Source organism: Neoarius graeffei, chromosome 28, assembly GCF_027579695.1.
Source record: "Neoarius graeffei isolate fNeoGra1 chromosome 28, fNeoGra1.pri, whole genome shotgun sequence".
Classification (NCBI taxonomy): Eukaryota; Metazoa; Chordata; class Actinopteri; order Siluriformes; family Ariidae; genus Neoarius; species Neoarius graeffei.
Window position 1 is genome coordinate 10,285,862 of NC_083596.1, and position 72,089 is coordinate 10,357,950.

At 41.3% G+C, this 72,089-nt stretch overlaps 1 protein-coding gene across 2 annotated transcripts; it reads right to left on the reverse strand.

Annotated features, from left to right (window-relative positions):
- Nucleotides 1–25,670: 25,670 nt before the first annotated feature.
- pik3r1 (phosphoinositide-3-kinase, regulatory subunit 1 (alpha)) lies at nucleotides 25,671–53,424 on the reverse strand. Of its 2 annotated transcripts, XM_060912617.1 has the most exons (15): nucleotides 53,124–53,424; nucleotides 50,363–50,988; nucleotides 37,630–37,725; nucleotides 36,562–36,636; nucleotides 36,346–36,477; nucleotides 34,242–34,443; nucleotides 33,778–33,860; nucleotides 29,794–29,896; nucleotides 29,579–29,677; nucleotides 29,292–29,472; nucleotides 28,902–29,170; nucleotides 28,613–28,789; nucleotides 28,442–28,516; nucleotides 28,180–28,350; nucleotides 25,671–27,569 (listed from the first exon to the last, which is right to left on the reverse strand). In XM_060912617.1, exons 2-15 carry the CDS (start codon nucleotides 50,694–50,696, stop codon nucleotides 27,380–27,382), a joined length of 2,187 nt encoding a protein of 728 aa, XP_060768600.1. In that variant the 5' UTR covers nucleotides 50,697–50,988; nucleotides 53,124–53,424; the 3' UTR covers nucleotides 25,671–27,379. The 2 variants fall into 2 exon arrangements, with proteins under 2 accessions (XP_060768600.1, XP_060768601.1); XM_060912618.1 differs by lacking the exons at nucleotides 33,778–33,860; nucleotides 34,242–34,443; nucleotides 36,346–36,477; ... (2 more) ...; nucleotides 50,363–50,988; nucleotides 53,124–53,424 and adding an exon at nucleotides 31,007–31,307.
- Between the last annotated feature and the right edge of the window lie 18,665 nt (nucleotides 53,425–72,089).

Sequence of the window (72,089 nt, forward strand, 5' to 3'; positions counted from 1 at the left end):
CAACCAACAGACCACTGGTTCAGGATCCGACCACCTGTGGTAAGCGGTGATGCTTACCTGACCTAATTACCTGTACTCCCATGATGCTTTGTATAGTGTGACCTGAAACAAAGAATCTAGGTCAAACCAATAAATGTTCCAGAAAGAGGTTGAAATTCAAAATTTGCCACAAATAATGGGCTGAGCCGTGGTCATAGCAGGCTGAACCTGGGCTGTTTCGAAAGGTCTTGGGGAAAGGGAGGTTCCTGTAAAGTTTGGCGTAGCTAAGACTTTCGGTGGCCGAGATATGAATTTTTAAATCCCTGTGTGCATGCGCGTCTGGAGTCTGGGCTCATATTAAAGTTTTTGGCAAGCCACGCTCACACGGGGGTTTGGGTGGCGAATAGAAGGCCGAGCTGTGGTTGTAGTGGGCTGTGGCTGCCCTCTTCAGAAACAGTGGCGGCTGGTAGTCTTTCAAACAGGGGAAGCTGGTCGGTTACGATATTTCCAGATTTTAAAAGAAAAAAGAAAAAACATCAATTTTGCCCATACTCTTGCCTCTGATCTGGCTGATTGTTGGCAGGGTCACAAACTGTGAAATAACAGGTTCTTTTGGCCCATTAGCCTACTGTCCAATATACATGATGGTGGTATTGGGGGGTTATATTTTAACATTTTATATTTTAAAATTGTGGCATGTTGTTTAAAAATTGATCATTATTGAAAGCAGCTCTTTGTCAGGAACCTCAGCAGTAACAGCAGAGTGTTCTGGAATAGGCACAAGCACTGACCTTGGGGAGCCAAACATAGAGCTGGGTGCCACACATTTCATTCAATGACACTTTCCCTATATTTTACTTATTTTGACTGAGAAATGTTTTATTGACAATTTTAATAACCCTTCACTTTTAATCCAGGTCTGTAGTGTGAAATGTTCTCGGCTGTGTTTTTGTTTAAAAATGTTTTCCAAATTGTAGCTGTGTTTAATTCATATCCAGAAAAATATATATTCCAATATAATATACTCAGCATAAACATTTTAAATAGATTCTATATTTTTGGTCCATCCATGACATATTACTAAAGTAGCCTATTTACTGTTGTTGATGTGGGTCACTTGCTGTTAGCCAATTCACTTTCTCGTACCAGGAGAGCTGAAAGGAACGAGTATTATTCCCTACCTTTTTCACCAAGTCAATTTGAGGCGTTGGTCTACCCTGCTCTTTAATTTTAATTTTTTCCTCGAAAGGAAGACTGGCAAATGGCTTTGCCAAAATTAAATCAGCAATGCTTGGCATCCGTTCGCAGCTTTCTTGCTAGCTGACTAGCCCCCTCAAGTTCAAGTTCAGTCACTCAAATAAACGAAATTTCTGGAACTAAGATAGCAAACTTGACAAAACTATATTTACACTTTATTTACAATGAAAATATATACAAACTAAAAAAGCTGGTAGAAACCGTATGTAATGAATGAAATCGAAATGTAAGCTGATCTCTTACAATACACCACAGCACTTGCGAATCCGCATGGGACTGAACTGAAATTCACCGCTGCCTGTCTATATTTGAAAAGAGCTGTCAATCAAAGAAAATATCCGGCCGCTTTCACCAATCACCAGTCTCCTCACGGAAACTGCCATGTCCCTCCCACTGTGAGGCTCGGAGTCCGTAGGCGGGCGTTTTCGCAGTATTTGTCCAATAACCGTCTTGCATTTTGAGATTGAAAAGCGCATCGCTCCCAAATGCCATTGAAGTCCACTGAGGCTGGGAGTCTGGTGGGCGGGTGTTTTTGCAGTATTTGTCCAATAATCGTCTTGCATTTTGATATTGAAAAGCGCATCGCTCCCAAATGCCATTGAAGTCCACTGAGGCTGGGCTGCATCGCTCTGTCACGAGGGGGGAAAACTCATGCACACATTAGGCGAACTGGGGAAAGTTATAACGGAATGATTTTGCACTGTAGTTGGGTTGAGCACATATATTTCTATGATTCTGGATCTGAAATAGCAATGTTATAACTTATAACATTGCTATTTCAGATCCAGAATTTTTAGAGGAGGCTGAGCCTCCCTCGTTGTCTTAGAGCAATCGCCCGTGTTCAGAAAGGGCTTGGCATGCTCTACGTCCCTGTGAAAATCCATAGCAATCTGGTAAAATTAGTGAAAATATTTCTGCAAATGTGCATCTGTCAGATTCTTGGGCTGGATCCGTCCCTGTTAAATGATAATGAGCCACTGCTCACCCCACCCCCTCTTCTGCCAGCTAATTAGGCAGCACATTCCTCATAAATATTCATTTGCAAAGACAGTTATCAAGCCGTGAGTGGAGATACTCAGATGAGGGGGCAGGATTATTCTAATAACATAGAAAGAGGAGCCAAAACTGAGCGGCTTGTTGAAGCTCATGTTTTCTGAAATAGGCAGAACAAATGAAACCAATTGGGTGTCTTGTTTCAGAGTTTGTAGGATGGAAGGCTCCAGATACCCAAATGTATGTGCACAAGCCTGGTCTACAACCTCCCTCGTTCTTCCCATGTCACCCCTCTGCTTGCTAACTTGCACTCGCGACCTGCCACAGCTTGCATCAAATTTAAGACATTGGTGCTAGCTTACTAGGCTCTCAAGGGGTTATGGCCAGCATACCTCCAGAGTCTGATCCGCCCCTACACACCAGCCAGATCCCTATGCTCCGCTACTACTGGTCGTCTGGCCCCTCCTCCTCCTCTCTGCTCCTGCCCAACCCGCTCAAGACTGCTGTCTGTCCTGGCTCCCTGTTGGTGGAATGACCTTCCCATTGAGGCCAGAACTGCCAACTCCCTGACCACCTTCAAGCACAGACTGTAGACTCACCTCTTCAGGCTGCACTATCCCCTTCTTCCCTGCCCACTGTGTAACTGCGTAGACCAACCAGGCTGTGTATGGTCTAGCCTGGGGTTAGCCGTTTTGAGTTCTCTATTTTAGTTGTACCTTATATGGTTGGTTGGTTTCCTTGGCTGTTTGAGTATTGGTACTTCAACAGAATATTACACTAAGTATTATTCTGTCACTTGTTCACTAGAACTTTCTTGCCTAGAAGTTCAGCACTTTGTGTACCTGACTTTTGCACTCGTTGTACTTCGTTCTGGATAAGAGCGTCTGCTAAATGCCATATAATGTAACGTAATGTAACAAGCACTGAAAAAGTGATTTGAAAAAAATGTCCCCTTTAATACATTTGTTAATCCAACAGTCTGGTGTGGATGCCAAAAATGAAACCTTATATTTTTTTGTCCTTTTATCTCTGAAAGACAGCAAGGGCATATAAAGTGGGCTTTCGGTGATGTTTGTCACCTGTGATCTCTTATATCCCTGCATGGTCTTAAGTCACTATGAGCCACAGATACTTCAGACAGACAGTTTTCCTTTCTGGAAAAATGGATGGATCATCATGGATTCAGATGAGAATTATGTCTCTGCTCATTTAGTTAATTGGACAGTGTTGGTGAAGATTATGGATCAGGCCTTTAATGTTTCACAAAAGCAAGCAGTTAAAGCACTCGATGCCTACAAAGAGCAGGAACACTGGGTAATATTTAAATCACTTTGACATTATAGAAGGTCTTTTGTTCCCTTTGTTCTCACAGTCATTTGATTTTCTTCCACCAAGCCTTCTATGCAAATGAGGCTGTCAGGACTGTGGTGTCGTCTAACTGTGCCTCGTTCTTCCTCGTATCTTATGTAGCAAATCACCTTTACAATAATTTTAAAGCACTAGTTTGCTAATATGATATACAGGTTATGACATACTATTCCAACAATCCCATTGGCTATTTAGCTATCCCATACATCCCATCCATTATCTTATCGCTTGTCTGTTAGGGTCATGGGGAAAGCTGGAGCCAATCCCAGCTGACTTTGGGAGAGAGGCTTGGTACATCCTGGGCAGATCGCCAAACTATTGCAGAGCTAACACAGAGACAACCAACCATTCAGACTCACATTTATTGAGCTTTCTTATAAGAAAAAAAATGACAGAAGAACTTGTGTTCTTTCAAAAACATATGTGGCAACTCCTGTCAGTGTCCCGAAATGATATTATTACCTTTACCGGTAAGCAATTACGAGGCACAGCTGTAAAACATCTTCATCTGTTAACCAAAGAGACAGATGGATGTTGATGTACGCAAGTCATTGTAATGTATATAAAAACTTAAGTGTTTAAAATATTATGTTAAAAGTATGAAATTGTATTAGCACACGAGTTGATTCTTGAGAAGATTACAAAATCAAGTTTCAAAATAAACTAGACGAAGTAAGGGTTGCAGAATAGAATGCTTTCATAACAGCAAGCAACAAATGCATCTAAAGCGTCGAAACAGTAACAAATGTCATTGGAAATACAATCACATACTATAAATATCAGGGTCAATAGATGTTGATGTTGATGATTTGGGGCTGTTTTGTGGCTGATGTTGGCGTTGGGGAAGCCATGGCCTAATAGTCAGAGAAGCAGCTTTGGGACCAAAAGGTTGCCGGTTCAGTTCCCTGGATCAGCAGGAATGGCTGTAGTGCCCTTGAGCATGGCACCTAACCCTCAGCTGCTCCGGGTATGTTGTACATCACTCTGGATAAGAGCGTCTACTAAATGCCATTAGTGTAATGTAATGTTGTCCATGGGTTCTTGTGAAGATTAACGGTGTCCTGAATTCTACTACATATCAGGACATTTAGCCCAAAATATGGTTGCTTCTGCCTGGAGATTAAGACAGGATTTAAGACGTAGCTGGAGAAGGATACATTAAAATCAACTAAGAAATGGTTAGTGCAACAGAGAAGCATTCATCCTGTCACTGAAAGGTTGCAAGTTTGAATCCATATGATACCACAGACATCCGTGGCTAGGACAACAAAATTGCTCATGCTGTCTGGGTGAGAAGAACAGCATACTCTCACTCCCCTGTCAATCACAGCAACAGCCAATCACGGATGTCTCTGAGTTCATGTATGTGGAAGAGGGTTGATAGTCCATCTATCCATTATCCTGTACGGGGTCGCAGGCAAACTGGAGCCTATCCCAGCTATGGGCGAGAGGTGGGGTACACCCTGGACAAGTCGCCAAATCATCTCAGGGCTGACACATAGAGACAAACAACCATTCACATTCACACCTACGGTCAATTTAGAGCCACCAATTAGCCTAACCTGAATGTCTTTGGACTGTGGGGGAAACCGGAGCACCTGGAGGAAACCCACGCAGACACAGGGAGAACATGCAAACTTCACACAGAAAGGCCCTCATTGGCCACTGGGCTCGAACCCAGAACCTTCTTGCTGTGAGGCAACAGTACTAAACACTACACCACTGTGCCACCCCAAGAGTTGATAGTGCTTTCTTCCAAATGTGTTGCATTGCAGGTGCTTTCGGACCAAACAGTTCCAGGGACTTATTGAAATGAACTACCCCCTGGGGAGCTCCACCAAGAACTACATACCTTCAAGGGGTTTATTTCTGCTTGTATTCACACCGCTAGTAGGAATGCTAAAATGATGTAAGCCAGCTTGCTAGCATGATCTTTATTATGGCCAGGTTCTTGCCCAAACTGATAATCACATCATCAGCTTTTCTTTGGCTAATCAGACACAAGGTACACCACCACACTTTCCAGAGTAGTTGGGGGTTAGGTGCCTTGCTCAAGGGCACTTGAGCCAATCCTGCAAGTTCAGGGAACCAAACCAGCAACCTTTTGGTCCCAAAGCTGTTTCTCTAACTATTTGGCCAGGGCTTCCCCCAAATGGTTAGTGTGATGTTAGCAGGAAATATTAGCAAAAATGTTTATATTTCGCTTAGAAACATTTAAATCGCAGCGTATTCTCTCAATCAGATATGGGCTCAATAAAGCCTGGACTTCTCTGTCAGACCATTTGTCCCTGTTTTTCTTTTTCATTTTTTAATGCTAATGTTAAGAGCTGTTGTTTTCACACTCCATTGGCTCGTGTTCTACCAATCAATGTTCACTTATGTCTGGACCAATCATCATACAGTTACATCACTCATGGTTCCTCTTGTCCTGGAAAGTACATACCCTAAAGGAGGAGCTAAAAAAAAGTCCATCAAAATGGCATGCTAAGAACTATAACTGTTCTCAGCTCCTGCAGTGCGGACATGCAAAAAAAAGAGGGACCTTCCCCCAACAGTTCTCAGAACTATGAAAGGTTCCAAAAGTGCCTTGTATGACCTCCAGCCTTGTAGGAAGCACGTGTTCACCTTCAACCTCCCTAGATGGTAGCTGTTGAGAGTTAGGTGGTGGGTAGGAATCAACAAATGACCAAATTTCAGAGAAAATGAGGAAAATCCCCTGATTTTTTTTAAACTGTTGCTGTAGTTTTGCAATGACCATCTCAGTCTCTGGATTTAAATCCAAGTATCAAAGCTAAATACTAGCAAAAAAAAAAAAAAGGAAAAACCCATTCAAACAAGTATCAGAGCGTACCTTTAAATACTTCCATATGTGACTTTGTAGCTCTAGTGGCTGCATGCTTTTCCGGTGTTCTGGATCTCAGTTTGGATGATGTAACAGCTCAGCGTTATGGGCCACTTGGAGAGATTAAAGCTCATTTAGAACAACAGGGTTTATTTTTGGTCTGAAAGGGATTAACGGTGCAACAAATCCCTCACTGTATATTCCTGCCTTGGCTCTTGTGTTTCCAGTTTCCACATGGGACAACGTTGTACAGAAGATTAATAAACAAATGAACGAATAATCAGAGAACCCATAAACAATCATACACTGAATCTCACACTCTACATCATGGATTGCGTGACTGTTTCTGTATTATTTATGAAGCTCAGAATAACCTTGTTGCAATTACCCGTCCTGCCATATGGAGTCATTTCCCTGGTTAAATGAATTAAGAGCACTAAAAGCTCATCTCCTGGGATATTAAGCTCTTAATCTCTCGAGAGCATGAGATTAGATGTTTTTTTTTCCTTGTCTTAGCTTTGAAAAAGCATGCTAGCTCATGTATTATAGTTTCCTGTAATAAACAACTGATTTATCTCGGATTAAAAAATCAGAACGATTTGATTTACATCGCTACGTCTTTGGATTAGATATATACAGATCTAATCACCTTGGTGCTACAAAATCAAGTACTTCTCATTAGTTAACTAGACATGACAAATTGATTCTGTATGTTATTAGCGTATGAGTTCAGTTTCCAAGTTGGTGAGAAACCACAGGCTACTGAAGAGCGTGATCTTACATTACAGCAATATAAAAGTGAAATAGGCCAAGATAGAAGCAAGCATCCACCCACATACACACATTTAGTAACTCACTGTGTGATAAGATTGTACAGAGAAAGTCCCTAGAACTCTTTGCATTAGCTCTGAGCACAAGGGAGTTGCTCTGTGTTTGCATCAGCCTCTGAATTCAAATTACGACGTGTCTAACCCTACAGGTTAGCAGATTAGCTTAGTTCCTCCTATGGAATGCTGGGACAGATGGGACAAATCTGTTTTCCTACAAGTTGACTTGTATAAAAAGAGATCACTATCTCTGAGGGCATGAACGGAGGATTACGGTACATGGGAGGAGAAATATGAGAAATAAGGCACACTGATAAGAAAGCTAAGCAGCCATTAGCAAAACAATATCAAAGCACATACATGCTAGGTATCTTTACAAATAAAAAAAAAAAAGTGGAATTTTTTTAACTGGATTTTTTTTTTTTGTGGTTGTTGGTAACTAACAAACACACAAACACAAGAGCACCATGGTTGATTATTTTCAGTGAAGCATTTTAATACAATTGCCTAGGATAGGTGTACATTGAGTACCAAAAAAGGTACTCAGTACCCAAAAAGTCAAACAGGTACAACCCTGTCATGATTACTCCAGGATCAACCTCTCAAAGTGACAAATTCAAGCAATTGTCTCAAACGATTCCTCAAAACAGTTCTCTGGTGTGTGTGTATTCCGACGTTTTTTCAGTTCCCTTCTTATAACTTTGGCTCCTATTTTTCGCTCCTATTTACTGTTTTATGCACAAAAATGGAAGAAAATCATACGGTGGCGCTTGAAAGTTTGTGAACCCTTTAGAATTTTCTATATTTCTGCATAAATATGACATAAAACATCATCAGATTTTCACACAAGTCCTAAAAGTAGATAAAGAGAACCCAGTTAAACAAATGAGACAAAAATAGTACACTTGGTCATTTATTTATTGTGGAAAATTATCCAATATTACATATCTGTGAGTGGCAAAAGTATGTGAACCTCAAGGATTAGCAGTTAATTTGAAGGTGAAATTAGAGTCAGGTGTTTTCAATCAATGGGATGACAATCAGGTGTGAGTGGGCATCCTGTTTTATTTAAAGAACAGGGATCTATCAAAGTCTGATCTTCACAACACATATTTGTGGAAGTGTATCATGGCACGAACAAAGGAGATTTCTGAGGACCTCAGAAAAAGTGTTGTTCATGCTCATCAGGCTGGAAAAGGTGACAAAACCATCTCTAAAGAGTTTGGACTCCACCAATCCACAGTCAGACAGATTGTGTACAAATGGAGGAAATTCAAGACCATTGTTACCCTCCCCAGGAGTGGTCAACCAACAAAGATCACTCCAAGAACAAGGTGTGTAATAGTTGGCGAAGTCACAAAGGACCCCAGGGTAACTTCTAAGCAACTGAAGGCCTCTCTCACATTGGCTAATGTTAATGTTCATGAGTCTACCATCAGGAGAACACTGAACAACAATGGTGTGCATGGCAGGGTTGCAAGGAGAAAGCCACTGCTCTCCAAAAAGAACATTGCTGCTCATCTGCAGTTTGCTAAAGATCACGTGGACAAGCCAGAAGGCTATTGGAAAAATGTTTTGTGGATGGATGAGACCAAAATAGAACTTTTTGGTTTAAATGAGAAGCGTTATGTTTGGAGAAAGGAAAACACTACATTCCAGCATAAGAACCTTATCCCATCTGTGAAACATGGTGGTGGTAGTATCATGGTTTGGGCCTGTTTTGCTGCATCTGGGCCAGGACGGCTTGCCATCATTGATAGAACAATGAATTCTGAATTATACCAGCAAATTCTAAAGGAAAATGTCAGGACATCTGTCCATGAACTGAATCTCAAGAGAAGGTGGGCCATGCAGCAAGACAACGACCCAAAGCACACAAGTCGTTCTACCAAAGAATGGTTAAAGAAGAATAAAGGTAATGTTTTGGAATGACCAAGTCAAAGTCCTGACCTTAATCCAATTGAAATGTTGTGGAAGGACCTGAAGCGAGCAGTTCATGTGAGGAAACCCACCAACATCCCAGAGTTGAAGCTGTTCTGTACGGAGGAATGGGCTAAAATTCCTCCAAGCCGGTGTGCAGGACTGATCAACAGTTACCGGAAACGTTTAGTTGCAGTTATTGCTGCACAAGGGGGTCACACCAGATAATGAAAGCAAAGGTTCACATACTTTTGCCACTCACAGATATGTAATATTGGATCATTTTCCTCAATAAATAAATGACCAAGTATAATATTTTTGTCTCATTTGTTTAACTGGGCTCTCTTTATCTACTTTTAGGACTTGTACGAAAATCTGATGATGTTTTAGGTCACATTTATGCAGAAATATAGAAAATTCTAAAGGGTTCACAAACTTTCAAGCACCACTGTATAACTGTGGTTCCATCTTATCCTGTCATATGATATAGGATTTTTCATTAAATGGGTATAGTATAAATACAGAGGTGATTATAGACATTTGCGCGTACTGATTGGTCGAGAAATTTGGACTATTTCTCAATAATCACTTTCAGCGACTTGGCAAAATGGCGGCAAATCACTTCGTCACCGTAAGTGAGGAAGAATTATAAATGATGAAAGAAAATGCTGTTCCTAGAAGCACTAAAGATACTACAAAGTTTGGTCAAACTATTCAAAGGTAAGATTGAATTGTGATTTATTTTATCAATTTCAAAACAAAGCATTTTATGTGACTCAGCATAGATAAGTGACAAGTCTGCGCCACGCCGTTATTACATTTGCATCCTGCATTTGAAGTTTGAAATAAATTATTTTTTTAATGCTTCCATCCAGCCAGCCATTATCTCTAGCCGCTTTATCCTGTTCTACAGGGTTGCAGGCTACCAGAGGACTAGCCCCCCACTGTAACCCTAGCTATGTAATAGGCGAGAGGCCGAGGGCTATGGAAACGGAGATCGGCGCCACCCGATGCACCATATACAGGTTGGGCCTGGTTAGTACTTGAGTGGGAGACTGCCTAGGAATACCAGGTACTGTAAGGCGTGGGAAGGACTTTGACTTTGACTTTTGACAGGGTTGCAGGCAAGCTGGAGCCATACCTGTCAACTTTGAGGTTTGAAAAAAAGGGATATTTCCCAGATTTTTAACTCAAAATAAGGGAAAATTTCGGAAAGTCATACCCTTCACCAAAAGTGGGTGTGTAGTTGAATGGGGGGCAATTTTCTATCTAGTATTTGTGATTTCCTGTACTCTGGTGCATGTTGGTGATAGCCAAGACCCAAACTCAATATGCTTATGGTTTATAGAGTGCATTTGTGAATAAACTATACATTTATTTTTATTTGCTTTCAGTGGTACCAGTTATTTCCCAAATTAAGGGCTAAAATACGTATCTTATGTTAAAATAAGAAAGGTCATTATATAACCAGTCAATAAATTCAATTCCATTGCAATTTATTATGGTTTTACCATAATCATGGCCTCGGAACACTAGATAGATAGATAGATAGATAGATAGATAGATAGATAGATAGATAGATAGATAGATAGATAGATAGATAGATAGATAGATAGATAGATAGATAGATAGATAGATAGATAGATAGAGTAATAAAGAGTAATATAAAATATTAAACCAAGAGTGATTTAAAATGGGTAAGTTTCAGATAGAAAATAAAATAGACAATGAGTGGACAAAACAGTTAATACACCAATTAGTTTACACTAGGCTATTTATGAGGTCTTAGCCAGGACATACTTAATGTAAACATGTGTAGCTTACCTTTGATTATTTGGGAGGCTTTCGTTTTCCCCATGGAAAATTTCTTTGCGATGGAAGAGTCTGGGAACATTCCAGCCACGCACTTGTTGAAATCATCAAAGAAAGAGAGGCTAATGTTTTTCTTAGCTATTAGCATCGCCATCTTCACCTCAGACCTAATCAGTGTTGCAAGATACTGCTGACGTTTTCCAGCCCAAAATATGTTCAAAACCCGCCAAAATGCACTTGAAACCGCCCAACTTAGGTGGGAAACCGCCCAATCTGGCAACACTGGACCTAATCACTTGTTCAGCCTCGCCTCCGGACGTAGTTCTGTAATTACTGATGCCTGAGAGGGTGGGGACGTGAATTCATGGCCCAACTTCGTGCTGTAAACTCCTGTCAGAGGCGCGTCATGAATTCTGGACCTACCGACTTTTTTATATTGTGAAAATACGGGACTTTTATATAATGTCAAACTACGGGATATTTTCGGGAAGATAAAAAAACGGGAAGACAGCGGGAAATAAGTCAAAATAAGGGATTTCCCGGGAAAAACGGGAGGGTTGACAGGTATGGCTGGAGCCTATCCCAGCTGACTACGGGCGAAAGGCGGGGTACACCCTGGACAAGTCACCAGGTCATTGCAGGGCTGACATTTTTTAATACTTTTTTTTATTATTTTGAAAATATCACCTGTGTAATTATACTAAAACAATTATCCACCTCAGGCTCAGTGAATATCGGTGAATAATAACCTCAACTTCCTCTCGGAAACACTACAAGGAGGAATAAAGTTTGGAAGGTATGTTGTAAGTACATTTAATGTCTAGAGCGTATGTATAGTACGTCTAGTTTTCTTTCCTAATCTGCCACTGAAGCTAGTATGAAGCCATGCATTGAACAAACAACCAATTTTCACACTGACTAGTACGTTATTTAATTACGAGTTAGCTTTAGAAGCTATATATCTGTCCACATTCACTGGATATGAGCAATTGCGCACTCTGATTGGCTACTCTACTACAAGGATATCAGCTCATATACCGTGAGTAGAGAAAACAAAATGGCAGAACATGTTGCTGAACCAACCAAGGACGAAATAAAAACTCTACCCAAACACAAAACCCAAAAAAATACAACAAAAAAAAGCAACAAAATATGGAATGAAAGTATTTGACGGTAAAAACGTATCTTTTTTCTTTTTCAAGAATTATCATCACATTTTTCACAAGTTGCTCCTGTCATGTCGCCAGTTTGTTTACATTCTAAGCGGAAATTATTTTATCGGATGTTTTGTATAAAGTTTTTATTGATCGAATTTGCAAAAAATGAAAATGCTCTGTTTTTCAAAATCCAGTGAATGTGGATGCAATCTTGTCGTACATGGCTTATAGCTGACTTGGTGCTATGCGCCTTGTTGGCTATCAGCTCATGTATGACTCAATTTTGTGGAAGAACTGTTAAATAATCACAATACCTGTAGCTACTACTATTTTTCGTCTGAAAAAAAAAACCACTGGATAGTGCACGGCTACAACTGACAACCATATCAGTCGCTACGCAAACACGTGTTAATGTGAACCTGTGATAAGATTCCTACAGGTAACCCTGATCCCTGTTTTACAGATACTGATTGGACTTCTAGATTGGATTCAGTTGAGATGTTTCTCCTCTCATTCAGGGTTCTTTCTCAGTTCTGCTAAATGGTGGAGATTCCATGCTGGGCAACATTGTGACATTGTGCCAGGATCTGGAGGTGTGAATTAGCCTGGAACTTGCCAGGTTAACACTAACACACACACACACTGTTTGTTCCAGTTTGACACATCCTACACTACCATTCAAAAGTTTGTGGTCACCCAGACAATTTTGTGTTTTCCATGAAAAGTCACACTTTTATTTACCACCATAAGTTGTAAAATGAATAGAAAATATAGTCAAGACATTTTTCTGGCCATTTTGAGCATTTAATCGACCCCACAAATGTGATGCTCCAGAAACTCAATCTGCTCAAAGGAAGGCCAGTTTTATAGCTTCTCTAAAGAGCTCAACTGTTTTCAGCTGTGCTAACATGATTGTACAAGGGTTTTCTAATCATCCATTAGCCTTCTGAGGCAATGAGCAAACACATTGTACCATTAGAACACTGGAGTGAGAGTTGCTGGAAATGGGCCTCTACACTGTAAAAAATAGAATTATGCTTTGTTCAAGTAATTCCATATTCACAACTGAATGGAGGGGCGGCACGGTGGTGTAGTGGTTAGCGCTGTCGCTTCACAGCAAGAAGGTCCTGGGTTCGAGCCCCGGGGCCAGCGAGGGCCTATGCTGTCTATGTGTCAGCCCTGTGATGACCTGGCGACTTGTCCAGGGTGTACCCCGCCTTTCGCCCGTAGTCAGCTGGGATAGGCTCCAGCTTGCCTGCGACCCTGTAGAACAGGATAAAGCGGCTAGAGATAATGAGATGAGAATGAGACAATTGAATGGACAAGAAAATATGAATAATTATTAACGAACAGGAAAATCCACATCAAACTGATAGGGTGCACCTCAATGATGTGTAAATATACAATAGTGAATAATCTGAATTGAAAATACATAATTGCCACAGGTGTTTATTCAGCGCATGCTCTTAATGACCACGACATGGGGTTTCCTCTCCCAAATGCAAGGGCTGGGCAATGTGGCTCTCCGGTTGAAGTTGTGCAGGCCCATGTTCTGAACCAGCCAGTGTGTATTTAGGCTGTGCAGGGTCATGTTCTAAGTCAATCTGCATCTTAACAGTTAGAAGGGCCATGTCCCCCCCTTAAACATGAATGTTTTGACATGGATGTAGCTTGTGTTTCAGAGCAGCTGGATTAGAATGACAAGATGCCCCAATTACAAGTGCACTTATTATTGCACTGTAGCTTGGTCTGTGAAACCAAGTTCAAGTACTAAAGGGCCATGTTTTGATTAAAGAAATGAAACCCCATGTAGCCTATTCATGCTTAAAGTGGAACAGAGGGCAATATATAGAGTAAATATAACAATAAAACACACATTGATGAACCTTATTCAAGACTTACAAAAGTTTTTTGTTCTAAGGTTGGAAAGTTATAGTGTTTTGAAAGTAGCTTGAGCAAACTATTTCCGCAGTTTGAACAGCCCGCCATGATATTAATTTTATCCAATCAGAATGCACGTTCATTTTCTCTGCGTAACACTCATGACGTATGTATGTGCCCAGTTGTGTTGGCTCATTGAGGTTGGGAATAGCACGTGTGAATCGGAAAGTAGGATGAATTGTAAGTGATCGGCTACACAATGCCACAGTGTGTTGCTTTCGGGTGTAATAACAGGACCGATGGAAAGCATAACGATCCTCCAGACGTGTCTTTTCACTCGTTTCCGCTGAAAAACACCAAGCGAGTTCGAGCTTTCTTCTCTTCTTTCATCATCACCGGAGTCGGGAGTACCTCTCCTAGGTTCAAACTGGTACCCTTCTAAGCCATAGCCTGCTTGCAGTGTGTCTTGCAGGATCTCTTCGTATGATTCGACAGAGCTGTCGCTTTCACTTGATGCGCCCGACGCCATGATTACACACTTCTCTCCTAGTGCAGTGGGTAGGGCTGACGTCACGGTCTTTTAAAAATGGCAACTCTTGTGCCGTTTAGCGTACCGACTATTATATTTATAATTACCAAGATATTTCGTTGTTTTCTAGTATATAAATTTGATAGAATACTTAAGAATATGTTACTTTGTCACATCAGCAACTGTATATATTATATTTGGTACCCCTTTAAAAAGACGGAAAATAGATTGAACTCAGGGGGCATGCGCTGTAATTATACAAATACTTGATTTTGTTCAAAAGTGCTTAGTGAAATAAAGTTTTTAAAAAAGTGTGAAGTTGGGGGCATCATGGCTCAGGTGGATAAGGCGCCATACCATAAATCTGGGGACCTGGGTTTGATTCCGACCCGAGGTCATTTCCTGATCTCTCCTGCTCATTTCCTGTCTCTACACTGTCCTATCCAATAAAGGTGAAAAAAGTTTATTGTACATTATTGAAGTTTTGTAATTGTGTAGAACAATGAAAAAAGGCATGTATAGTTTAATGATAAATTGTGATAACCTCAATTGCCTTTTTGTACTACTGTGAATGCCACTGTTCAGCAAAAAGAGAAATCTATGTTGGCGGAATGAGGAATTGAAAATTGACTTAATTAAGAATTCTTAATAATTAAAATTAAAATTCTTAATAAAGATAACAGTGTGAGTCCTGAAAATATGACGATGCAAATCAAGATGATGGCATTGAAACAGAAATTAACCCGCTGGTTAACTATTCACAGGAGGATATGGGGACGTTTCCAAATTCATATGAATTCATGTTTCTGCCCCTCGCATCTTGGCTGAGGAGAGATTTTCAGAGGTCATTTGTAGGTTTTATCGTACACTTTGTGAGAATTGCCGAGTCTCACTGGTATTGATTACTTTTTATTTATTACATCGTTCATTTGAATACTCGATTCTGATTGGTCAGTTATGACATTCTGGCTCTGTTATGGACCATATTACTAGTGGAAGCAATAAAATCATTTTTAAATCAATATTTTGTGTCAAATTATCAATCACTTTAGTACGTAGCCGTGGAATAATATACAGCAAGCTGGTCATTATCGCAAAATATCAGTAATCAGCTTAAGGATGATTCAAGATGGCTTTGTGCTGTACGTTATTTCTTACATTACAGAAGCTCTTAATGCGGTCGATCAAATATGGTATTGTTTCTATGGTAACAGCTTATTCACAGAGATTTGTATAATTGACGCTATACATGATCTAAGACTAATACTGAGAAGATTAGAAAATATGTTACTTGACTTTCTGTGAGGAGACGTCTGGACAGGAGTCTCCAGTACGAGTGCTTTAAATTGTAATTTTACATTTTCTGATATCTTTGGTTTCTCTGTAAACATGTCCAGCTGCTTTTTTTTTTTTTTTGGTATTATTAATATCCGGAACTTAAACATAACTATAAATGGACAAAAATTACCATGTTCTGTAAAAAATGGCTAGCATCGGCCAATTGCTGTGGTATAAGAGTAGAATAACAATAACACACTTCATGACATGGTCTTATAGTAACAGTAACAATAACTCCACTTCATTCCAGCACTGCACTGTTGATTGTTTTCCTTCAACAGCATGCCCCGTTATGTATTGTTCCCAGTGGTGAACTGTTACTATTAGAGCTCAGCCAAACCTTAACCAGACACCAAAAAAAAAAAATCAACAGGGCAAAGGATTTTGCAAGAGATTAGTGGCAGGCTGCCAGTTGTGTGTGTAGTTGTCGATGTTGATTTTAAAAGTAAGTAAATTACATCGGGAAATGAATACTTAAGTCTGAGTGAAAAATACTGTAGTGAGCGTGCAGGGAAGAAGAAATCTTAGTTTCTCTGTTGTTCGTCTGTGCTACTTGCTCTCGATAGCACTGGCTTGACCGCTTTATTAGCATTCACTAACACTACTGTTGAACGCTACACCGGCTGGAAGATGACTTCACTGCCACGCTGACGGTGCTGACTTGCGGTTAAGCTCGCGTTGGCCTTCGAGGAGGCCGAGGGTGATACATTTTTGGTCCCTCCCACTATAAATCAAAATCCGATTGGTTAATTCATCTGTCAGTTCCTACATAAACACACACTGCCATGGCCTTCTGTCGTGGCAATGAAGTCCTAACCAATGAGTGAGCAGCTCTAAACTCTTCTCAGCCTGGAGACAACAAACAAACAAACAAAAAAAATCTCATTACATAATTCTATTTTAACGTTTTCAGGACAGTAACCCTTTCATTTCTGAAGAAATATGATAGAAAATGAGGCCGAATTAGAAGAGAATAATTATAATGAAATTGTGAAAGAATTAAAGAAATTAAACAGAACATTTGAAATGCTGATATGTTTGGGCTTTTCTGAAGGCCGAGAAGGCCCTGACGGTTCCCCTCTGATCGTTCCTTCCTTGTTACTCTACATCATGTTTTAAATGACTTGTTTCAAGGTACTTCAATGGAAATGATTACTAAGAGCACCTTCTTGGACTGACGTCTTGCTTTTAAAGCCTAGACTCCTGTGTGTCACTGAACCAGTCGACGTGGTGAAGGCTGTTGATAAACCACCCTGATAGACTATCCTGAGAAACCTGTATATGGTTCACAGCCTATTCAGGAACGACTGATATTCCTTCCCATACGTAAATGAAGTCCGTCATGACTTAGCATTTTCCCATAACGTAATTACTAGGATCGTGTCCTGCAATAAAATGATTTTGTCATTTGACATGGAAGTGTCGAGTTTGCTTTCGGTATCAGTGAGAGGTCAAAAATCTTCTCGTCAGGTTCGAGGAGTTGTGCTGCAATCCGATAGATGCGATCTGGTAAAGCATTAACAGACCATTGTGTAACTGTTCACTAACCGTCTGCACTGTATCAGGTGTGCACTTTGAACTTTTATCTTATCTGGTCCACTTATTGCATGCGCCAGAACGCCCTGGTGCTTCAACACACGAGATACTGACTGTGCTCAGTGATCGCTGATCACAGTTATTAACGTTTTTCACGTTCTCAAAGTGAATTTTATGAGTACACTGTAGCACTGCATGACCACTAGATCAGATTAGATTAGGTGATAAACAAGTTGCACAAAATCGATTCATAAAACATTTCTATTAAAATGGGGAAGCCGTGGCCTAAAGATTAGAGAAGCAGCTTTGGGACCAAAAGGTTGCCGGTTCGATGTCCTGGACCAGCAAGAATGGCTGAAGTACCTTTGAGCAAGGCACCTAACCCCCTACTGCTGCTCTGGGTATGTTGTACGTCGCTCTGGATAAGAGCGTCTACTAAATGCCTGTAATAATAAAAATGTAATTAAATAAATAAACATTGCGAATGAAATTACTAACATACTGTACTACTAACAAAAAAGTTCTTTTATTATTAACACCATTTATACTTTATATTTCCATGACGGGGGCGGCACGGTGGTGTAGTGGTTAGCGCTGTTGCCTCACAGCAAGAAGGTCCGGGTTCAAGCCCCGTGGCCGGCGAGGGCCTTTCTGTGTGGAGTTTGCATGTTCTCCCCGTTTCCTCCGGGTGCTCCGGTTTCCCCCACAGTCCAAAGACATGCAGGTTAGGTTAACTGGTGACTCTAAATTGACCGTAGGTGTGAATGTGAGTGTGAATGGTTGTCTGTGTCTGTGTGTCAGCCCTGTGATGACCTGGCGACTTGTCCAGGGTGTACCCCGCCTTTCGCCCGTAGTCAGCTGGGATAGGCTCCAGCTTGCCTGCGACCCTGTAGAACAGGATAAAGCGGCTAGAGATGATGAGATGAGATTTCCATGACGTCCTTTCAGCACCGAACATTTTACATGTGGCATGATGTACATAGAACCAGAATTGTAACTCATTTCACAAGGACGATGGCCCGCATTAGTACAACTACGTGTGAACGATTAGCTATCACGCCAAGATAAAGAATTACAAGTTTTTAAAAAATCCTTTAATAAATAATGAATATTAATATAAATACAGAGGTGATTATAGAAAATTTCGTGCGCTGATTGGTCGAGAAATTCTGACTATTTCTCGATAATCACCTCCAATGACTTGGCAAAATGGTGGCCGATCTCTTCGTCACCGTAAGTGAGGAAGGATTACGAATGATGAAAGAAAAATTCTGTTCCTAAAAGCACTAAAGATGCTACGAAGTTTGGTCTAAAACTATTCAAAGGTAAAAGTGGGATTGTGATTCTCCTCACATTTTTCCTGCTGGTCCCAGGAAACGAACCAGCAACCCTTTGGGCCCAAGGCTGCGTTTCTCACCTTCAGGCCATGGCTTGTCCCACTCCTTATTTTGTATATAAAGTAAATCTTCCAAGAGCAAACTCATGAGGACGCAATGATTTATTTGTGAATAACTCCTGTGTTTAGTCTGCACACACATCATTTACTGTCCCGATATTAATACAGGTCATATTTCAGATTCAAATGCTGAAAACAATCATGTAAGAAGCTAAGTGCAGTATTTAACCGCCTAATGAGACGAACAAAAACCAGCAAGAGTGACAAAAAAAAAAAAGGAGGGAGTGATTATTTTGAGTCACCTCGTGGTGATTTCATCATCAGCAGCAGGTGGAACGACTTCATTTTCCTGTGCAGATGTTCCATCCAGATGTGTGAGAAAATCGGGGTTAAACTATAATCATTTATGTAATTATGATATAATTTCAAGCTCAGTTTAGATGCATCACATCACTGCATTATTATTACTACATTATTACGCTAAATGAGGAGGAGTGGATGTGCTTGTAAACTGTTAATGTGATCATTTGTATTCTAATAGCAAATCATTTAATAAAATAAAAAAAAAAAACACATCGTACAGTGGTGCTTGAAAGTTTGTGAACCCTTTAGAATTTTCTATATTTCTGCATAAATATGACCTAAAACATCATCAGATTTTCACACAAGGCCTAAAAGTAGATAAAGAGAACCCAGTTAAACAAACGAGACAAAAATATTATACTTGGTCATTTATTTATTGAGGAAAATGATCCAATATTACATATCTGTGAGTGGCAAAAGTATGTGAACCTTTGCTTTCAATATCTGGTGTGACCCCCTTGTACAGCAATAATTGCAACTAAACGTTTGCGGTAACTGTTGATCAGTCCTGCACACCAGCTTGGAGGAATTTTAGCCCGTTCCTCCGTACAGAACAGCTTCAACTCTGGGATGTTGGTGGGTTTCCTCACATGAACTGCTCGCTTCAGGTCCTTCCACAACATTTCCATTGGATTAAGGTCAGGACTTTGACTTGGCCATTCCAAAACATTACCTTTATTCTTCTTTAACCATTTTTGGTAGATTGACTTGTGTGCTTAGGGTCGTTGTCTTGCTGCATGACCCACCTTCTCTTGAGATTCAGTTCATGGACAGATGTCCTGACATTTTCCTTTAGAATTCGCTGGTATAATTCAGAATTCATTGTTCCATCAATGATGGTAAGCCGCCCTGGCCCAGATGCAGCAAAACAGGCCCAAACCATGATACTACCACCACCATGTTTCACAGATGGGATAAGGTTCTTATGCTGGAATGCAGTGTTTTCCTTTCTCCAAACATAACACTCCTCATTTAAACCAAAAAGTTCTAGTTTGGTCTCATCCATCCACAAAACATTTTTCCAATAGCCTTCTGGCTTGTCCATGTGATCTTTAGCAAACCAGATGAGCAGCAATGTTCTTTTTGGAGAGCACTGGATTTCTCCTTGCAACCCTGCCATGCACACCATTGTTGTTCAGTGTTCCCCTGATGGTGGACTCATGAACATTAACATTAGCCAATGTGAGAGAGGCCTTCAGTTGCTTAGAAGTTACCGTGCGGTCCTTTGTGACCTTGCCAACTATTACACGCCTTGCTCTTGGAGTGATCTTTGTTGGTCAACCACTCCTGGAGAGGGTAACAATGGTCTTGAATTTCCTCCATTTGTACACAATCTGTCTGATTGTGGATTGGTGGAGTCCAAACTCTTTAGAGATGGTTTTGTAACCTTTTCCAGTCTGATGAGCATCAACAACGGTTTTTCTGAGGTCCTCAGAAATCTCCTTTGTTCGTGCCATGATACACTTCCCCAAACGTGTTGTGAAGATCAGACTTTGATAGATCTCTGTTCTTTAAATAAAACAAGGATGCCCACTCACACCTGATTGTCATTCCATTGACTGAAAACACCTGACTCGAATTTCACCTTCAAATTAACTGCTCATCCTAGAGGTTCACATACTTTTGCCACTCACAGATATGTAATATTGGATCATTTTTCTCAATAAATAAATGACCAAGTATCATATTTTTGTCTAATTTGTTTAACTGGGTTCTCTTTATCTACTTTTAGGACTTGTGTGAAAATCTGATGAAGTTTTAGGTCATATTTATGCAGAAATATAGAAAATTCTAAAGGGTTCACAAACTTTCAAGCGCCACTGTATATAAGGCACAAGTGGCTATTCGGTGAGGAAGTCCATGGCGTTGTCCGGATTTCTATCTGGATCTAGTTAGTGCGTCAAATATTTATTTTTATTCTCTCCACAGTCCCTGGATATGAGCAATCGCGCACTCTGATTGGCTATTCTACTACTAGGATATCAGCTCATAATAGCATGAGTAGAGAAAAACAAAATGGCGGCACGTGTTGCTGAACCAACCGAGGACGACAAAAAAATTCTACTTGAAAAGACCCCGAAAAACAACAAAATATGGAATAAAAATATTTGATGGTAAGAATGCATTTTTTTCAAGAATTATCATCTCATTAATAATAATAATACATTTTATTTATAAGTGCCTTTCAAGGTACCCAAGGACACTGAACAGTAGAAAACAAACAATAAAAGCAGAACAATAAAATAATAAAATAATAAGAAATCAATAATAACAATAACAACGTTATTAAAAATCAAAGAGAAAAGGCCAAGCTAAAGAGATGTGTTTTTAGCTGTTTTTTAAAAGAAGACAGTGTTGAGCATTGGCGTAACGCTAGTGGCAGGGCATTCCACAGCTTAGGGCCATTTACACTGAAAGCTCTGTCACCCATAGAGCAGAGCCGAGCATAAGGGACTGCTAATAGGTGGGCATCTGTAGAGCGAAGATTTAAAGGTAACTGATATGGAGTTAGGAGATTTGATAAATAGGGAGGGGCCAGGTTATGTAGGGATTTGTAAACAAGTAAAATAATTTTGTACTGAATGCGGTATTTAACTGGGAGCCAGTGCAGGTTGTATAGAACAGGCGTGATATGATCCCAGGGCCTGGTATGAGTGAGTACCCCAGCAGCTGAGTTTTGGACATATTGCAGCCTATTTAGTCGCTTGGCTGGAATGCCATCGAGCAGGGCATTGCAGTAGTCCAGTCTTGAGGTGACAAAAGCATGTATAAGTGTTTCAGCTGCAGATGAAGTCAAGGAGGGACGGAGTTTGGAGAGACTTTTCAGGTGAAAAAAAGCTGTTTTAGTGATACTTTTAATGTGTGAATCAAGAGAGAGAGTACATTATCTCATTATCTGTAGCTGCTTTATCCTGTTCTACAGGGTCACAGGCAAGCTGGAGCCTATCCCAGCTGACTACGGCTGAAGGGCGGGGTACACCCTGGACAAGTCGCCAGGTCATCACAGGGCTGACACATAGACACAGACAACCATTCACACTCACATTCACACCTACGGTCAATTTAGAGTCACCAGTTAACCTAACCTGCATGTCTTTGGACTGTGGGGGAAACCGGAGCACCCGGAGGAAACCCACGCGGACACGGGGAGAACATGCAAACTCCACACAGAAAGTCCCTCGCCGGCCACGGGGCTCGAACCCAGACCTTCTTGCTGTGAGGCGACAGCGCCAACCACTACACCACCATGCTGCCCCAAGAATGATCATTTTTCACAAATTGCTCCTGTCATTTCACCGGTTTGTTTACATTCTAAGCGGAAATGATTTTGTCGGACACTTTATATAAAAAAGTTTTATTTATCGAACTTGCAAAAAATAAAAATTCTCCGTTTCTCAAAATGCAGTGAATGTGGAAAGAATAAAACAGTTATTCCACTCAATCTGGTCGTACATGGCTTATAGCCAACTCGGTGCTATGCTCCACATCGGCTATCAGCTCATGTACGACTCAATTTCGTGGAATAACTGTTAAAGGAGAACTGAAGTCATTTTTAAACTTGCTTTATTTCTTAATTAATGTGTTATTCAATTACGTTTTCAGTTTTAGTAACCTTATATCGTGACTCGTATTGGCAACTAATTGCAATTAAATATTATACTTATCGGCCTGTTCGGTTTTTAGCCATGTTGAATTTAGTTCATTTGGTCCAAGGCAGGCGTCGCTTATCCGCGCGATCTTCATGAGACTTGTGCAAGACTTCGAAACGTGAAGTGTCAGCGCCGCCATTTTGAAAACTGTTTTCCAAACAAAACATTGCACAAAAATGAGTTTAAATGACGATTACTGCCTACTTTCTTCAAACTTTCCTGATTGCTATCAAAACAAACAAAACTTCCGGCTTGATTACATCAGCATTCGAAAGAGGGCGCGCACGTCTTTTGACAACGTTGGCAGACGTCAGGCACTTTGATTTCTGCTGTACGTTTTATTTCTGTCCTACGATGTCTCGCACAGGTCTCAACGAATCTCGTTTACGGCCGTTACTGTGACATATGGACGGATGGATTACAGAGCATATTTCAAACACTCATAACTTGCTATAGCAGTGACAAAATAGCGATCAAAAATGCATTCCTATATTTAATAAAATGAGAAATAGAATTGATTAAAAAATTTGCCTTCAGTTCCCCTTTAAAATACCATGTGTAGCTGTATTTAGGTTAAGTGGGTGTGGCCTAAGCTGGAAGAGTTTTCTTATTTTTGGAAGAGATGCACATAGGATTTTGTTTTTGTTTGTTACCACCCACAACATTTTCTAGTTTATTTATCTGGTTCTCTTTCCCCAAAATATAAACCGTTTAGTAGCCCACTTTACACGACTCAGACCAGGCAGTTACTAAGGATGAATGAATGCTGTAAACATTCTTTCGTGTTAATAAACATGGTCCTGTTTTGTCCTAAAGCTTTATATCTAACCGCTTGCCTACATGAAAGTAAAATCTTCCTGCTTGTTTGGTTTCCTGTTGGGTCCAGATGCCCTGTGTACCTTTCTGCCAAGCTTTCTTTAGTTAGTTAGTTAGTAAATAAATAAAATAAATAAGCAAGCCCGCAAAATAGTCACTCTTTATTCATATCTGTATTAGATCATATCTGCTCATTCCAAGTATTCGGAAGCCATGGCCTAATGGTTAGAGAAGCAGCTTTGGGACCAAAAGGTCGCTGGTTCGATGTCCTGAACCTGCAGGAATGGCTGAAGTGCCCTTGAGGGAGGCACCTAACCCCCTAACTGCTCCGGGTATATAGTACATCGCTCTGGATAAGTGCGTCTGCTAAATGCCTGTAATGTAATGGATACATTCCTTGCGTCTTTGGTGCAACAAGTAACTTGGTGCGTGGTGTCACGATTTTATATTTGCAGTCACATCGCGAGTATCAGTATCCATAGAATCAGTTGCTCTCTAAATAACTTGAGTACATGCTCTTGTCTACATTCACACATGTTACACGACCACAGCCAAGACACCCAACAGTGCATAAAAGCAGTGTATGTAGGTAGCGTGAAGATCTGAATCTTGCCTTCTTGAGAAAAAGCAGAAGTGCACAAGTGAACGTCTGTGGCTTACCATTTCCGTACCTCGCTGTCATGCTAAAAGAACACAGTGGCTCAGCCTTGTACAGGAACTGAACATTCAACCAAACCCATCAAACATGATGGAAAATTTAAGCCACTAATTTAAAATACACGCTTGTTACAGCTCTGGGCCCGTTTGGACGTGCAACAAGTACAAGTTGTCATAAATCAAGCTTTTGGACAGCAATGCATTGCTCTAACTTTTGCCCTGAGAGGTTGAAAGGAGGAAAAACTCCTTTTCTCCACCACACACCAATCCGGCATTAGTGAACAAAGGTAACATACAAATCTTAAATGGTGACCATGTTCAATGTCTACAAATCGTTTTTAATTTTTTTTGTGTACTCATTTTTCATTGTCACCACCTTGCTAGACTTGATGCAACTCAATATGCAAAAATGTTCTTAAAATAATATTAGGTTTAAAAAAAAAAAAAAAACAACCCTCAGATCTAGCACCTTGCTAAAATAGAGAAGGCCTGCATCTAAACTGAACAAGTAGTACTCAAACCTCACGTCCCCGATTAGGACTGGTGACGTTCTGGCACGGCATTGATGTCACGCCACTTGAATTTGCATAACCTCAGACTTGTCTCCATGAGCGCAAAGTTCAACAGAGACTGCCAAATGAAACAGCAACAAACTTTTTTTCTTTTTGGAAAGCAAATCCATTACAGACTCACTGGTTTATCTCAACTCTCGTATTGTGGTTACACATGGCTATAAAATGTCAAAATATTCCAGCGAAGAAAAGTCAAAATAACTTAACACTTGAAGAAGCTGCAGTTCTCGTACCGTAAATCAAGCTTAGAGCAGAATATTACGATTTTTTTTTTTTTTGAGAAATGAACTTTAACATTGAACCAGGGGACAATTTGTAAAAATTTCGGGGCATTCAAGAAAAATGTTGTGAATTTGGGAGTTCCCCGAAAAATACCAAAGCAAAAAGACGACTGCTGGACGATAGAACAAGTCTCACTTTGAACTTCCTGTCTAATTTGAAACAGCACACTGCTTTAAGGAAACTTAGTCTCTCAGAAGTACTCATCATGAACATTAGAGTTTCCTTTTTAGATGTAGATTTTAGCCGAGATGCCCGTTTCAACTCAAAAGGAGGAGTGTACCAAAGCTGCAAAAAGCAATTTTCACACATTTCTTATAAGAAATGCTAATCATGCAGGAAGTGATCAATGAACCAGATAACTTCAGGAAATAAAAGCATTGCAGTTCTTCTAAACAATTTGAGGTTGCATGGAGATAAGCTGAAGTGTTTTTTAAAATGTACCCTGTTATGGGGTAAACTGAAGACTTATATGCTCATTAACAGTCTTCAAGCAGATTATTAGTTCACAATGTCGTTTTATTTATGCAAAATATCATCAGATGCATAACTGCAATATAGACACGACTCGAGCTGGAGGCAAACCTCTATGCTGAAGGCTTCACCAGTCATAAAGCTTAGAATACTGTAATCTCTGATGAGGAATTATATGACAGCAAATGACAAATTGTAGCCATTCAGCTGGCAGTTATACGGGGGGGGAAAAAACAAACACAAAAACAAAAAAATAGATAGATACCAAGTTGACTTTCCTGTAAATGGAAGAACTACTGTAGAGTAGTATTCAAGGGGTGCGAGTCAAAAATACAAATTCTGACTCAGGCATGTAAACACTAGTGAGTTTTTCTGATACAGAAAAACGATATGGATAAGGAATAAAGAACTGTTTTTCATTCATCCAAAAATAAAAACGGGAATTCAATTTGCTGGAAAAATTTCTCAAAATAAACATGATGAGCTTTTGATTTTCTGACGTGGACTCGTTTTCAAAAAGTCGAATTCTGCGCGCTGAGAAAATGAAAAATTATCAATTTCGATGAGTTATAGTACTATTAATAAACAAGACGCATCACTCAAGTCCTCCAGGCTCTGCCTAGAAAAAAAAAATAAGCTCAAAGTGAAAAAGACTAATAAAATACTCATCTGTTTTATCTAATCAGCTGCTGATAAAGAAATTTGTAATAAAGTAGGTTATCATTTATCTGTTGTAAAACCGAAGCCATCTCTCTTGGCGGATTTGACACTTAAAATATTCTCTTATATACTACCATTTAAAAAAAAAATTCAAACTGTAAAAATAAAAAGAAGGAAATTATATTATGGGTAGCAACATGTAAAATAAAATCAACTCTGCTGAGAAGGAAAGGAGAAACAGAATTTGCATAGCACATTTGAATACAACTGAGAAGAAACTGAGCGCTGTTTTTGGTACAACATGTTTCAATCACATTTTTCTTTTTCTTTCAGTCCGTATGTACAAAATGAAAGTATTTTAGGTTCGTCTGGGTGCCTTGTTAGTTCATTAAAGGCAGAAGCAGTCACTGTAATGCTCACAGAGTAAAATGCCACACATCTTGTCCCCCGTCCTGTTTTTGCTCATGTAAAAATGAGATGTTCGAATCGTTTGCTTGTTCACAGTCCTTTTATGGAAATCCCCTCCCGCCCAAAAATATACAGTTCTGAAAGTGCCGTCTTGCTACATTGATCAGCTGATTCCATGGTCTGTTCATATCGTCACTCTGAACATGCCAATGATGAATAGCTTTTAGATACTGTGAGTTTTGGTCACATCACGTCTGCGCACAAACACACACACACACACACACACACCTCTCTCGGAATAGCATTTAAAAATAAAAGTTGCACTCCAGAGGTCATCGTCATAAGCGTTCCACATTCCAGCAGTGGGTAAAGCTTTGAAATGAACAAGCACCATTTTGAGAAAGGCCTCCATCGTCCTCCATTTTGGGAAAGAGAGATCAAAGTTCAGCAGTTTCCGTTTGACCGTGAGGAAAACGATACGATTTCTCAAGGTCTTGGCTGAAACGTCTGTTTTTTGGGTTTAGCGGCGAAAACCAGTCCTCCATCCTGAATCCAAAGTGGAGGCATCGCTGCAGGAGCTGAGGCCTTTTTTCTCGTCCTCCTCCTTCTAAGCTCCAATCGTGCGTTACAAAGTCCTGACAAAAAAAGTGTGTGTTCACGAGTCCTCATCGCCGTGGGTGTGCGTAAACCGGGTATGCTAACGTGACATTCAAAGAGTCATTGTGCTGAACAAGAGACGTGTGCTGGTAGTGCAAGACCAGTTCCTTCAGTGAGCCGTACAGGTTGTAAGGTTCGGCAAAACCGAAGCCTGTGGGAGTTTTGTTGATGACGCAGTGCTTGACCTCTCCGTCCACACTGCAAAAAAATAAAAATAAATAAATTAATTAAAAATAATAAGCAAATAACTAAAATTATTATTAATCTGCTAAGCCACTTATTTGACAATTTGCTTCCTACAAATGGCTCAGGAGCATATCTTCTCCCTCATTAAAAATGGCGAAATTATATATATATATATATATATATATATATATATATATATATATATATATTTTTTTTTTTTTTTTTTCCCATATTCCTAAATATGCAAATTGGAAACCACTTCTTTGTCGTCCTTAATACGCAGCTAACTTGTTGATCTCTAGAAAGCTAGCTCATGTCATAAGTCGTCATATAATTCAAGAGAAAAACCTGTGAAAGTATCAAGTTACCATAACAACACAATCTAATCTTCAGTAACATAAGCTAACTTGAGCTTACTGTGCAAGCTCAGTGACTGAAATCATAACGCAGCAAATAATTTGTACAGAATAACTGAGAAAGCTGTGTTTAGAATTAAAAAAAAGTACTTTCTGAGCTACCTCACAAACTTTCCACTCAAAGGAGGAGTAGTAAACTTTATGACTATTATTCAAGCTGCTACAAACAGTGATGTTTTTCAGAAGCAGTTATAAAATTGACGTACACAACACTGCAGGCGTAGCAGCCTGGTTTGCTGCTGTCTCGGACCAGGAATGTTCCGTCTCTCTTGCCGCGTAGCAGAGCTTCCGCTTGGATGCGGTTAATGTTCCCGAGCTTCCAGGAACGCTCGTCATGGTGTGGCAAGTCCTCGTCGTCGTCCACCATTGAGTATTGACTGGTGTAACAAAACCACGAGGCGGCGTTAGAGGCAGGATTTTGTACAGAATCTGAAATGTGGTCATATACGTGCTTTAGAGGATACTCACTCTTCCTGGTTCTCGTTTTTGATTCCCAGCCACTCGTTGAGCTTCTTTTGCCTGACACCCTTCTGTGTCAACCACCTGAAGTTCAGAACAAGGGAATGTGTGAAACCTGTGTCGGAAACGCTTTAAACAACTCTACGGATGCTAGGAGAGTGGATGAGCTAGGACACTTACATGAGGTACTGATCCCTGGTCTTCCTGAGCTGGATGAGATCTGGCTTGATGCTGTTCATCCTCTTGTCGATCTCCCTGTAGTCAGCTGCCTGTTTCTTCAGGTCTTCCTCCAAACGACGCTTGCTGTCCACGATCTCACTGATGCGAGACTTCAACTTCTCGTAGTTCACCATTATCCTGGAAAAAGCACAAATGCAGTTAGAACTGCCAATTTAGCTAATAAACTACAAGTGAAGACTGATAATTCAGTTCATTTCATTTGATCAGGGTTTTGAAGTTCAAGCCTCACCTCTGGATCTCTTTCTCATTGCCTTCTCTCCTAAACTTCTCGATGTATTCTTTGCTGTAGCGTTCTTGCGTCTGGCACTGCTCCTCAAAGATCTTGATGGTCTCGTTGAAAGCTTCGATCGCAGTTCTTTTCATTTGAATCTCCTGTGACGTTCTGGTGTACTCCTCATACAGTCGGTCATACTCCCGGTTTTTCTCTTGGTACTGCAAGTGGTATTCGTGCAACTTCTTCCCCACAGCTTCTATGTTGTCCTCTTTTACCACTTGATCCTGGATTTAAAAAAAAAAGGAACAGTAGGTTGGAGCATGACTTAAAATAAACACCATACCATACACCAAGTTCCCTTTGACACATCTTCATTTCCACGTGATTAACAAGAATCGGGCCTACCTGCTGGTGCTTAGACACAGGATACAGCAGTTTCACATCTAATTTAGGGTTGTACTGAGCGAGGGATTCGTGCCGATAGTGATTGATCAGCTCAACCACAGAGTTGAAGGTCAAAGGATCTGAGAAACCGTACTTCCCATCCCGATGGAAAATTTTGATCAGCTTGTTGTTGCCTCCTTTCCTGTAAACCAAATTTACAATGAATTACAGATGATGCACATTTATGGAACAAGATATGGCTTAAGTAAAGCTGGCATGCAAACAAACAAACAAAAAAAAAATATTACCTCAGCGTGAGGGTGTAGTCTCCATGCATTTTGGTGGAGGCGTCGCGAACCAAAAATGTTCCATCAGCTGTGTCTCTCAGCTTCTCATTGACCTCCTCCCTACAAGGGGAAGAAAAATAAATGATCAGGTTTAAGTTGCTGAAAGGAAATGTATCATTATTCTCACTTCCTGTGCGCTGAATGTAAAAGTAGGACGAATAACTGAAAGTGCTTGCCTTGAAATGTCCCCCCAGTACCATTCGGCATCCTGTAGAGCCATGTTGTTGTTCATACCGTTGTTAGTGACAGGGGCTGGTTTGGGTGGTTTCGGAGGTAGTGCTGTAGACAGGAGAGAAGAAGGTTTACTGTATATAGGCAGTGTAGATTTACATGCAAATGACCCAGCTCCATTCAAGGTCATTTACATATAAAAATTCACTCGGACAAGTCTCAGCCTACAAGCCTGGACATGTTCGGAACAATCTGAATGGAGCTCAGATGTTAGAACATCTGAGAGACAACAGTTTAGTGCCTCCAAGTGTAAATGGAGGATGAAAGCCTGTGAGCGCAGTGCAAGGAGGCTCATCATGACCAAAAGGTGAGTAAGGGAGATTATGGAATAAAGAAAAGGAAGATGCAGCAAAAAAAAAAATAATAATAATAATCTGAGCCAATGCACATATACAGCTCATCAGCCATCTGATTAAATGTTACCTTTGCAACGCAAGACAACGATTTCCACTCATCTGCAAAAACAATACCAATATGCTGCATACAGAGACTGCAGCGTGCACGGTCTGCTGAGACGCTGCTCTCTTTCACCAGCCATTGAGAACATGTTACATCATTGGTAACAGGAAATGGCTGCAGCTCATTGGTTGCTGAGCTGAGTGACAGAGCTGTGGGGGCTGTGTGGTCTCTGTGGAGCATGAGGCAGAGCTCCTGCGAAGGGCTATTTTTATCCCCCCACCATCTACCCACTCTTCTTTGTTCACTTAAGCACGAGTTGTCCAGCCAGCTCTAGACCTGACACATCACAGGTTTATAAATAAATAAATAAATAAATAAAAATATGCACAAGATCTCAAAAACCTTACGAAGTATACCAGCACAAAAAAAAACAACAAAAAACTGATTCTTCTCACAAACAGAAAGCCAGAAGCACTTGCCCTCAACTACATATAAGCAGCAGAAGTACAGGATTAACTGTCAGTGACAAGGGTACATGTTCCAACATGTACCATCAAGTACCCACTAGAGCCATTTTTATATATAAAACAGACATCCAGTCCAACAACAGATATGAACATAACACACCCAACGCCACATTAACATCCATGTGGACATGATTTCGATACTGTAAAAGTCAGAATTACTTCCTCACAGCTATATATATTTTTTTCAATAGCCGATATGAGCGGGCTCAGTCAAAGCCATTACATCACTTACCCTAGCCAATGGCGTTGCAAGACTGTTGCTAGCCACTCCTGCATCGTTGTCTGCACCGATATTGCTAATTCCCTTAACAAAATGACGCCACTGAGAACTTGCACTTTGTTTCCATTAAAAAAAGAAGGAAAAAAAAAAAAAGATTCTCAAGGTGTTATTCAGTAATATCCGCTTCAGGTCGCGTGGTCGCCTAGTTTCTCCACACCGCTGATATCGAGTCCGGTAAAAAGCAGTCAGATGTGAAGTGCACGGTAGCGCAGCATCTCTCGAATGAAAAGAGGATGTGGTACATCGTTCTCCTCATTTATTCCCCTCCCTCTCTCCCTCCCCTCTGCCTGTTACAGGTCTCCTTAGCTCCTCCTCTCAGCAAATGGGGTGACCGAGACAAGCTCCTGTGCTGGCAGGCAGATGAAGGCTGTGCGCTTCTGATTGCTGCTGCTCCAGAGGCACGTAGGCAGCTGCTACTTCAAGCACATGGCTGGGTCACAGGCAGGCAAACGCTCGCAAATACCACTCGTAATCCCCAGACACGTACCGCACAGTGGGGAAAATCCAGCTGGCTGCAATGTGGGGAGGCACGTCAGATAGTCACACTTCTTAGAAAGGCTAAAAGAAGCCACAGGAATGTGGCCTATTGTCCACATCATGTTCTCTAACAGGTCAAGGGAAGCTGTGAACCCCCAAGAGCTCAAACACTGGGTCAGAATTATTGTTTCAGGGGGGATTTTGTACATTTACTCTTCAATCTATTAGATTTCAACACTTCTACAAATCAATCAGCATGCGACTCAAGCGTCACGTTCTCCACATATGTTCGGACTTGTCTAGGCAAAGCCAGGACAAGTCAAACTGGTTAAGCGTTTTTTTTTTTTTTGACATGCTCTGAACTTTGTGCCCTGTACTTATCAGTCCTCTGTGAAAGACACTTAAAAGGCACAAAACGATGATATATTCTCTGCTGGATATGGAAATGGGGCATCATTTCCCTAAAGAAGCTGCTCTGCCAAAACCAGCCTGCGTATTTTAACACCTTTTTCCATCAAGCCATCAACTCACACTTTTACTGCTACGACCAAACGCTTTATGAAGTCTTTAAAATGACATGACACACTTACTTTGTAAATTGTGCATGTTCCTGAGATGTTCACAAAAAACGCACGTGTCCTGATCAATCAGCAAAAGTCCAAGTGCCCTAAATCCAAATCGCTTGCGTCAAGTCTCAATCCTTGGATTTACCAACCAGACCTTCACGTAGCACTTTAGCAAGGCAACTGCAGCAGTTAAAGAAAAATCCAGGCAAATCCTCAGAGGCAAGGTGCAACAGTCCTTGAGCTCTAGTGCTAATGACGGCATGAAAAAGAGAAGGCTGATTAATGAAGGCTGGCCTGAGGTGGATGGTTAATGATTGCTAGAGCAACCAGCCCTGGCCCTCTCAGAAAGCCTTCTCTCACTACTGTGCTGGCTCGCAGGTTCCAGTCTTATGATTAACTCGCTCAGGATCAAATATTTGCTGAGCTGGGCACTTTGTGTTTTGGAAGGGCTGCTCGGCTCAAGAAGGAGAGGGTGCCGGATGGTGAACTGAAGCCCTAGAAAGTATGTGTATTTTTGAGACGGTATGTATGAGTAGGAAAGAGAGTCACTCCTTGAAAGTTAAGGAGTGTATCCTAGAGCAGACGGTGCAATCAGCCAACCAAATCTAAGTGGGACTGTGGCCACCAGCTTAAAATAGTCTGCCTGTAACTGGGAGCAGACACACACACACACACACGACCAGACAAACACGCGTACAAAAATGCGTGCTTGCTAACATGCATAACTATAGTTATCACAACTACTTGTGCAGAAAACAAGTACGGGCAAGTAAACCGAGACAAAGAAACCGTGAGGCCCAGGCAGACACACACACACACACACGAACTTGGCTGAACAAACAGGAGTTAAAGAAGTGTTTACTCTTTTCCATTAAAGTAATGGTGCAGATTCCTGCTCAGACCACCTGTTCAGATTTAAAAGATTTAATAAAAAAAAAAAAAAATTCCCACAAAAATATACAAAAATGTCCTACAAATGTTCACATCCATTTTTAATAACTTAGTGATGAAAGGACACCAATTCCTAGTTCCGGACCATCAGCATATCGTTAGCTGTGGGAAAACTGCAGAATGGTCCCAGTTCTAACTGGAATGGTTCAGTCCAGGATCCAGCACATATAAATTACCCACAGCTGAGAAGTGGAAAATATATAAATAGACCCTAACAGGTAGTAAAACCGTTAAACAATCAGGTCACAAAGTAGTACACACACCTCAGAGGCCTCTCTATGGACTCCACTGTCTCGTACTCAGAGTTAAAAAAAAAAAAAGTTTGCCTGCAGTAGTAGATTCACAAGCTAACCCCTTTATAATCTGGCTAAAGATGACACATCAGGATGTGGACTTGCTCGGCTCTTGATCTGAACACAGGACATGCTCATGAATCATCAGTGTGCAAGAGCAGTAGAACTAAAGGAAGTCTGTATATCAAAGCTGTACATGCTGTACTGTGGGGGTTCCTGCTGCTGTATGGCCTTTACATTTAACCCAGTAGACATACTAATAATAGCAATCTCTAGCTTCTGGTCTCCATACTGCTCAGTTAATGATAGCCCACAAAACTGCTCCCTCACTCTCTTCAACTCGTGTCTTCATTTAACATGGTATTAAACCCACTGCAGTCAGCAGCAATTACATTTAATAAGGTTCCTGAACATGCAGATAGAAACCACACTTTACCTGGAGCTGCCTGGTTGCTGCTCCATTCGCTGGTCACCAGGACTTCAATGATCCTAATGTGTGACTCAGGGCTGGGCTCACAGCTGAGGACAGACACGAGAGAAATATCAGCGAAAGTCCACATCGCATTTATTCTCCACTAACAACCAATAGTACAACTGCTTTGGCTTCACTGATTTCTGAGCATTCATTCATGCTGAACATCCAAAATGGACAGAGCGCGCAAATTTTACTGGAGTGCTGGCGCAAAATTTTATACGACGCCTAAAAATAACGTGACGTCGTGTGGAGTCAATTCAGGGAAGTTTAATTTCCATTTCTACTAATACAACTAAACTGCACCAAAATGGAGGACTTTTTTTTGGGGGGGGGGGGGGGGGGGGGGGGGGGGTGTCACCGATCTTTTTCACATGTAACACCGTGTAACCTGCAGGTTTATAGTGTGTCTACTGGCATGTTCTTACCTGGATGCCTGCTGCCGGAATAGCGCAGGGCTGAAGATCTCGGCAAGGGCGCGGGCGTTCAGCAGGTTGGCGGCCGAAGCCTGACACACGTGGGCAAGGTGTCTTAGCAGGCACTGCAGCGTTAGCCAGTACTGAGGCAGCAAAACAGAGGAACCAGCAACCCTCCGCAAGTGCTCTGCGCATTCTTCCATGCCCTGAACCTCTGCAAAGTTAAACAGGAGTTAAACTTTCAGGTAACATCCAAAATCTCGTTAGTCTTTGGTTCAGGTCATTGGAACTAGGGATAGAAAAAAAAAAAAAAACAGGGAATTAAAAACTGAACTGGTATTCTTAACATTTATACAGAAGTCAATTTTATATCCTCCACCCCACCAAGAGAGGAATGATCCATAGAACAAGACTAAATCCTACATTCATTTTTGCTCATGTTTATAGACTTGAACAAAACACTTGAGGGTGTGCTGTAATCAGAAAATAATCCACAATGCAGTAGTGTGATGCAGCCAAATATGAAGTTGCTGTTACCACCATAGGGGAAGCCATGGCCTAATGGTTAGAAAAGGAGCTTAGGGACCAAAAAGGTGGTCCAGATGCAAGTGAACACTGATTGGTAGAACACGAGCCAATGGAGCGTGAAAACAACAGCTCTTAACATAAAAAAAAAAAAAAAAAGTAAGGAAAACAGAGACAAATGGACTGACCGAGAAGTCCAGGCTTTATTGAGCCCATATCTGATTGAGAGAATACACCGTGACTTCGGTGTTTCTAAGCGCAATATAAAACATTTTTGCTAATATTTCCTGCTAACATCATACTAGCCATTTGGGGGAAGCCCTGGCCAAATGGTTAGAGAAACAGCTTTGGGACCAAAAGGTTGCCAGTTCGATTCCCTGGACCAGCAAGAATGGTTCAAGTGCCCTTGAGCAAGGCACCTAACCTGTAACTGCTCCCCAGTTCAACTGCTCTGCGCATGTTGTACGTTGCTCGCTACTTTAAATACACAGTAGTTACAGAATATTACAGAAAATGTAAAAAAAATAAAAATAATAAAATGCCAGAATGATTTAGCTGAAAACTTGGATTGTGTCAGGTGAAAAGTAGAATATTTTAAACATTTAAATGTGATTTTCTTTGCCTTTGTGTATGTAAATATTATGAAAACTCGCCTCGCACTTGAACAGCGAAACTCACTCTGACAACCTTCATGGAAATTACAACCAGCTCTTCATGTTGGATGGAAAATAGTTTAAAAGCAAGAAATAAAATGGGCTACAAATAAAAACCCAAAGCTGAGCTGCACAAAAAGCTGCCTCACTGCACAGTAATCGAATTATGAAGGACTCCCAGTCATAAGCACGAGTTAAGCATTCAAAAAGAAGAAGACTGAGGGGATCATATCAAAGGGGGGGGGGGAACCCTTTCAACAGTCAGGTGGAAAGTTTTGTTCAGGCAGCTCCAAAACCACACAGTGATTGTGTGCGACAATGACAGAGCAGAGAAATGTACACTGCCTGCTGATTGGCTATCAAGATGATGTTGCAGTAAGCAGTCCTTCTTTTAGGTCTGATTAGCCACAGATTTCCTGTTCTGTGCAACGTGACTATATAACTGGCTGTAATCAGTGAGCAGAGAAAAAGGTGGCAAATTCTGCTTTTCTTGACAGCTTTTAATTTTTTATTTTTTTAAACATACTCATCTACTCAGCTTTACCAGCTTCCCAGAATAACCTGCTGTTTAATAAGAGAAAAGCAGCAGATGTGCACAGCCACCTTTGGTCAATTTTAAACCAGAAACAGGGTGGTGTTCGTTTAAATCAGACACATCTACAGGGATACTGAGCACTCGGATGCACAAGAGGATACACAACCTTTTGTAGTGCTGAGTTATGGTGCAAAAAGACTCCTTACAGCAAACAAATAGCAAAAGCAGCGTTAGCGCAACAAGAGAACAATTGTGGTCGCAATAAGATATTCAGAACAATAGCACCACCGTGTGGTATAGTCATTACAATCATCAGTGGTGTGGCAGGCCAGGCCAGGCCATACAAAAGATGAAAAACACTAATGGTGTTCTATTATACATTCTTTCCATCACTCGTTCTCACCTTGAGCAATGTGTACCATCTCAGTGTAGATTGCAGAGTGAATCACCGGCTGGGGCAAATCCAGTAGGTATCGTCTCAGACCGTCACACAGCGTCTGCAGGTCGAGCTGCTCCAAATCCACAGATGGGCCGTCTAACCCAAAGACAAAAACAATCACGGATTTGCTACGGAAGCAAGACACCGTGTGAGACAGGGACAGACCAAAATGTAACTCACCAGCGTCGAAACACTGCCGCACATCCAGGCCACCTCCAGCGGTGAAGTTTCTGTACAGGGTGGGGTTGTCCAGGCCTGCCAAGAGAAGAGCTTACAGTTATGAGAACTAATAATGCAACCACTGAATTGATTAGTTACATGACTTGGAAGATTTGAAAAATTATTTTATTTAGGCTGGCACTAACAAACACATGCATAAGACATGAATCTCAAACGGCATTCGTTTATACCGTATATTACGTAAAAGTATATAAAAATACATAATGGCATAAAAAACAAAAGTGTACATTTGACAGTTATTCCATGAAATCGAGTCGTACATGAGCTGATAGCTAACGAGGCGCGTAGCACCGAGTTGGCTGTAAGCCATGTATGACGAGATTGAATGGAATAACTTATTCTATCCACATTCACTGGATTTTGAGAAACGGAGCATTTTTATTTAATTTTTTGCAAATTTGATAAATAAAAAACTTTATACAAAACTTCACAAAATCCTTTCTGCGTAGAATGTAAACAAACTGGCGAATGACAGTAGCAATTTGTGAAAAACGTGATAATTCTTGAAAAATAAAAGATATGTTCTTACCATCAAATACTTTCATTCCATATTTTTTAATTTCTTTTCTTTAAATATTTTTTGGGGTTTTGTTTTCGAGTAGAGTTTTTGTGTTGTCCTGGGTTGGTTGTACCGAGGTACTAACGTAGCTGGTTCAGCAACACGCGCCACCATTTTCTTCTTCTTTAGGGATTTTTGATGGCTGGCAAACCAATTTAGAGGTGCATTACTGCCACCAATTGGGCTGGGGTGTGAAACAGGAGATTTTTTTTTTTGTACAGACAGACATTCTTTTAGCCATTTCTGTTTCTTTTAAATACTTGATAAAAAGTGATATGTCTGACTTGCACTCTGCACTTTTGTTTTCTCTACTCATGGTATACGAGCTGATTGGCTACTCTACTACTAGGCTATCAGAGCACGTGACTGTGGATAGAATAAATATATTATGTACATACTTTCGACTGAGCAATTATTTACTTTTTTTTTTTTAAACAAAAACTGCTCACCTTTCCTCTCGATGGCCTCCAGCAGTTTGAGCAGCATGGGCGGGGCCACGTCTGGAAGTGCAAACTGCTCGGTCAGATCTGGCAAAGTGCTGGGACCTGTAAGAAAAAGAGCACAGGAAAACGCTATTAAAAAAAACAGAGCAGTATGTTAAACAGAAAAAAGCCGACGTAATCTTTTCACATCTCTGCCACCTTTTCGTTAAACACCAAAGTCAGCTCAAAACGAAAGAGTGAACATTTTGCCCAGAACCGACAAACATTTTGTCCCAGCCACCTTTATGGGGTTGAAGAAATAGCAGGGTGCAGGTTTTTTTTGGTCCAGCATATGCGAGTATGACTGACGTGGCAACAAAAGCGTCTGATGTGAAAGTTAGTGGTAAACGGAAGGGTGCGATTAAGTGAAGAGCGGAGGTGGCCGGGAAGGATAAACAAACCCGCTAACAGGCAGACTGGTGAAGGGACGAGAGCCTCAGTTCCTGCAGCACAGGTGCACACTTAAAAGAGCCGTGAGGCCAGTGGGCTGCTTTATTTGGATTTGCAGGCCGCTGTTTCAGAAGGCCAACGTTTCTAAAAGGCTCAACTGTTTGCTGTGTTAAAGGCGGTGGAGTAAAATGCAGGTGCTTATGAATGGAACCCCTTTACAGTTCATTCCATATTTGGATCTTTTTTCAGGGAGTGGGCAGTAACTCATCCTTCTTGTTACTAAAACACGACTCGGAATTTGAATATGCACATTGGATATATTTTTGTGTTGGTTCAATTTTATGTTAAAATGAGTACCGCACTCTTGCGTGACCAGGTCATATGGCTCCTATTGAGCACGAGACACAGCAGGTTTGCTGTTCTGAAGTAATTGAAGCCAAACACACCCATGGGTGCCAAGTGATACAGAATGAGCAGTGAAAATCTCCATCAGACTGATTTAAGATGCAGCAAAGAGACAAGCAATCCTTTTTTTTCTTCTTCTTGCATTCTTTTGAGCATAGCATGCACTATGTAGGTTTTACAAAGCCTTTATGTTGTGAACATGTATAATGTATGAGACACCAATCTGAGATTTGGACATGCCTGATTTTACACAGACGATTGATTCTGCTTGAAGTAGGACACACTTTCAGTTACACAATTCAGTAAACCGAGATCAGATTTTTTTTCCCCTTCAGTTGGCATAAAAACCAACAAAAACTTTGCCTTATCAAATCCGTTCTGTTAAGAAAAACAAATATATTACACCACTCCAGCCTTCTCCGAGTCACTGGATTAGATCAATTCCAGCTCAATGCTAAGAGTACAGGTTGTTCATTTTCTAGGAAGCGCAGCAATAATGTTCCTGTGCTCCATCTGAGGTGTAACCTTTACCCAGGTGACACTTTATCCATCGTTACAGAGCAGCCAGCTGGTTCTCAGAAGTCGGATTCACACAAACCCAGGCTAATTTTACCCCCTGCTCAGGTGAAAATACCTCATCTGTGTTGAGCTTTAAAAAGCCCCACTTTTCACCACCATGGAGTGCTTCAGAGGTGGAGGGAAAAAAAAAAGAAATTGCAAACAAGTGTGCCTTGTGCATTGTTTATACTGGAGATGCATTCCAGTTATACTATACGCCGAAATGTGCCTGTGAGAGGCGTGGCTCTAAAAACCAAGCTAAGGATGGGAGCAGGATTGTGTTGCTTCCTAGAAACTAGAGGGGACCTGATAGCGTGGTCCCTCATGCCACGCAGATTAAATGACGGCTATAAAAAAAAAAAAAATCTGTGAAATGTTTTGGCTCATCTTTTCTCTGAAGTACTACTTCCTAGACTAGCGATCATCACGACTAAGATGGATAAAAGACACATATGACTGGAACCACTACAAGCTCTTTCACATACACAGGCCTCTCATACCACATACGTGTCTTTCTAGATCGAATTACTTTATTGCCTTCAGGCGAGTAAATATGAGCAGACGCTGGTGTCTTAATAACGTTGTTGAGTCTTCAAAGTGGAGCGCAAACTATTTTACATGCACCTTGTTCAGCCTTCTAATACACTGACGAGTCATTTTCATTCCCCTGGGTCCATTCAAAGACCACAACTCTGCCAGTCAGTCACTGAAGTTGCTCATGAAAACGTATCCATATTAACTGGGTCGATCATGCCTTTCTATTAGTTGAATAAATCTTATAATTCAACTTCCTGTTAGCGTTTTTTTTTTTAAAAACAGGATTTCACAAGATGAACTTTTAATGCCACTCCAAATGACAATTTTTTTTTTTTTGCACCACCTAGTTCCAAAAACTCTCCCTACAGAAAAAGGGTGCCTGTCTTCTTAAGGAGAGAGGGGTGGGGAAGAGAAAAACACAGTGCTCAAGCAACCAACACGCGAGCTCTGCTTCACCCCACCAATAAGAGTAGCTGCTCCGATTCTGGTTACCAGGGTAACAGGGAGGCGGAATAAGGGGGCCTCAAGAGCGAGTTGACACAAGCCCGAGGCAGTTCTCTCATTTCAGTCCCACAAGGATCAAGGAGAGGAGGGCTGTGTTTGGGGAAGTTGCGGCGTTAAGTGGCCACGGCGTGTCGTCTGGATCAGACTGTCTGGCTGGACTAAAGATAGCCAGCTGAGAAGTAAAATTAGGGACTCTAATCGTGTTACAGGCTTTGCCATAAAGACAAATATAAAGGAGTTCTAAAGCTTGGTGTTACGGTAATGATTTTATCACCGTACGAAAAAGCTCATACTTCTTGAGCCGAGTCATGCTTGAATCGAACAGAGGGCCATGTGGAAAAAAAAAAAAAGTCAGTTCTGAGCAATCAAGATTCAACTGCGTTAAAAAGCCACTGGAGCCATTTACAAATGACACCATGTTATACGGAATGTGATCTTACAAATACACAGGAGTAGGAGGAACAGGAGGCACACTATATTTATTGCTATCGGGGTCATCAGGCATCTGGTTTACACTAAAGGTGTGCATTGGGATAGGGATTCTGTGGAACCCAGCATGACGACAAAGACAGGATTTTTTTTTTCTTCTTCTTGCTGGTGTGAGTGAGCTCTCAGGAGCTTATGAGACAAACACAGACAACACTTTGTGATGTGTTTATTTATGAAACGGTGACAAGTACTTGAATTTAGACCTCTGGGTTTGTTTTCAGGGTTTGACACCAGAGCCTCGTGTTTGTTTTTAATAAAAAAAAAAAATTAACACAGTTCTGGTTAGGCCAAACCCACTGAGGTTAAATCTGAAAACAGATATCTAGAACAGTAGACATAATACCAGTATGTTAGACCCCTGAAAGAAGTTACAGTTTCACGAAGAATAATATTTTCCATTGCGGTCTACAACATCTTGTGATCATGTGAAGCTTGCATACATACACATATAATGTGTGTGTGTATATATATATATATATTAATATATATAAGTTTTAACATTTGATATGGTGTCTTTGCACTATTTTCAAAGAAATATAATGCCTCCACGATTTAATTAATATCAATAGGGCTCCTATTGATAGCAGGTCTGCTCTTGTGGCTACCTGATTGGACTACCCTGGGTGATTTATCTTTTATTTTTAAATAAAGGTGTTATCTATCTATTATCTTATATATATATATATATATATATATATATATATATATATATATATATATATATATATATATATATATATATACACACATTATATAAAAAAAAATAAAAGACTATTCTATTACATGCCATCAAACTCCTTGCCAAAATAAAAAACCTGAAAACTCTCTTTGTGCAGTCCTTCTTTTACAGTCCTCTGTCCCTCTCCCCAATGTGTTGCTAATCTGTCCATCAGACATGCTCAGCCTCCAGTAAGAAGATTTGCCAGTTCAGCCCTGCATCTCTGGAGGCGGTCGGTAATGAAAGGCACATGTGTGCGCTCTCACGCACATGACCGCTTAAACACAAGCGTTTTACTGCAGCTCCCAAAACCACGGCTGTTACGAAATAAAAAAAAATTTTAAATAAAATAAATAAATTAAAAAACACCCCATCCTGAAATTCTGCCATCACACCCTTTGTTTTACTGCTGTTTGTTACTAATTTAGCTTGGGCTGAAAAATGGCGATGTGTTACAGCATGATAAATGAATTGGCAGGTTTGAGAAATCCAGCACAAAAAATAAATAAATTAAAAAAATAAAATAAAAGGGCTACATTTTGTCACCTAAATAAATAAATCTGATGCTTCATGAAAGTTCAAACTTGTCTTGGATGGAAAGCGGGTTTGTAGCCGAGAGCACACGGCTCAATTTCTTCTTCCTCGCACAAGTGCAAATGCACTAGTTAACTGCACAAAGCTAAATCTGTCTACTGGGGCACAAGCTGGCCAGTCTCGCCAACATCATTACCACCACAACTGCTGCTCCAACCACCAGCTCTTATAACAGGGAGAGGGCCGTCTTCTTGGCCAGCCTGAGCATGTGTCGGGGCGGTTCCCCCCCCCCCCCTTCTCTCTCTCTAGGGTGGAGGCTGTATTGAGTGTTGTTAAATGTATAGATCTATTTTGCCATGCTCTGGGAAAGCAGGAGGAACGTAGAACCCCCAGCTGCTCACTCCTGGGCTCAGGGGAAAGTGCACATTCTTTGTGAAGCCCAGTAACAATTCTCCCTCAGTGAGCGGTTACACACAGCAGATGTTCAGCCGAGTGCTAAAGAGGCCCTTGAAAAGGAGAGCGCTACATTATCTCAAACTCCAGCTATGCAACATGTACTCGTCTGCTGTTCCTTTGGTTGCTCGCTCCCTTGCTCTTGTTCCATCTTCCTTTTTTTTTTTTTTAATATAAACGTAATGACCAATACTCACTTCAACCATGACTAAAAGAGTTGCAGTTTGTCCAATGGTCAACACCCCCCTCCCCACACACCCTTTCCTTCTAAATTTTCACCACGTTTTCAGTGCAAGAAATACACTTCCCATGAACTGAATGAGTGCACGCGCACACAGCTTTTACCTTAGAAATAAAAGAAGCATTGATAAAGATTAAACTACAAGGAAAGAAACTTGGATCAAGCACCCTCATGTATTCTGCCTTGAGGCATCCAATCTGCGATCTACTTAAAGCTGGGAGATTAAAGCGCTGCACGGAGACATTATGGTTACTATTTTAAGAGGACACAGAAAAAAAGTGCTTAATTTCTTTGTGAGCACATACAACCTACCTGCATAGACTTGCTGTTTCAGCAAAGCAGAAGTTTCATGTCTATTTTTTCTGGTTTTGTTTTGAGAGGCATCACAAAGACGGCTACAACTTTGTCCAACTTCCTTTTTTTTTTAAATAAATGAAGTGCATTTCGGATTTTACTTCATAGAAATTCTGCTTCAAGATGAAACAAGAACTGTTTAAAACCTACAGAATGGGAAGTAGGTTGGAGCCCTTATTTGCCTTCAAGTTAAATGAACATTCAGCCCAAGCTGAAAATCCCATAAACGTCACAACCATCAGATTATCTTTCCCAACTCAACTTCCCCCCCAATTTGTCTTTAAGTTCAGCTCAACTGTGCCCAACCGGACTTGATTAGTCATCACGTTCCTTCATGCAAAAATGACGTCAAGGAGACTTTAAAGGACGCCTCATGATTGCATTTAATCTCTCCAAGTATTTAACAAACTAAATTACAGACGAAATGACTAAAGCGCTGCCGCATCGTTCTCTTTAGGGAGAGATTACATGAAGGATAAAACTCGTTTCGAAAATGATGCCACTATTAGTACGATTTCGGCATTGCGTGTCCTGTAGGAAAATGTTAAGCAAAATGAAAAAGGAACCAACATGTCCATGAAAGACATTTTTAAAAAATAAATAAAAATCACAAAATTAACAAGCAAGTCATCTGACCAGAAATCACTATCTTTAAGGATGGACAAGGCAGCACGGTGGTGCAGTGGTTAGCTCTGTCACCTCACAGCAAGAAGGTTCTTGGTTCAAGCCCAGTGGCTGACGGGGGCCTTTGCCTCTAATAATAATAACCTCTAATAATCCAGTAGAAGGCAATGGGAAACCACTACAGTAACATAGGAGCTCAGATGGACCTGCCATCAGGCAGAACACTAAAGAAGTATGGACGAGAACAGACGCAATTAACCAACAACGTGCTTTTTATTAAATATCCACACATTTCATTAGAAAAAGTCATCACTTCCTGTGAACATGAGCTTAGCCTGATCACTACGTAGCTTAGATTACTGCCACATCTGTGTCAAGAGCGTGAGCCGAGAAGATTGAGAAAGTAGGTCAGTAAAGGAGCTTAGCCTGTGTCCATTAAAAAAAAAGAAATGTAATATAGTGAAGTGCTTCCATCGGAGGAGTGTCAGGCTCCAATCAGATCTGGTGTTGATTGAGGGGAAAAAAGGAGATCATGGACAATTTACTGCCAGTCAGCATGACTCGTGTCCGAATTTGCTCACTGCTTTACATCCCCTTTGATGTTACAGGATTTCTTCGTGGTTGGTCACTTATCACATGCTTTTTTTTTCTTCTTTTTTTGCAATCTTGTGGCTGCATCAGTTTTGGCTCTGACTGATTTCATAAGGGTCACGCTAACAGGTTTTCTTGTGGCGCCTTGCTGTTTTGTAATACAGTATGCCTGCAAAAACAATAGAATGTATTTAAGACTTAGACCTGGACCAGTATATTTCTTCTCTAACGAGATGCTGTAGAAAATGGTAGTGTGATATTAGGGCAACAGCACGAGTATCAACTTATGTGGAAAACGTACATGTGATAAAGAAATAATAGTTCAAGTCGCTGTCTCACAACAAGTATATTATGTAGCTGGGAAAAACGTGTTCGGAAACCTGCCTTCTGGTCCAGAAATGTATGTTTGTATTGGCCCCTTGTCAGTTATAGACACCCCCCCCCCCAACACCTTTCACATCCCCATGAATCATTATGAGAAGTTGGATGTTTATAGAGCTGTAACTTGGCTTTCAAACAGCTGAATGTGCGTGCGTCACAGCAGTCCTTGCTAACAGTAACTAGTTAGCATGCCAAGTCTAGTTGAACCACTATACATTTTGGGGGAAGAGCTTTACGTACGTGGATGGAAATGGGGCAGGCTCTACGAATTAAAAAAACAAAAAAAAAAACGAACCCCATCATTCAAATATTCAACTCCACTGCGAGTTATTTCTCACAAATCATCTTATCTAATGCACTTTTAAGTCCAGAATCAAGTGAGAGTTTTACTTTATATTAAATGACATGCAATATTTTCCTGAAATTCGTGGAAATGAGAAATACAACAGCATCGCTTTACGAATTTCCATTTCATGCTTTTCACAAATGTACTATTAAAGGAACAGTCCACCGTACTTCCATAATGAAATATGCTCTTATCTGAATTGAGACGAGCTGCTCCGTACCTGTCCGAGCTTTGCGCGACCTCCCAGTCAGTCAGACGCAGTCAGACGCGCTGTCACTCCTGTTAGCAATGTAGCTAGGCTCAGCATGGCCAATGGTATTTTTTGGGGCTGTAGTCAGATGCGACCAAACTCTTCCGCGTTTTTCCTGTTTACATAGGTTTATATGACCAGTGATATGAAACAAGTTCAGTTACACAAATTGAAACGTAGTGATTTTCTATGCTATGGAAAGTCCGCACTATAATGACAGGCGTACTAACACCTTCTGCGTGCTTCGGCAGCGCATTGATATCTGAGCTCCGTAGGATGGCACTTGCAGGGGACGAACTGACAGTAGAAGGCATGACCAACCTGTCAATCCAGACAGGAAGGCCACGCCTTCGGAAACATCAGCTGATAAAAGATGCGTCACCAATAACATCCGGTGACACTCTGAGAAAGACGACAGTCGTACGTCGAAACATGTCCGGTAAACAAACCTAAAAAATTAGATGTCTGATAAAAAAGAAAAAACTAACAATATTTAATATAAGACATAATGAACGTAATCGAAAGAAGGGAAGCCGTTTAAAAAAAAAAAAAAAAAGCGCTAATCTAATGCAAGGCAGTGCACACACTGATCCTCACACTCCAGAGGCCACAAAAAGGAGCACATTTGTGTTTTTAAAAGCTTGGGAGCCAGAACGGGCTGGAATTCCACATCTGTTGCTCTCTGAAGTAAACCCATGTGGCTCTGAGAGAGAGAGAGAGAGAGAGAGAGAGAGATGGTGGAGCAAGAACCCACTAATGCAGCAAAGTTCCCATTTTCAACCCTTCCGTTCTTCCTCTACTCAAATGTTTCCCCTCACTCCCTCCCTCCCCCAGCTAGGCAGAGTCCCAGCTATATGATCGGAGTGTTAAAAGGAGGGAAAGGAGACGACAAAAAGGGAAAGAGAGCCAACAGGATCTGCCAGATCCTTCAGTGTCGGGTAATAAATTACAAGTGCTGTGAAGCAACAAGAATCCAGACCCCGGGCCCTAGAGCCTGGGCTCGGCCCACTCTCTCTGCCTCCTGCCCGGGCAGACACAGAGACTTTACTTTTCCCGGTGCCACACTCAGTCTCACGCCAAGCTCTGAGGCGGTCACTCAACACTGCCAGGATTCATACGGACAACCATGGCAGACCTCGCAAGAATTTCACAATCACATCCCAAGACGACTTTGAGACCCCTGAAAAACCTGCAGCTGTGTCGAAGGCCAGGTTTAGTCAGATAGACAGACAGCACACACACACTAAACCCTATAGCTCAAAATTGAGCACACACACAGTGAACATTAAGCACTGAACTTTTATTTAAAAAAAAAATACCCACCTCTGTGCACTTGAACAAATGTACGACATGAACAAATGCACTTTAATATTAATCAGGTAACAATATTTATTAAAACAGTTGTCTTAAATACAAGACATCAGTATTTCCAAGATTTACAGGACAAAGATTGTCTTGTATTTGTTTTTTGATCCCATGTGTAGTATGGTCCAACTTTCAAATAAATCGATTTTATTTATTTGGTAAATATATTTTATAATAATTCCCACCCACCAGACAGGTCATCCCCGTCACATGACTGCTACCAGCCAGGGAGGGTGAAGGCCATCACATGCTTCCTCTGAGGCATGGCTGACCTCATCTTTCGGAACTGCTGCTCAGGCAACGTTAGTGGGTGCCATAACCCGTTCAGAAGAAGGTGCTATCCGCCCACTTTTGCATAGCTAGCGTCTCCGTGATTGACGGGGCGAGAGACTGACTGCACAGGCCGATTTTGCTCACTTGGTCCCCCGGCCACGGATGACCGTAGCATCATCGGGATTCATCAGCGATCTCCGGATGAAACGATGAATGCTTTTTCTGTTGTGTCACTTCGGAGCTGAAAAATATATCTTTACAAATTATAATCTTCACCCCAAATCAATATACATCTATCAGTGATGTTAAGATGCAAACTCTCAAAAAAATTCATGTTTAAATAAACGTACTTGTAAAGCACCAACTACAGTCATTTAAAGTAAACATAGGTAATAAATATTTTATGAAACTACAGTCTACAAAATGGTAAGCACCAGCCGCATCTCTTTACACAACTGAACTTCCTTCGTATGTTAGGATATGTTAAAAAAAAAGTGCCATGCTGTACTAACACAAAGATCAGTCTTCCACTATGGTGAAGTTTTGCTCCTGTACATCCTTTAGACCTTAAGCAGAAGTGTCCTAAACCACATACAGTCTTGCGAAGTATGACATTACTCAACAACTATATGTGATTTAAAGAAGATATAAAGATTTCCGGTTAGAAAAACTTCCATTACTTGGTATTAGATTGAAGGTCGGGAGCAAAAGCGGGGGGAAGCAAAAACACTCAGCATGTTTTGGCTGACTGACTAAATGTAGAATTACTATGTAAATTTCGGGTTTTTTTTCATAGAGCTGTTACAGTTGACAGCTTGTGCAAAAAAAAAAAAAACCAAAAACCCCTTCTTTCCATAAGGAGGTTGGAGGCTGGTACTCCTGACTGATGAAGCCTCAAAACACCACATTTAAACCAAATATTTCCACCAACAAAATGGACCACACAGCATCAGGAAGCAGATGAGGACTCGTGGCATGCCAGTTTTACCACTCGTGATTACTGCAGCCATATTTCACATATAACCTAATGTTCTGTGCGCTAATCGGAACACATCCAGTCACTTCAGCACCATGGCAACAACGTTCGTCTCTAATCAGAGGCTAATGCAGCAAACGGAGGAAGAAAATCAGTGACGCACCATGCACAGCGCTGGTCCCGGTGCAACGTGTGCACTTTAATTTGTTCAATCTGTTGGTGTGGAAGCTGCAGTGGTCCCCGAGAACACTTTTAGAAACACTAACCACCGTTTCGAGTGCATGCAGAAGGTTGGTGTTCGTTGTGCTAATAATACATGCTACCTTGTTAATCAGTGATCAGCCTTAAGGAACTAAACCTCTGCCAACATAACTACTGACGAAGGGAAGGGTACAAGGGCATTTTCTACTTCACAAAGCACCAAAACATGGCACTGAAATAAAAAAGAATCCAGGGACCAGGAAGAGCTGAAGGTATTTAGGGGGTGGGGCTAGCAGATTGTTTGATTGATTACATCATACAACCTGAAACACTGCACACACACCAGCTGGTTTACTGCAACCTGTAAAGACTTCATGCAGAGTGGCAGTATTTATTTAAGCTGATTATTTTATTTTCATCCTATATCCTTTATCAATAGTTTATCTAGGTGTGGATATTCCATCTTGTTGAGAAAACCGCAACATTAAAGGGATCCTACAGCGGATTGATTTTCAAACTTAATTTATGTAAAAGTAGTTGCAGATTTCAAAAATCTAACTTTCATTTTCAGAGACCAAATGGTTTTCGAGAAAAATGCATTTTTCTTCGAATACCGAATGGGCTTCCTGTAGTAGTGACATATACGATGACAGGTAGTGGTCGCTTGGAGCAACTTCAGCTGTTTACATAGTAGTTCTGCTAGTTTTACAAGTATTTTTACTGAATTTATTAGTTTTTAAATAAGTATGCCTCATTGTGTTGTACATAAATGCTATAATGATGCCAAGAAGAAAGACAAGAAGATATCTTTTCACCATTTACCTGGCCAGAATCACCCAATTATTCGCAAGAAATGGATTCACGCCATTGGAAGGGCTCAAAACAACCTACCTGCAGTGCCCTACTTATGTTCCGATGGAATTAAAAGCAAGATTAACATGGGCTTCTAGAATTAAAAGATGATGCCCTGCCAACAATATCTGCCCATCATTCAACTCCAAAAGTCGATACAGTGTTGGGCGTCAACAGAGACAACACCGCAGAGGTTAGTTTCGACTTTGTTCTACCATGATTCTTTGTAGTATATTATCGATGCCTTACTTGGTGAACAGTAATCGGTATTCCAATGTGTTGTAGGTTCTTCAGTGTATACTGGAAGAAAATACAGGTGACAAAGAAAACACTGACGCTGAAGAACAATCACTGACAGATCAAGAGATGGAGCATTCGATTGAGCTTCAGGTACATTCTACTATACTCTAGATAAGAGAATTGCTCAGAACATTTGCTGGCCACAACAGCAGCACGCTGAAACTTCTTTGGACACCATCTTCAGAGCGGAGCTCCGTTTTGTCTTTATTTTCTCTGCCGGAATCACTCTTGTAAGCCACCATTTCATCTTCATGATATTCTGGTTCGAATTGGAATAGTAAAACCATACTAAAAGGTAAACTTACTAGAGATTTTGTACTAAAAATACACTGAGGCAACTGAAGCTCTTCCAAGCGACCACTAACTGGCATCATCGCATAGCTCACTGCCACAGAAACCGCATCTGGTATTCTATTTATATATTTAAAAAAAAATAATAAAAATATGCATTTTTCTCGGAAACTGTTTGATCTCTGAAAATGAAAGCTTGATTTTTTTTAAAATCTACGACGAATTTTACATAAAATAAGTTTGAAAATCAACCTGCTGAAGGATCCCTTTAATCTAAGCGCATCTTACATCCGTGGATGCTGTTGATTTTTTACAGCTGTTACGGAGACTTTTATAATAGAAAAACAGAAGCCCCCCCCCCAAAAAAAACACTTCCTTTAACACACATTTGGGCCATAATTTATTCCTAAATGTGCAGCCAGTCTCATGCTGCTGGAGGGGGAGATATGAATGCAGCTCTAAACAGACAGATCAGTAACCACTGTGCTCAACCACCTACGACTTCAGAAACATTGTACCAGTTCACACAGCACAATGTGTACAGGCATTCATTTGAACCTGGGTTCTGAAAAAACAAGCAGTCTGAAATGATCAGAGAATGCGAGAATGCATCGAATATAATCTCACGATTAAAAATTGCTGGAGTGGAATGGTATGAAAGAGGCTGCTTTGTCCAATTTGGGCACAAATGCACTTCTGAAACGGACTTCAGAACATCGGATCATAATGATTAAGTAAGGAATAAAACACTTCGGGGCGCACTGTTATAATCAGTGATGGAGTGGTGTGATGCGAGGGTGTGATGCGGTCTGACAAAGCAGAGTTACTGTTATTATCCTGAAGTTGACCTCCCTATTTCACCCAATAGGAGCTTGTTATTCCTCTTAAAGTTGTGCTTTTTATCCAACAACGACTTTTAGCAGTAAACAGTTGCTTCCCAACCTGTTTTTTCTCTCTTGATTTAAAAAAAAAAAAAAAAAAAAAAAAAAAAACACTGGTGCTGACACTGGAGAGTCTTTTCATACATGATAAACGTATTAATAAATTGCTCGATCAGGTTCACTCACCTCCTTGCTCGGAGTCCGAGTCATTCCTGGCTGGTCCAGGCGCCACAGGAAGAGGCCTGGGAGGCCTTGGCTTCGGGGTCGGAGGAGATATCTTTTTCTTCCCAATGAACTCCACATAGGTACCAGGGAAGTCTCCCTTTTCCTGAGTCATCTCATTATACCCGGGCAGCCAGCCGATATCCTCCGGCCTCTCAGCCAGCCCTTCACTGTAGCCCAGTGCTAACAGGGAGCCTTTATTCACTATGAGTATGTCCCCGATGTGCAGGTCAATGTCCTCCTCTCTCTCCTTTTTATAATCATATAGTGCTCTGTACTGATATCCTTCTGCGCTCATCTTAGCAAACAAACAAAAAATTTCCCCCAAATAGCTAGGTTTTACACTTACACCCTACAATTACTTTTTTCCCTTTACAAACCACTTGTAGTAGCAGCACCAGGATGTTTATCTGTGGTGCAGACTATTTCTCTGAATCCTATTGCTTTAATAAGATACCATGCTGCAGTCTTCCTTCTGCCGATCGTTTATGTGAAACTGATTCTCCAGTGATCTAGAGGAGCCTCATGGTGCTTCAGACATACTGTTTCCATTAGGTCTGCTCCAGAGCTTTGGCCAACTCAAACACCACCTGCAACACACATGAGCTCTTTTTGTAATACTGCATTTAACACATGATATCTAACAAACAGATGGGCGACAAATTAAAGGAAAAACAAATATAGCATCGTAGTACGATGTCGGGCCACCGCGAATCACCAGAACAGCTTTGATGCACATTGATGTTCATGCTTCACGTCTCTGGAACTGTTCTTTGAAAAAGATATTCTCTCAATTTGTGTTTTGATAATGATGGCATTCAATTAGATCGAGTTGCGATGAGTGGGAAGGACAAATCAATTTACAGCCTCATCAAACCATTTAGTTTATTAAGCCCTAATCCCTTGTTGGATGGATGGATGAGGGCAGGGTCAACCTTAAAAAAAAAAAAGAGACCACACCCACCAGGATAGACAGGAGATTACTCATATAATAACTAAATCAGAAGAACATTGTATTGATTTGCAGTGACAGTTCTCTTTAAGGGGATGAGTGGACGCCAACCATGCCAGGAAAAATACATGCACTGGTGCAATGGGTTTTTCCCTTTAATGTGTCATCTGTGAACAGAACATCCATTTTATAGATCGCAAAACTTGAGAAGATATTGAAATGTCAGGTCAGTTTCGGGAAAGGCAGGTTATTAGATACTAATGTTCCACTAACGAGAAGAAAAAAAAAAAAAAGACACTAGATGCAAATTGTGATCCTGTCCCCCCCCCCAATCCCCATGAGAATTTAACATGCACCATTTGATCATTGTTGTTGTCGTCGGATAATGAGGAACCATCTACGCGTAACCAAAGAGATCTTATTTTGTTCTAAGAGCATGCACACCTTTGCACCAAGTTCAGAAAAGCAACTGTCTATGAAAGCATCCATGTTTATCATCCTTTCCCCTTACATACAAACACTTACTGTGCATTTTCTTGTTCAATTATGCATCACACAGTACTTTACTGTATTACTATTATTTTCAGCTGCATAAACCCAATCTCTAGGTTAATTAAAAATTCACTGCAAATCATTAACATAGGTTTGGAGTTGTCTATTTTTTTTTTTTTTTTTAAATTTACAGTAAGTTAATGGATCAGGATCCGAAATGGCTCCCTGCTCTTCATACAGTGCACCAGATGTGGACTGTATTTGCATGTCTTATGGTGCACCATATACCGAATGAAGAAAAATAATAATAAAATATTATGTGCAAGGCTTTGAAATAAAGCTTTATAGATTTATATAAGCATACCAAAAACTATTTACTGTGCTGGTAATTTATTGTAGGAAAGAGGTACAAGATGGATTATAAATGGATGGATAGAACATATAGTGTTTCACACTAAATATAGGAAAAACTGTCAGAGATTAATAATGATAGTGAATCTCTTTCAATCTGTGTGTGTGTGTGTGTGTGTGTGTTATCCCTCCTCCTGATCACTGACTTCTCTCTTTTTGACCTAATCTTATCTTTATACTCCTGTAAACTGTCATTTTGTTTTCTGTCTCCTATCTGTTGTTTTCTTTTGGCTGATTCGCTTCTCTTTCTGTAGTGCCATTACTATGGAAAGCATTCTTGAGTTGATGAAAAGCGCTATATAAATTAAACTTGTTGTTGTTATATAAAAAGTCACTCCATTGCTGTCCACAGTGTGATGCAAGTAGCCTGCCCGTTGCACGCGCTCTCACGCTAACGGTGTCGTGTTGCGAGTAGTGTGTGTGTGTGTGTATGTGTAGACTTTATTATTAAACACTAGCTGTGTGTGTGTGTGTGTGTGTGTGTGTAGACTTTATTATTAAACACTAGCTGTGTGTGTGTGTGTTAGCTACCTGTACAGAGTGAGAGTTTTAGACCCATGTATGCATGTATGTATACAAATAAAACGCTCTAAACAAACAAACAAACAAAAAACAAACAACTCAAAGTATAGCACAGTTAGCTCATTCTAAACAGCGCACGAGCTCTCTCGCGAGTCCGTGCACGAGCTGCGCCTGAGTAACGGAACAAACTGTTCCCAGAAAATTCGAGAAAACTGAGGCGGTTATTTCTATTAAAACGACCCAAAATGATAAAACAACAACGTTAAAAATGTCAAACATACACCCGACAAGAGATATCCGGCTGCATAAAATGTACTAAACATAACTAAAAGTCAAAAACTTACTCACTTTGACAACTTGTATGGAGTCCCGTCAAAGCTGGGCCAAGAAAATCCTTCCTTCCTTCCTTCCTTCACGTAAAAAAAAAAGTGCAGCTAACGACAGCTAGCCGCGTTAGCTCGACAAGATATCTCTCTCAAAACGTCAATGAAACTCAGGTTGAACTAAACAAATCCACTCCAAACGACGCTTTGTGTCTAACTAATAGAAACCAGTCGAATAAACTTCACTCCAAAATCGCGTTTTTACAATAATTCTCCTCAGTAAGAAATGCCACTCGGTACTCACGACTCCGCCCCAGTGGCTTCAGCAAGAAAGCGAACCGAGTCCCTGGGAGGCGCGTCCAAACTCAGGCACGTCGATCAAATCAAAACCCCACCCACAAAAGCGATACTCTCCGCCCCTTTTTGCCTTTCTTTGCACGCAACTGGCTCAGGAAGAGACCAGGACTGCGCACGCGCATTTCGATAAACCGTGGTAGGTAGCGATGGCGCGGCTTCTTTTCTATCGCGCATGCGCCAATGTGTGTACGTGTGGTGAGTGAGTGAGCTGAAATACTGCATTGTTTTATAATCAAATCCTGTAGAGATTAAATCTACTCACAGTCCTTCATGATGGATTTTTAGTTTATCCTTTTTTTTTTTTGCTAAAGGTTCTGTGGTAACTCAGTGTATGCAGAGGCAATAAACTGTTAAACTCTAAATGGGACAACAAAATATAATCCATTGCTGTTATCTTGATGTATTTACCAAGTAGATAAGATAGGTATATAGAAAATCTTTATGAGTATCAGGTCAAACTGCAGATATACATCAGCAGTCAGATGCATGCTGGTCCCAGATATGCATGAACATTATCACACAAAAGGTTCAGACTTTTTTTTTTGCCATGTCAGCTAAAAAGCTCACAAGAAGGAACCTGCCCTTCTTCTAAAAACTGTTCTCTGGAGCCCAGAAGCAAATAGAAAAATATTCGCCGACCCCTCACCCTCAGGCCGGCGCATATTTGAACTCCTTCCCTCCAGCAGGCGCATTAGATGTGTGCGTCAAAAGCACCAGACATGCTTCAGGAAAGCTTTTCACATGCAACCAGACATGGTTGCATGTGAACACTTCATTTACAGTGTACGTGACAGCACTGTGTTTGGTGTTCAAGTTGCAGTAACTTTCCTGTGCAATATTTATACGTGCAACATTCTCTTCTGTGCAAGAGTCGGATATAGTATCCATGTTTGTTCTTAGCAAAGGTGTGTTATATTACCAGTGTCGTCTATGTGCTTGTCTTTGTTATCTCATTGTATTGTGTGATGTCTGTAAGGACAACAAAAGCATAACACGTGAGTTAACTCTGTATACTCTAGTATACTTGGCCAGTAAAACATGATTCTGATGGTTACTTTGCACTTTTTTGTGATTTCTCCAAAAGTACATATTATAATAAACTTTATTATAATAATTTATGGGCGGCACGGTGGTGTAGTGGTTAGCGCTGTCGCCTCACAGCAAGAAGGTCCGGGTTCGAGCCCCGTGGCCGGTGAGGGCCTTTCTGTGTGGAGTTTGCATGTTCTCCCCGTGTCCGCGTGGGTTTCCTCCGGGTGCTCTGGTTTGTGAGTGTGAATGGTTGTCTGTGTCTATGTGTCAGCCCTGTGATGACCTGGCGACTTGTCCAGGGTGTACCCCGCCTTTCGCCCGTAGTCAGCTGGGATAGGCTCCAGCTTGCCTGCGACCCTGTAGAACAGGATAAAGCGGCTAGAGATAAGATGAGATGAGATAATAATTTATAATACACAGGACACTTTTTTGATGGAATAAAAACATGTATTCTATTCCATTCCTGTGAGTTTCATTCATTTGGTTTGAGAGCATGCAATATCGTTAGCATATCGCTTATCCTACATGTATTACGTCACTCTACCCAATGGAGAACGAGCGTTGAATATGGTTTACGATATTGCATGGTTGTCAAGGCAACATGACATCACAAGTCGGAGATGTAAAACTTCCACGCTAGGGAGCAACTGTGACAATTTGTAAACAAACATGGCCGCCAAGTTTGCTTTGTTAAATACGGAAGAGTTTGAGAGAATTTTGAAAGAGAAAGGCGTGTTGAACACCCAAAAGGAATGTATAATAATAATAATAATAATAATAATAATATAGTGAATTGACAATAAAAAAATCTTTGAATCTTTTGAATCATTGAATAATAATAATAATAATTTCATGGTATATCAGATATGTACCAACTCGTTCAATATCATGCTAGCTGAATGGCATATATCTGATATACCACTCAACGCCAACCAATATTATTTAAATGTGTTATATCACAGGACTACTGAATTCTCAAATTTGTTTGATCAGAAGGTGTTGACTAAGTTTCTACAATAGCAGCTTTGACAGCAAAAAGATTTACCTTAATGCGCTTGTACTAATATGTGATCATGTCTATAATAAAAACTCATTCACAGGGTGGACAGTGTACACAATCTGAGGCTAATAATAAACAGGTTAAAGGGCATTGTATTTAAAGAAAAAAACATATAATAGTTGATATAGTGAAGTTTTCTAGAAAGAGATGTTTAATTAACATTAATGGGAGGAGTCTCCAGTGTCAGGATTTAACTTTCACCAAGTTTTCCAACAAAACAGTCTTCAGGTCTATCTGCTTTTTGGTTTGACAAGCTGCTTTTTTTGTCATAAAGGCCTAAAGAGAGAGAGAGAGAGAGAGAGAGAGAGAGACTGGTGAGAGAACAAGTATTTATTGCATGAACAAGCTTGTCTTGTGGACATTCCACAAAAGTAAATGTAACTAAATGGTTAAAAGGCATGAGGTGTCTCGTAAAAGCTGGCAAATCACTCCAGAATAAGAGGAATAACATAGTACAGCATATGCTGTTAAAGGAAAAAAAATCCACTTTGGGGTCATTTCTCATCAGGTTATATCAACGCCACCTCTGTCGTTATGCGTTATATCATGCCATGGCTTATTCTTTACATAAGAAATAATGTAGTCATTTCAAGCCTTCATTTCTTTGTATGACTATTTTGAATTGCCATTTCATCATCATTATCTGACATCAGGTAGACCGGAGACTTGCAGAGATATCTTTGCTCAGTCCTGCCTTTTGATCATAGCCGCCTTAAGGTGGTCACTGGGTAGCCCTGTGTCCCTTTCAAGTGCCATCTTCAGAGTGGTATGCGGCCGGATGACCTTGCGTTTTGTGTCAGGTTCCCAGAGCAACACTTATGCCATAGGTTGGTTGTGCCACATAACGTGACCGCAAAGAGCAAGGCATCGTTTCCTGATGATACCTGAGAGGTGGGGTAAGTTGCCGTTCAGCTGATCGTTAGATCAGCAGTCATGACAGGATATGTTTAGGATTCTTTGCAGAATACAAGTTTAGGTACCATCCAGGGACTTTTCCTGAGCTTTGGTCAAGGACCAAGATTCTGAGACATACTAGTCTGGCTAACGCGACTGCAAAGCTCTACGAGCTATTGGTCTGGCCAAGATATTAAGCCCAACCGTTTCCCAGAGCCCGTGGTTGACCCGCCTCCCTGAAATGCCTCAGTTTGCTACTGGTCGAAGCCAGAAAAGGCTGTGACGAAGCTTAAAACAATCACATCACTCTTTCCTCTGACGTATGCGACGCGACGGGGCTAACTGGTAGATTAAACTCTTACCGAAGCCGGTCGGGAGCAAGGCGAAAACGTCCTTCCTTTCAATAAATACCTCCAGGGCTGCTCTTTGCTCCGTTTTCAATGAGAACTTCCCGTTGAATGCTTTCAATACAGCATCTATGCGTAATAGATGCGGAAGCGTGAATGAACCGCTTCCGGCATAGATTCTGTAAACAATCTATGGCTTCCAGTCGCAGTTCTACTACGTCAGTGCCTTGAACACACCTCTACCCAGGGCCGTTGGAGATGCTCAAAGTTGATTGGTTCCCGATTTTTCGGGAGCTTGAAAGAGCTGTAGATAGCTTGCCTGGCCAGACTAAGCTCGCAACAGGCCCTCATGTTGCGTCACGCTTAGGATGGGCGGGCCCAGGCTAGAGACATACAGCTGTATGGACTCAACTTATACTTCAGACTTAGACAACCTTTATTGTCATTCAATATGCAACAAGTGTACACAGAACAAAATTTCATTGCAATTAAAAACCTTGATCTGAGTTCCCCTGGTCACAGGTGCAACCCAGACTTTGTTTAAGACCTTGAGGACACCCCATGCTTTGGCTTTTTGACTTTTGATATCATGCAGTGTACTTGTCCAACTTGTCCAGATACTTAAGTCATCAACTTTCTCTATACTCATGTTATCAAGAGCATGAAGGGGGCTGTTAGTCAAGGGGTTCAGGTGCATCACTTTGTTTTTTTTTTTCCGTATTTAGCTGGAGGCCAACATCCTGAGAAGCCAACTCGATGCAATGAAGAGCCTCAGTAGAACTGATGGTGTCTTCAAGGAGTGCAATGTCATCGACCAAGTCAAAGTTGGCAAGGTGGACTGCAGGGTGACAGGAGCTTCGTGTGTGCCTTAGGGTTAGGCCGTCGTTAGGATTGAGGGCTACACATACAGTCTCTTGCAAAAGTATTTACCCCCTTGGTGTTTGTCCTGTTTTGTCGCATTACAAGTTGAATTAAAATGGATTTTTGGGGGGTTAGCACCATTTGATTTACACAACATGCCTACCACTTTAAAGGTGCAAATTGTTTTGGGTTTTTTGTGTGTGACCCAAACAGTAATTAAGATGAAAAAAACAGAAATCTGGAGTGTGCATACCGGTAGGTATTCACCCCCAAAGTCAGTACTTTGTAATGCTACAAAACAGGACAAACGCCAAGGGGGAAGAATACTTTTGCAAGATACTGTAGGGCATAATCCAAGACAAGGATGAAGATAAAGGGCACTAATGGATCCCCTTGTAGCGCGCTGGAGTTGATGGAAAACTCATCCGTTTCACTATCTGGGGTGACGACAACAACAGTTGAGTTGCCATTTGGTTTCTGAATTAATGATGTGAATCCAAGCATTTTGCAATTTATGTCATTGTTGTATTTATTTCATTATTTTTTTTTTAACTTCATCCCATCCAGGCTGTAATACTGCCTCGCATCCAGTGTTCCCAGGATACACTCTGGATGCATCATGGCCCTGACCAGGACAAAGCACTTCTTCTTCATCCCATAGCCAGCAAGGGCTGTAGGGGTACCACTGATGTCATTTTAACAGTCCTTCATTGATGTGTCTAGGGCATTTAAACTTGGCAGAGCCCATCCCTCTCAAAGTTTGACCAATGGACAATTTAGAGTAGCATGTCTTTGGACTGTGAGGGAAACCAGAGCACCCAGAGGAAACCCATGCAGACACGGGGAGAACATGCAAACTCCGCACAGAAAGGCCCCCGTCGGCCGCTGGGCTCAAACCCAGAACCTTCTTGCTGTGAGGCGACAGTGCTAACCGCTGCACCATTGTGCCGCCCGTAAAACACTTACTGAAGATGAATGAATGAAGGAATTATTACCACCTGAAAACCTTCCCTATCAAATTTGTGTCATAAAATCTCTGAATCACATGTTCTGTGACATTTCTTGCTCCTAATATACTTTAAATTTTCCCAGAAAAAAACTGAACAAGCCTATTCAATGCAACATAGGCTGCATTGTAATGACCTCTGGAGTCTCCCATACACACCCCCACCATTTGCTGTAATTAAATGAAGCTGAATGATTTAAGGGACTCCTTCGTAGAAGTGCAACAGTGAGCCTTCTCAGAAAGGAGCATGTGAAATCAAAGGACAATTCACTTCAAGACTTAAAACAGTCTACTAACCGAAAGACATGAGTTTTTCATCTTTTAATATGAACATGAAAATGGTTGTTGATTTGATTCAGACCCAATGGCACAGTGTTTCTGAGGTTTACAGAACTAATATAACTGGCAATTATGAGCAAAGTCTAATCAGAACTTTCTGATGTAATGCATTTCTTCATACTGACAAGATAAAAAAAATTGCTGAGGTGAATAGATAAAATTTATTAGTAAAATAGTCAAAGCAACAAATGAGACACTTATGAATTAGCGCAATGGGATACGCAGAAAGGTTGGGAAACTGATCCACTCTTGTTTAGGTTAAGCCTGAAATATTGATTAATGAAAAAACAAAATGAACTGGAAGAGCACACATTAGAGTGCATATCTCCGCCAAGCGACATATCAACATCAAAATCAAATCACTTGGACCTAGGATAATCCTAAAGCTGGACACCAAATTTAATCCATTCACGACTTTTTGGGTTACATTGAGAACAGACAAAGAAATCCTGGATCCACATACATACCCAGATTTGCATCAAAATTGAATCAGTTGTTCCTTGGCCCATGACTCGCCTTTCCACCAAATTTAATCCAAATCCATTCACTACTTTTTGAGTTACATTGAGAATAGACAAAGAAATCCTGGATCCACCTACATACAACCCCGATTCCAAAAAAGTTGGGACAAAGTACAAATTGTAAATAAAAACGGAATGCAATAATTTACAAATCTCAAAAACTGATATTGTATTCACAATAGAACATAGACAATATATCAAATGTCGAAAGTGAGACATTTTGAAATTTCATGCCAAATATTGGCTCATTTGAAATTTCATGACAGCAACACATCTCAAAAAAGTTGGGACAGGGGCAATAAGAGGCTGGAAAAGTTAAAGGTACAAAAAAGGAACAGCTGGAGGACCAAATTGTAACTCATTAGGCCAATTGGCAATAGGTCATTAACATGACTGGGTATAAAAAGAGCATCTTGGAGTGGCAGCGGCTCTCAGAAGTAAAGATGGGAAGAGGATCACCAATCCCCCTAATTCTGCGCCGACAAATAGTAGAGCAATATCAGAAAGGAGTTCGACAGTGTAAAATTGCAAAGAGTTTGAACATATCATCATCTACAGTGCATAATATCATCAAAAGATTCAGAGAATCTGGAAGAATCTCTGTGCGTAAGGGTCAAGGCCGGAAAACCATACTGGGTGCCCGTGATCTTCGGGCCCTTAGACGCCACTGCATCACATACAGGCATGCTTCTGTATTGGAAATCACAAAATGGGCTCAGGAATATTTCCAGAGAACATTATCTGTGAACACAATTCACCATGCCATCCGCCGTTGCCAGCTAAAACTCTATAGTTCAAAGAAGAAGCCGTATCTAAACATGATCCAGAAGCGCAGACGTCTTCTCTGGGCCAAGGCTCATTTAAAATGGACTGTGGCAAAGTGGAAAACTGTTCTGTGGTCAGACGAATCAAAATTTGAAGTTCTTTATGGAAATCAGGGACGCCGTGTCATTCGGACTAAAGAGGAGAAGGACGACTCAAGTTATCATCAGCGCTCAGTTCAGAAGCCTGCATCTCTGATGGTATGGGGTTGCATTAGTGTGTGTGGCATGAACAGCTTACACATCTGGAAAGACACCATCAATGCTGAAAGGTATATCCAGGTTCTAGAGCAACATATGCTCCCATCCAGACGACGTCTCTTTCAGGGAAGACCTTGCATTTTCCAACATGACAATGCCAAACCACATACTGCATCAATTACAGCATCATGGCTGCGTAGAAGGGGGGTCCGGGTACTGAACTGGCCAGCCTGCAGTCCAGATCTTTCACCCATAGAAAACATTTAGCGCATCATAAAACGGAAGATACGATAAGAAAGACCTAAGATAGTTGAGCAACTAGAATCCTACATTAGACAAGAATGGGTTAACATTCCTATCCCTAAACTTGAGCAACTTGTCTCCCCAGTCCCCAGACGTTTACAGACTGTTGTAAAGAGAAAAGGGGATGTCTCACAGTGGTAAACATGGCCTTGTCCCAACTTTTTTGAGATGTGTTGTTGTCATGAAATTTAAAATCACCTAATTTTTCTCTTTAAATGATACATTTTCTCAGTTTAAACATTTGATATGTCATCTATGTTCTATTCTGAATAAAATACGGAATTTTGAAACTTCCACATCATTGCATTCCGTTTTTATTTACAATTTGTACTTTGTCCCAACTTTTTTGGAATTGGGGTTGTATCTGGATTTGCACTGAAATTGAATCAATTGGCCCATGGCCAAACACTGCATTTCAAATACAATCCCAGACACTGTAAATATGTGTGGCCTCATTACATCTATGCTTCGCTGTATAAAATCCCCCAACACTGCTCATGTACAGGAAACACAGCTCTCTGAACACGTGAAAGTACAAACAAGCACTATAAGAACACTCACTGTGAAATGAGAAGGGGAATTACTCCTCACCTGCGAGAGCTGGAAGCGAGAATGGGGGGTCTGCAAGTATTTTTGGTGCTGTTGATGTGGAAAAGCAAAACTTTGCACACGTAGCTGTCGTTCTAATCAACTCTGATAATGTATTAGTACAGCTGAGTATGAATACATTGACCTGAAAATACAACATGAGATCAATAATGAGTACTGAAAAAAAAATCAACCTTATAGCCTTCAACCCTAAATGTACAACCCCAAATCAGAAAAAGTTGGGATGGTATGTTGAAATTGAAATTAAAACTGAAAATTATTTGTCAAAAATATTTTATGTTTATTGCACACAAAACAACACAGCAGCCCAGTATGATGTTGATGTTTTACATCATGAATTGTATAGTTTTTACAAAATAAACACATTTCAATTTTGATCTTTGCAACACGTCTCAAAAAAAGTTGGGACGCTAAAGCATTTACCACTTTGTAATGTTGCTATTCCTTCTCGTAACACTTAAAAGATGTTTAGGGACTGAAGACACCAAGTGATGAAGCGTTTCAGGTGTTATTTTGTCCCATTCTTCCTGCAAACAGGTCTTAAGGTGTGCAACAGCATGGAGTCATAATTGTCATATTTTTCATTTCAAAATTCTCCACACGTTCTCTATTGGGGACAGAGAGAACACACCCTCTTCTTCCACAGCCATGCCTTTGTAATGTGAGCAGAATGTGGTTTTGCATTGTCTTGTTGAAATATCCCTGGAAAAGATGTCATCTCGAAGGCAGCATATGTTGCTCTAAAATCTCTATGTACTTTCCTGCATTAATGCTTATCACAGAAGTGTAAGTTACCTTTGCTAAGGGCACTGACATAACCCCATACCATGGCACACCTTGGCTTTTGGACTTGTTCCTGGCAACAGTCTGGATGGTCCTTTTCATCTTTGGTCTGGAGCACACAGTGTCCATTTCTTCCAAAAAAGACCTGGAATGCTGATTCATCTGACCACAGTACACATTTCAACTGTGTGATGGTCCATCCCAGATGCATCTGAACCCAGAGAAGTCAATAGCATTTCTGGATACCGTTAACATAAGGCTTCCTTTTTGCACAGTAAAGTTATAACTGGCATTTGTGGCTCTAACTCTATATTGTAGTGCTTGACAAAGGTTTGCCAAAGTAATCTTGAGCCCATGTGGTTCCATCAGCTATTGTCGGCTGTCCATCACAAGTGATGATGACTGCTTTATTAGGATGTGCAGAAACACAGATAGACCCCAAGGCCCGCACCAGAGTGACAGAGCCGTCTGCAGCGTCGGAACGAATGGCCTGGCTGAGCCACCATAGAATGCCTAGCCTCATGAGCTCTCATATACTATCGTCCTCTCTTAGTGAAGCGCCTTGCACAGGAAGGACCTCCAGACCTGATGCCAAGTGGTGCACAAAAGTGCCACAGACCTGACTGGTATGGAAGTTGCCCCGCAGTGACAACTCACTTGCTGAGTGATGCCATCCATTCGCCATTTGAGTGGTTCTTCTGCATGCCATCTGGTGGTGTGCCATTGACCCTTTTGGGTTTGTCTGCCACATTGCACCAAAAAGTGCCCTGCTGCCAGTGCCTACTATTTAACCCATAGCTGGAACCCAGGCAGGTGCTACCACTCCGGGTCAGAGCAGACCTGGGAGCAGTGGTGATTAAGGGGTAACTCCACTTTCCCCAATACTCAAGTCCTCCCGGACCTGAGACTCACCACTGGTTGCAGTTTAAAGTCATACCCAGGACTATGTATCAGCTATGAATGATGGTTCTTGATGCAGTGCTGTCTGAGGGATCAGAGATCATGGGTGTTCAGATTAGGCTTGTGCCCTTGCCCTTTATGCACTAAATTTCCTCCAGATTCCTTGAACAATTATTTAATGTATAATTATATAATAATTATTGAATTGTTACACATAATGGTGGAATAAAAAAGAGTGAGCAACAGTTCTGTGGGTGGAAACGCCTTGTTGATAAGAGAGCTCAGAGGAAAATGGCCAGATTTGAGGTGGTTTGAGCTGCCAGGAAGGATATAGCAACTCATAGCAACTCTTTACAACTGTGGTGAGCAGAAAAGCATCTCAGCATGCAACAGTAGAAGACCACATTGGGTTCCACTCCTGCCAGTCAAGAGCAGGAATCTTAGAATCAAGGACAAATTACTATGAAAGTGGCCGATGAATGTATTTCTCTGGAACTATGTTCCTGACTTCATCTTTGATCTCTCCAGGTTACTCCATCCTGATCGCCTGCCATCCTCCAGACTCAAACTTCCCTAAAATCCCAACACAGTGAGAAGCTAAAAGACCTCCACACACACATATCCCATGGCTATAAATTAGGCAATTTGTTGTGCACTATGAATATTCTGGGAAGGCAGACAAAGGCAGCCTGCTTCTCCCACTTTCTGCAAAGTTGACACTGGCTGGCATCCAAAGCAACAGCTGCAGGGAATCAATCTGGTGTTGCATAACAGATCGGCTCAGATTAACTGAATTATAGAGCACAAGTATTGCCAGTGATGGTTTATGATAGTTTATTACAAGGATTTAAAACTTGTCATGATTTGTCCTGTGTCAGTCGTGCTTTCACCTACTCCAGCCATGTCAACTGTTATGCAACGACAGCAAGCGACATGCTCACTGTGCTTCACGCGTTGTTAACAGAACGTTCTGTACAGTCTAACTCTGTAACTGTACACCGGCATGAGCGAAGTAAACTGCAGACATGCCCGCAGGTAAAACAGTGAAAGGTGATTATTTCTCTACTATTAATGTGCAGTGTATGGAACCAGATCAGATTTTTTTTCATAGATTTGGAATGTGCTGTTATACAGCACATTCCTTCACCAATGAAAAGCTGATTAGTTTGCATTTTAGCAAATGTAGGCACTGAAATAAAAAAAAAACAAATTTCAATTTTATCCTGGTTGCACAAACAAAACCAGATGCAACCGTTTTCTCTTGTCACGTAGGCAAAACAGATAGCTTTAGCTGAATCAGGACTTGTTGCTTCCTCGAACAATAAAAAAAAGAGAGAATTTCATCTGGGGTGTACAGTATTATCTTTTTTTTCCCAAACCCTTAAATTTCACCTGGTATGGAATGAGGAATATGCGACCTCAATCCGAAATCAAAATGTGCAAATATGAATTTTTGTGCAAAAATGTTCATATTAATTTATTAAATGTATTAAATTAATGTATTAAATATTATCAAAATTCTTATTAATTTATTGAATTGTATTAAATTTATCAAATTAATTTATTAAATATTATGAATTTTTTCTTTATTAATTTAGTAAATTGTTTTTCTTATTAACTAATCTAACTAATTAAATTATTCCTGACATAATTCATTTCAAATTTCAAATAAAATGTCAAATAAAAAAAAAAAACCACTACATCCAGGAAAAGCAAAGGGGCACAGACTCAGTTGGCACCATTTCAGCCAACAAGCCGATAACATAGAGTTTCGAAAACGTTAATCCAAATTTGACAAAATTTCTATGCTTCATTGTTATAAAATTGGAAGTGAAACCTTGCACACAAATTCAAGCCATGGAATACAATTTCAATTTGAACTACATCATCTACAAATTCAAATAGCGGTATAACAATTCAGATTTACTCCTGTATCAACTTTAACTTCAGATTATAGTGGCCCATTTCTCATTCTTGTGTGTATTTGAGCTATTATGTGCACAATAATTCAATGAATGTTATAGTAATTCAGTTAATTACAGCAACAACTTCTTTTTACAGACTTATAAATTATTTTCTCCTTTCTAATGCTACAATTTATGAAATGAAACCTTACTCAAGTACTTAAAGTACTACGTCTTTATGTAATACCTCAATACAGTACGTTCTTCTTATTAACACCTAAAATATGAATCAGTTTGTGACACTGATTCAATCAGCACGAGCTGTGATTGTCCAGTGAGTCTGTGGTTGAGGAAATAAATTTGATGAAAATAAAGAATTCAATGACATGAAAGCAAGAAAAAGCGAAAGAAAGCCAACCTCACTGAGTGGAAATTAGATCTGAGAAATTCTGGAAATTTCTCTCTTTTATTTCTACATGCAGAGACCATGCTCTCGTGGTGGGAGTAGACCTGACCTTGACGAGGGCTGAGAACTGAAACAAAAGAACAGTGTGTGTGTGTGAACAGTCCTGCCTGATTTACACAAAGGAATTTATACGTGATTAAGATACATGTTAGAACAGTTAAGGCTGTGATTTACTGAAGGTTTGCACATGGAAAAAACCTGATACTCCCAAATATATCTCAATGTGCGAGTAGTATCAGGGTCTACAGAGGATTGCGTGTAGAATTGCAAGTGTGGTGACTTTATCACTAGATTTGGTGCCTTTTTAGACCCTTTTAGCAATTTTATTTAAAAAAAGTTATATAAGCACTTTTGGACTGGAGGACCTTTTTCATAGTGCTTAGAACTGTTGGTCCTCCTTTTTTGTGCGTCCACACTGCAGGAACTGAGAATGATTATAGTCCTTAGAACGCCATTTTGATGGACTTTTTTAGCTCCTCCTTCAGGGTAGGTACTCCCACACTCTCAGAAAATAAAGCATATTATTGTCCCTTTAGAGGTACAATGGCTTGTTACTGGGGCAGTTCCCTCTAAGGTACTTATTTGTACCATTTATATATTGCTTGTGTTAGGGTTTTGCTGGGATTCAAACCCGGGTCGCTAGTGTAGTGATCTAGCAAACCCCCACTAGGCCACCAGGGGAATGACTCAAGTGCAGAGCCATGAGGCGAAAGTAGAATAGAAAAAAGCAGTTTATTTACAAATGCAGAAAATCCAAAGTAAAAAATAACACAAGTAAAATCTAACACTCAGAAGATAAAGGGAAAAAATAAAATATCCAACAGTTCAAAGTCCAAAAAAAAGGAAGGGCAAAAATGCTCAGAAGATCCAAAAAGTACAAAGTCCAAAGAAAGCAAAAAATATCAAAAACACAAGTGCACAGGCAAGGTACATGGGACAGAGGAAACTAGCACTAGACAGCATAGCATAAAGACTCCGTGACTAGGGACCAAACAGAGGGAGTATAAATACACAAAATAAATTGAACACACAGGTGACGATAATGAGGACTAGGCGGGGCACAAGGCACAAGAAAAACAAAAGGCACATGGTAGTCAAAACAAACACAGAACACAGAAGCAGTGGCGGCCTCTAGAGGCCAAAACAAACATGACAAGAAAAACATAACAGCGGCCTCTAGAGGCCAAGACAGTCCCCAGTCCTAACAGGACACCCCCCCCCCAGGAGTGTCTCCTGACGTTCCCAGGGCGATCCGGATGGGCCGAATGGAAGTCCCGACAAAGTTCTTTAACTAATACGTCCTGAGCTGGGACCCAGCAGCACTCCTCAGGGCCATAGCCCTCCCAGTCCACTAAATATTGGAGCCCACCGCGGACCCAGCGGGAGTCAAGCAGGCGATGCACAGTGAACACAGTCTGACCCTGGAAGATGCGGGGGGGCAGGGGATTCCTAGGGGCAGGGGCATACGTGAATGACAATACGGGCCGCAACAGGGAAACATGGAATGTGGGGTTGATCCTTAGCGTTCGTGGTAACTGGAGCCGGTAGGAGACAGGGTTCACCCTGTGCACAACTTTGAAGGGGCCGATGTAGCGAGGAGCAAGCTTGCGGTTCTCCACCCGCAGCGGAAGGTCCTTGGTGGACAGCCAAACCCGCTGCCCAGGGCGGAAAACGTGGGCAGGCCTTCTATGGCGATTGGCCTGAGTCTGGTTGGTTCTGGAGGTCTGGATGAGGGTCCTCCTGACCTTGCTCCAGGTCTTGCGACACCATCTCACATATTGGTTGACCGAGGGCACCCCAGCGTCCTCCTCCTGGTCCGGGAACAGAGGTGGCTGGAACCCAAATTGGCACTGGAACGGCGACAGCTTGGTGGCCGATGACTGCAGGGTGTTGTGGGCGTACTCTGCCCATGGCAGCCAGGTGCTCCACGATGTCGGGTTATCCATCACCAGGCCTCGCAGGGTGATTTCCAGGTCCTGGTTGAGCCTCTCCGTCTGGCCATTGGACTGGGGGTGGAACCCAGAGGAGAGGCTGGCAGTGGCTCCAATAAGCTTGCAAAACCCGTGCCACACTCGGGAGGAGAACTGGGGCCCCCGGTCTGAGACGATGTCCTGTGGGAGACCAAAGACTCGGAAGACATGATTAAATATTAATTTAGCTGTGTCAAGGGCAGAAGGGAGCTTGCACAGTGGTATGAAGCGGCAGGCCTTAGAGAATCTGTCGACTATTACCAAAATGACAGTGTTACCTTGTGAGTCTGGCAGGCCCATGATGAAGTCAACCGCCACATGGGACCAGGGACGCCGGGGAATAGGCAGAGGATGCAGGAGACCCTGGGGACGCTGTCGTGGATTCTTGGTTCTGGTGCAGATATCACAGGACAGGACGAATGACCTCACTTCCTTCTCCATCTTCGGCCACCAGAAGCGTCTTTTCAAGAAGTCCAGGGTCCTCCGAGCTCCCGAGTGGGCGGTGAGAGGGGAAGAGTGACCCCACCGGAGAACCTTGGCCCGGGCTTGACGAGGGACGTACAGGAGGCCCGGTGGCCCCGTCCCAGGACCAGGGTCCTGGCGTTGAGCTTGTCGGACGGCCTCCTCAATACCCCAGCGGACAGGGGCCACAATCCGGGACACAGGGATAATAGGCCCAACTTCACTCTCCCTGTTGTTGGGCGAGAACAGCCTGGAGAGCGCGTCTGGTTTGGTGTTCTTAGAGCCCGGGCGGTATGATAGGGTGAAATTGAATCGGCTGAAAAACAAGGCCCACCTAGCTTGTCATGGGTTCAGCCTCTTGGCTTGCTGGAGGTACTCCAGGTTCTTGTGGTCCATCCAAACCAGGAATGGATGTTGCGCTCCTTCCAGCCAGTGCCTCCACTCCTCAAGGGCCAGTTTAACCGCAAGCAGTTCCCGATCCCCCACATCATATCAGGACTCCGCAGGGCTCAGGCGGTGGGAGAAGTATGCGCAGGGGTGCAGCTTACCCTCCGAGCGTTGGGAGAGAATCGTGCCAACACCACTGTCCGAGGCGTCCACCTCGACGATGAATGGTTGAGAAATGTCCGGGAGGACCAGAATAGGTGCCGTGCAGAAGCGGTGTTTGAGGTCCTTAAATGCCTTTTCCGCCTGAGGAGACCAGACATAAGATCCACCAGTCCTTTTGGTGAGATCCGACATAGGTGCTGCTACGGAACTGAAGTTCCTGACGAACTTGCGGTAGAAGTTAGCGAATCCTAAGAACCGCTGAACCTCCTTAACAGACTTGGGAGTGGGCCAGTCCTGGACGGCCAGGGTCTTGGCTGGGTCCATTTGGAGTTGTCCCGTCCGTACAATAAATCCCAGGAAGGAGACCTCGGGGACATGAAACTCGCATTTCTGGGCCTTAGCAAACAGATTGTTCCGTAGCAACCTCTGGAGAACCTGGCGGACATGGTGGCGATGCTCCTGCAAGGTCTTAGAAAATATAAGAATGTCGTCGAGGTAGACGAAAACATACTGATTGATCATGTCCCTCAAGACGTCATTGATAAGGGCCTGAAACACAGCTGGCGCATTGGTGAGTCCGAAGGGCATAACTTGGTACTCATAGTGCCCTGACGGGGTGTTAAAGGCAGTCTTCCACTCATCTCCCTGTCGGATGCGGATGAGGTGGTATGCATTCCGTAAGTCCAACTTGGTGAAGACAGTGGCGCCTTGGAGCAGATCGAACAGGAGCATTCTTTGGTCCTGTATATACATTGCAGGTAAAATCCATTCTCAGGTTAAACCTGTATTCAAGCTAGGTTGAATTGGTGAACAACATTTTACCTCGGTTAAATATGTAGACAACATTCAATCTAGTTTAAATTTATAATTTTTCTGTGTTTTGAGACAGCTTTTTGTCGGGGTTCGGGTCAGTTTTATTTTAGGGTTTGGGCTAGCTTTTTGTCGGGGTTTGCATCAGTTTTATTTTAGGGTTTGGGTTAGCTTTTTGTCGGGGTTCGGGTCAGTTTTATTTTAGGGTTTGGGTTAGCTTTTTGTCGGGGTTCGGGTCAGTTTTATTTTAGGGTTTGGGTTAGCTTTTTGTCGGGGTTCGGGTCAGTTTTATTTTAGGGTTTGGGTTAGCTTTTTGTCGGGGTTTGCATCAGTTTGATTTTAGGGTTTGGGTTAGCTTTTTGTCGGGGTTTGCATCAGTTTTATTTTAGGGTTTGGGTTAGCTTTTTGTCGGGGTTCGGGCCAGTTTTATTTTAGGGTTTGGGCTAGCTTTTTGTCGGGGTTTGCATCAGTTTTATTTTAGGGTTTGGGTTAGCTTTTTGTCGGGGTTCGGGTCAGTTTTATTTTAGGGTTTGGGTTAGCTTTTTGTCGGGGTTAGGGTCAGTTTTATTTTAGGGTTTGGGTTAGCTTTTTGTTGGGGTTTGCATCAGTTTTATTTTAGGGTTTGGGTTAGCTTTTTGTCGGGGTTCGGGCCAGTTTTATTTTAGGGTTTGGGTTAGCTTTTTGTCAGGGTTCGGGTCAGTTTTATTTTAGGGTTTGGGTTAGCTTTTTGTTGGGGTTTGCATCAGTTTTATTTTAGGGTTTGGGTTAGCTTTTTGTCGGGGTTCGGGTTAGTTTTATTTTAGGGTTTGGGTTAGCTTTTTGTCGGGATTCAGGTCAGTTTTATTTTAGGGTTTGGGTTAGCTTTTTGTCGGGGTTCAGGTTAGTTTTATTTTAGGGTTTGGGTTAGCTTTTTGTCAGAGTTCGGGTCAGTTTTATTTTAGGGTTTGGGTTAGCTTTTTGTCGGGGTTCGGGTTAGTTTTATTTTAGGGTTTGGGTTAGCTTTTTGTCGGGGTTCGGGTCAGTTTTATTTTAGGGTTTGGGTTAGCTTTTTGTCGGGGTTCGGGTTAGTTTTATTTTAGGGTTTGGGTTAGCTTTTTGTCGGGGTTTGCGTCAGTTTTATTTTAGGGTTTGGGTTAGCTTTTTGTCGGGGTTCGGGTCAGTTTTATTTTAGGGTTTGGGTTAGCTTTTTGTCAGGGTTCGGGTCAGTTTTATTTTAGGGTTTGGGTTAGCTTTTTGTCGGGGTTCGGGTTAGTTTAATTTTAGGGTTTGGGTTAGCTTTTTGTCGGGGTTCAGGCAGGTTAGTTTTATTTTAGGGTTTGGGTTAGCTTTTTGTTGGGGGCCTGGTACCCTCTAAAGATATTGGCTGAAGCGAAGCTGGGACCAAATGTTAGTAATAATACAAAGAAGTATGAGAGATTTTGTAACGTTAACTTGAATAGAGTAGTGGTAAACATTGTGGACTACAGATCTGGAGGGTGTGCATTTAAATCCTGGGGAGTACAATAAAAATTCTTTATTTCATTGTGATTTGTAGAGTGTTTGTAGAGAGGTAGTTGAGAAGGTACGACGTCAAGGGATGGGAGTCCAGGTGATCAGGACCAGAGAGGGGAGGTTAGGGGGTAGAAAGAGAAGGGGGGGAGAGAGAGAGGGAGAGAAAGCGTGTGAGAGAAGATGACAATTTCCATTTTTTAAAAATTATTTCAAACCCCCCCCTCCAAAAAAAAAAAAAAAAACATGCCCCTATTCACCAATTCTTCCTAGGTTGAATACAGGTTTAACCTAAGACCGGATTTAACCTGCAACGTATATACACCGATCAGCCATAACATTACAACCACTGACAGGCGAAGTGAATAAAATTGATTATCTCATTACAATGGCACCTGTCAAGGAGTGGGATACACTGTATTAGGCAGCAAGAGACCAATCAGTTCTTGAAGTTGATGTGTTGGAAGCAGGAAAAATGGGCAAGTGTAAGTTAATGCTGGCTAAAACAGAAAGGTGTGAGCATTAACTTTTTCAGCAGTTTGTGCTACTTCTGTGGGATTGGACCATATGGGCTAGCCTTCGTGCCCCATATGAATCAATGAGCCTTTGGCACCCATGACCCTGTCGCCGGTTCACTGGTTGTCCTTTGGATCCTTGGACCACTTTTGGTAGGTACTGACCACTGCATACCAATTTAGAGTAGCCATTGAACCTAACTGCATGTCTTTTTGAACTGTGGGGGAACCGGAGTACCCAGAGGAGACCTACGCTGTACCTGTAGGTACAACCTGAAGGAAAGAGAACCTGTAGGAAACCCTCAGGAAGTGGAACTGGGGATCCTGGAGCTGTGTGTGTGGGGATCCAATCTATTGTTTCCAAGTTAAAATAGAAATCATAACATACAGTAATTCACAAAGCTAAAAATAAACATGCTAACATGCTAACGTGTAATTTACTTAATGTCAGTTCAAGGTGGAGGTGTTCAGCTGAATGAAAAGGTTCTGAAGCCATCCCTGCAGTATAATCTCAGCCTCAAAGGCTCCACCCACTGCTTACAGAGCGTCTGACAGTTATACACTTTTCTGGCCACAAGCTTCAGAATCTTGAAGGCTACAATCTGATTGGCTCTCCATACTTCCACATACAGTATATACAAACAAATTTGGAACACTGTGACAAAATGAAGTTTTCAGAGTAAGATATAGTCACTGGATTGGGGAAAAAAAGCATCACTTCTTACACTTTATTTCAGAGTTTTGCATCAAGCAGTTCGTGACTAATCTGAAACTTTCACAAGTTGGCTATCTTTAA

Bases quoted from the DNA above. Each gene is read 5' to 3' on its own strand.
- pik3r1 (XM_060912617.1), bottom strand. From the start codon at position 50,696: ATGAGCGCAGAAGGATATCAGTACAGAGCACTATATGATTATAAAAAG. The intron at 36,637-37,629 runs GTGAGCAGTTTT...TTCTCTTGGCAG, and splicing joins GGAGGCCATCGAGAGGAAAG to GCCTGGACAACCCCACCCTG. The intron at 36,478-36,561 runs GTGAGTTACATT...TCTTTGGGTTAG, and splicing joins GCGGCAGTGTTTCGACGCTG to ACGGCCCATCTGTGGATTTG.